The following is a 72,089-nucleotide window of genomic DNA, read 5'->3' as shown; positions in this document are numbered from 1 at the left end:
AGGATTGCTGCAGCTATTCGGGGTCTTTTTTTATTCCAGATGAATTTTTGGAACGTTCGTTCTAGATTTGTGAAATATGCCGTTGGTAATTTAATGGGGATTGCATTGAATCTATAAATTGCTTTGGGTAGTATGGACATTTTGATGATGTTGATTCTACCAATCCATGAACACGGTATATTCTTCCATCTGTTTATGTCTTCCTCTATCTCTTTTTTCAGTGTCCTGTAGTTTTCAGCATATAAGTCTTTTACCTCCTTAGTTAAGTTTATTCCTAGGTATTTTAATTTTTTTGGTGCAATGGTAAATGGGATTGCTTCTGTAGTTTCACTTTCTGTAAGTTCACTATTGGTGTAAAGAAATGCCATGGATTTCTTAGCATTAATTTTGTATCCTGCTACATTGCCGAATTCATTTATTAAGTCTAATAATTTTTTGATGGAGTCTTTAGGGTTCTGTATGTACAGTATCATGTCATCTGCAAATAAGGACAGTTTTACTTCTTCTTTTCCAATCTGGATGCCTTTTATTTCTTCTTCGTGTCTGATCGCAATGGCTAGTACTTCCAGTACTATGTTGAACAGGAGTGGAGAGAGGGGGCATCCCTGTCTTGTTCCTGTTTTTAGGGGGAATGGTTTTAGTTTTTGCCCATTGATTATGATGTTGGCTGTGGGTTTGTCATATATGGCTTTTATTATGTTGAGGTATGATCCCTCAATTCCTATCTTGCTGAGAGTTTTTATCAAGAAAGGGTGTTGGATTTTGTCAAATGCTTTTTCCGCATCAATTGATATGACTATGTGGTTTTTTTTTCTCTCAATTTGTTTATGTGATGTATCACGTTTATTGATTTGCGGATATTGTCCCTCATTTTGTTTTACTCAGTATCCATTAACATTGGGTATATTTCCATTCAGCCTTTTTTTCTTTTAAACATATGTGATTAAAAAAAGATATTAGTAAACACAGTAGGCAGAAAATTTGATACCTTTTTTCCCTCACCTCATGGCACATCTTTATTTTCTTGTTCTCCATGATAGTCTTACAAGAAAGCTTTGGAAATGAAGTGGATTGGCACTTTTCCCCATTTTTTCTGGATGAGTACAGCTAAAAACTCTGGACCTTCTACATAAAACAAACGTGAGGAATGAAAGATGGAGGAAAGAGGGCAGACCAGCTAGAGACCTCAGGACTCAGTGAAGGGCATTCAGTGGTCCTCTGGGTTTTCTGTTTGCCTCACATCCCAGACTGGATGCTAGAGAAGCTGGCATTCTGGACGCACCCATGGGTGCAAAAAGCCCCAAGGAGTGATGGCTCTCTCTACCCAGACGACCAGAAAAGGGCAGGAAGCAGTGGTTTTCGAAGTGCTGAAAGATAAGAACTGTTAATCTAGAATTTTATATCCAGAGGAAATATCCTTGTAGAAAGAAGATATTCTAAAGTGAAGGACAACAAGGAAACTGTCTAAATGAATTCCTCTACACAGAAAGTAAAGGACAAAGAAAAAAGGATTCTTAAAATGTAATGGAAGGAGTAAAAACATGTGTCAATGCAATAGAGTTTCCTTTTCCTCCTGAGATTTCTAAATTATGTTTAATAGTTGGCACAAAAATTATAACACTGTCTCATGTGGTTATCAAGGTATGTCTAAGCAGGAAGTATTTAAAACTATTATGGCATTGCCCTGGTCGGTGTGGCTCAGTTGGTTGGAGGGTTCAATCCCCAGTCAGGGCATGTGTGGGAGGCAACTAATAGGTGTTTCTATCTTTCTCTCTCACATGAATGTTTCTCTCTCTCTCTCTCTCTCTCTCTCTCTCTCTCTCTCTCTCTTTCTCTCTCTCTCAAAAAAGAGAAAATTATTATGTTATTGATGAGAGAGGACAAAAAGAAGTAATGGTGGGGTGACTATGAAGGGGAGATATTTGTGGTGATGGAATAGGTCTGTACCCTCAATGCAATGGTGCTTACAGGGTTCTGTGCATGTGATAAAATGGCATGGAACCACACACACACACATCACACTCTTCAATTTCCTAGTTTCTATAAAGTTTGCAATGGTTTGATATAGTTTTATAAGGTTTAGGGATTGGGGAAACTTGAATGAAGGATTCATGGAACCTCTCTGCACTATCTTTCAAATCTGCCATTTAGATAACTAGGAATGACAGATTGTAAATCTGTAATTATTTTAAAATAAAAAAATTTAAAGAATGAAATGCATAGCAAATAAACACATTTTTGTGTATCCATACAATGGAATACTACTCAGCGGCAACTTGGATGAGTCTCAAATGCCTCGTACTATAAGTGAAGGAGAGCTCAGACATTTATTTACACCATCGTTCCATTTGTACAATGATCTGGAGCAAGAATCCTATCCGTGGATTCCCGGGGGTTAGGTTGGCTACTCGGGGGAAATTTTGGGGTGATGGGAATGTTCTGTATCAGTATTTGTGGTGATAACACAACTGTGAACATTTTTAAAACTTATACAAAGATGTAAATTCCTCCTCCATCAACTCAGTTTAATAACGACGAAGAGGAAGCATAATAATGCAGCCATAACAATGGAATATTCACGTTGTTTTTCATTTGCCACCCTCCCAAACGGCGCTCATAAATACCTGACAGCAAACAGCTATGCTTCTGCAGGCACTGGGGCATTGTTCCTGCAGCCTGTGTTCCCAGAAGTGGAATTGCAGGAGTGGATGCAGAGGAGGAGAGGGGTACACGTGAGGGACATTTTTACAGCCTTCCAGAAATAATGGCAAACTGACTTCCCAGAAGCATGCTTCCTTTTAACCGGTTTATGCCCCTCGGAGGGCATGGCGGCACTTCTTTCTCCACTCCCTGCTGGGGCAGCAGCTGTCACTTGGTTCCATGTGTTTCCAGTATCTCTTGAGAAGGAAAGCGCTTTATTTACTTGAGGCTTTGCAGTGACGGCAATAGGATTGGGTGGACAGAGCTGAACCCCTGCTATTTACAGTTCACGAAAGGTCCCCTCCAACATTCACGCTCAAGTCCGACAGTAAATAACGAGAGTGTGTGATTCTGGTCATGACCCCCCATTTTCTTCACCAGAATATGGGTGACGTCTGTAGACAGGGAGGTGTCTCTAGCCTGGTTTTGGAGTGGGAACCCCCTTTTTATCCTTCTTCGTCCTCTGCCTGCTAGTCTCACGTCATCATCCGATTGCATATATCATCCTCGTGTACATTTGAACGATCCCTTGGTTTTTGGTTTGGGTTGGTATATCAGATTAATTTCCACTTTGTCTCAAATATGATTCAATCTGCCACGCACTGCTCCAAACACACATGTTAGGGTCTCATATCTTCACCTACTCTTTTCCTATAGGCATGGGGATAGCGTTTCCTGCTTGCTATTGTCGGTATTGGGAAACACCCTACCCCAAGGAGATGTGGCTTTCCCTAATACTTTCTTTCTAATTGAATTTATTGGGGTGACATTGGTTAATAAAATTACACAGGTTTCAGGTGTACATTCTATAATTCACTACCCCAAGTCAAGTCTTCTTCTCCTATCACCATTTATCCCCTCTTTACCCTTTAAGAACCCCCACCTCCCTTCCCCTTTGGCAATCACCATACTGTTGTCTGTGTCTATGGGGCTTTTTTCTTTATGCTTAATCCCTTCACCTTGTAGCTGCCCACCCCACCCCACCCCTCTGACAGCTGTCAGTCTGTTCTCTATGAGTCTGTTTCTATTTTGTTCCCCTGATGCTTTTATTGCAAGATGCACCTGCTGCAGTTGCCTTTGGAAGTGCTTTGCCTCTGCAGTGACGGGCCATGTTTCCCAGCCTCTCCTGGCTTTGGGCCGAATATGAACTATTCCTAGGTGAGCCTTACCCTAGAAAACAACCCCCTACTTGAGGAGAAGTCTTCTACTGCCTTTCCATTTCCTCCCCTACCCTAACATAGGGGTATGTTTGCACTTACATTATCTCATTTCATTTTTAGCTCACTCTCCCAGGGAGATGCTAACATCCTGTTTTGCAGGTGCCAACTCCAATGACCAAGGGCTCCCACACTGCTGGGAATTAGCCTCTACACAAGGTGTGACCCAGCTCTCTGGAGAGCTGGCCGGGTGGGCTTCACCTGCACTCAGGGGAGGTCTCTGCCGCTGTCCTGCTCTGGCCTTGCTTCACTCCCACATTGGATTTGAACCCAGGTCTCCTGATGTTCATGCCTTCCTTCTGCCACAGTAGCACCTATGGCAGGCCAGCTCCATTCTAGGCTTTTGGTTTGGGTTGCAACAGATTTCTTCCAGAATGACAGAGCAGACCATATAGCATAAACATTATAAATTAAGAAACTATATTGTATGTGAGAGGTGAGTGTTATAGAAAAAAAAATAAAAGTAGAGGAGAAGGGGCCAAGAAGGGTGCTGGGGCTTGTGGTGACTGCGGTGTTAAACGGGCTGGTAATGATAAACCTCATTGAGAAAGTGACATGACAGTAAACTCTTATGTCTGTGTGAAGAGTATTCTGGGCACAGGGAACCTAATGCAGAATGTGAGCTGTTTGTGGCTGAGTGACAAGGGCAGGGTTGGAGGAGCTGCAAAGAGGTTAGTAGGGAGGTCAGATCACGAGGACTCTCTAGGCCACCTTAGGATGGAAATCCCGTGCCATTCCTCTAAGACATAGCCAGCAAGTCCATGGTCATGAGCAGCTTTATGCACTATCCTTTACAAGAAAACCATCATTTAACCAGTCAGTGTGGAAGTCGCTGGCCAAATCCTGCTGCAGAAATATTCTAGAAACCTTCAACCTAATTTCTAGCAAGACTTGGCATCATTTTGACGCTGTTCAATCAACCCAGTTATGAATTAAACATTCATAGTTGTATTAAATATACGAAAGACAGGAGCCAAAACAGTCTATCAAGCAATTGTACATATTTGTGCATTTACGAAATGCATATTCATGAGCGCTATGTAAATATATATTTAGTCATTTCCTCTTCCATGTGAAGAGCCTCCGGTGAACTGCAGATGGTAACTTTCTTGTGTATAATTATGAGAATGACACAGTAAACCATTTTGAAATTGTTCTGAGGAAAAGATCATTATCTGCTTGGACATTTCATGAGTCTGGTGCTCTTAGAACTGGGGGGAAGAAAGTTCTAGAATATGCCTGTCCTTGGGGCAGGAATTTGAGAAGGAAATGACAGTTGTCCTGCAGATAAACACTCCCCTGCATCAGTCTTGTTCCCCCAGGGAAGTGACTTCCACACTATTTTCCATCAAGAGTCAAAAAAGGGAAAATGTTCTAGGGCTATGTGCAGCTCTGATGGTCCCACCTTAGCTAGACCATTCTCTCCTGCTCACACACTGGAATGCTAGGGAGCAAGAAATTTTTGGGGTTAATATTTAATTCATGTTAATTTATTCAAAAACGTGGCCAACTTCAGTATGGTATCTATTAATAGTCACATGACTGACACTCCATCATAACTGCTCATGACAACTCTTGTGGTCCTTCTGCCACATTTGAGGACTTTCTGGATAAAAGAGATTGTTGAGAGAATACTCATACTAATCTTGTCTTTGTGTGAAGATTTATGTGGAAATCTTTCTGGGAATCAGTATTTTCTAAAGGAATCTCTATTTCTATGGTCTTGGTATTCATACAAGCACTTTGCAAAGATTCCGTAAGACCCAATATGTATGTGCACTTTCTCTCAGAAACTCAGTCTCCTCCTGTATCTTCTACAAGTATTTTGAGGAAAGGGAGATAGAGAGATATAGATATAGATATGGATATAGATATAGATATAGATATATAGATAGATATAACTGGTTGCCATATCTACATATTCCTGAACTCTGACTAGCTGACTCTACTGTTGTGCATTCTTGACAGAAATAGGCAGAAATGGCACTGTCTATCACTGGTTATCATTAGATGGGACCTTAGCCATTAGGCGAATATTTGGTTAAGCCTTGAGAACTCAGGACGACGCTAGAAGCAGACTGAGCCTGGGCCATTATTGCTTGGAGTCTCTCTTTGGAAGATGAAGAGATTTTGATCCTGTAATCAGTTAGTGGTAAGAAACCACTCGTGGATTGGGTGAGCCATGTGGTTACTCAGCTTGAGGCAGCCTTTCTGGACCTTCCACTCTCATTCAAAGTACAAGCCAAAGTCCTCATGGTGATTTACAGGGCCCTTTGTGATTGGTCCCCTGAGACCAATGACTTCATCTCTCACTGGTCCTCAACACAATTGTCTCCACCCCACTGGCCTCCTTGCTGCTCCTGGAAGTACCTCAGGTCCTTTGCATCTGCTGTTGCCTCTGTCCAGCGTGCTCTGTGGGGCTACTTCCCTTACTTTCTTTCTGTCTTTATGAAAAAATGACCTTTTCCGTGGGGTCGTCTATGACCATCCTAGTCAAGATTTCATTTCCCAACTTGATCTTTGCTTCCCAGCACTTACTGCTCTTGAACACACTGTACTTACTCATCTTGTTTAGTGTCTGGCTTCCCACCGCAACGTACATTCCACGGGGGCAGGGACATTTGTCTATTTTGTTCACTGCTGCATCCCTAGCATCTTGGATAGTGCCAGCTGCATGGTAGGGTTCAATATTTACCGGAGAAATCAGTGACTGCATGCCTGAAAGCAAGGAGACTTCAGAGGGAAGTGGCAGAAGGAAGCATTGCTGATGAACCTAGGTTGTATTTCCTGTCCATGGTCCATCCCTGTAAAAGCCCTCCATTCTTAAGCAAGTGGGTTTGTCTTTTCTACAACCAAAAAAAAAAAAAAAAAAAAAATCTCTAAGCGAAAGAAACAGAGTCAAACCAGGAGGCTATCATTGTTTTCTCAGGAAGCCGTGGAGGATGGGGTTCCCATGCAGGGAACCGTTTTGTGGGCTCCCTTCTCTGCTTCCTTTCCCAGGTAACTAGGTCACAGACAACCGGTGCTTCCCCAGGTGGCGGAGGGGAGCATGCGCAGCAATCCCCGCCTCCTCCCTCTGCTTTCCGAGCCCTGGGGATCGACGTCTCATGATTTCATCTGCTTGGAGGTCTGCTGGCTTTTCCACTCTCAGAGGTGGTGGTGGTGCCGGGGGCTGAAGCCTGCTCCGACTCCTGACGTGAAACATGCTTTGATGAATTAGTGCAGCCTGGCCAGCCATTTATTTGAAATTTTACCCTTGGTTCTTCCCCTAGCAAACAATTAAGGAGCAGCAGTGGCTTCCTGCAGGGCAGGCCAGTGCCTTCTGTTCTCGGCGAGCAGCCTGGCCTTCCTCCAGGTGATGAATGGCACGGACCAGGGGCTCCGGTGCCCTCAGCTTCCAAGCAGCCAAACAAATAAACACAGAAATGCATAAAATAAAATGAATTGAAACCACAAACGAGGAAATCAGTTGAGGTTACCCCCAAGCCCTGTGACTGACACGGAGGCTGGGACATGCATTCTAAAACTCAGCAATGCCGTGAGCTGAAGAGCAGCGAGTGGCCACATGAATAATGGGGCTCAGCGACAAGGTAGCACGTCTTCCTCCTCTGGGGGAGCAGCCCAGTGCACCCTCAGAAACTCCTGAGTAAGAGGAAAGCGTCTCTTTAACAGGATTAAGGGACAATTTATTATGTGTCTCCTTCCAACGAAGCACCATGTCAGCGCAGGCCCATTGCATTTGCATTAGTTCCAGACAACAGTGGCAGCAGAAAGGGACACTAATTTATTTCAGAGCAAGCACAGGTGAATTGAATGTCTACTGGGACCGAGCCAGGGAGGACTTAACCCACGCTGGGCTCTCCAGGGCTCGAAATGGGACCGTGGGTTCTAGGAGAGGTCCTACTGGCTTCTTTGGTTAAATTCAGCTTCCCCGAACCCATGCTCCTCAATCACTGGATCACATAAGCTCTTGCAGGGTGGAAAGGGTGGAAAACATTTTGTTTAGAAATAGAAAATCTGGCCCAGCTAGCCGGTGTGGCTCAGTGGATTGAGCACCGTCCCATGCACCAAGAGGTCACTGGTTCGATTCCCGGGAAGGGTACATGACAGGTTGCTGGCTTGATCCCCAGTAAAGGCGGGGGGGGGGGGGGATGTGCAGGAGTCAGCCAATCAATATTTCTTTCTCATCAATGTTTCTATCTCTCTCTCTATTCCTTCCTCTCTATCTAAAAATCAATAAAAACATATATTTTTTTAAAAAACAAATAGAAAATCTGGTTTTATGTCCTGGCCCAACAAATCCCTTCCTCAGTGACCTGAGCAAATAATTTAGTCTTTATTTATTTATTTATTTATTTATTTATTTATTTATTTATTTATTATTGTTTTTAATTTAGTCCTTTTTAGAGTCATTTCTTTTTTTTAAACGAGCTGCCGGGCTTCTCGTGAGGATCTAGTAAGCAAATGCATTAGAGGGTGCTTTGTGCATTGTGTAAATGCCATTGTTTTGGGGCGACAGCAATTTGGGATTCCTAGCAGAGAATTTACCTTAGAAGAGTCATTCACACAGAGGTAGCCACCATTCCCCCTTGAGCCCTGGCGTTAGAGAATTGTAGAGATGTAGACAGTATCTGGGAGGCAGCTCTTCTAAGGTTCTTGTTTCGCACATGGAGGAACCAGGCTTAGGGCAGGACGTACTAGTAGACCAAGCATCATGGGGGAAGGGGTGAATCTGATCTGAATGATCCTTATTCTCTGGTCCTTGCTGGTGTGCTTCAGTAAGTGCTGTACACAGTAAGTGCTCAATCAGCGCTGGTGGAAGTGAGAGAAGTCACTCTCTGTCAAACATGACCAGTATTGCTGTTGACAAGAGTAGGTTGGAATTTTTTCTCTTTGATCCACATTCCAAGTATCTCTTATTTACATATCCAACATTGCAGGGAGCGTGGTTACTGGTCACCTAAGTTGTTTTGAAAAGGAACATGGCCCACGTAAGCTAGCAATGTCCTGGTAAAAAGCCTCTAGTTTCAACTTCTGATGGCAATTCCTTGAAGTCTTGATGAGCATTGCATTCTTTTTCAAAAATATTTTTTTATTTTTAAAACTTACCTTTATTATTGAAAGTATTACAGATGCCCCCCTTGGCCCCCTCTATCCCTCACCCACTGCTCCCAATCCTTCACTATACTATTGTCTGAGTCCATGGGCTGTGCATATAAGTTCCCTGGTTAATAACATTTCATTCTTATTACACCATCTTTCAATAACAATTTTCACATACGCAGCAGGACAAATCCACAAAATGTTGCCTAACACATGACTTTCTTTAATTCTCTGAGGGGTCTGCTGAAGCAGGTACTATTTTTTCCATTTCTCAGAATAAAATCCTGAGGCTCTGAAAGTGAACAACCTGCTTAGTATTAATGACAAACACTGCCAGGACTGGAACTTGAACCCAGAACTCTGGGTTTTAAGTGCATTCCATTAAAACTACCCCATAAAACACCAACTAGACACCCTTTGCCTCTGTTTCGCCTCCCTTCCCTTTCCTCTCTCCCTCCCTCCTTGTTTCTCAAAAACTCTTTTGAAGGAGGAGCTAATGCCTTCTGCGCAAGGAAACAGGTGAGAAATGAAGGGAGAAGAGTCGGTTTTTGAAAAGTTGGCAAGAAGAAGGTTTGCAGGTAGAAAGGTCATTCCAGGTGATCTGTGTGAACACTGACTGTGACTGTCTCCGGCCTGCAAGGCTCATTGACAAGCACCCAGCTGCCTGGAAGATGGGAGAGAGAGAGAGACATCTCTGTCCTGGGCACTGCTCCTGGGAAAAGCCTTCCCTCCTCTCACAGGATCGAGGCTCTCGAAGTCAATGCCTTCGCTTTCCCCTCTCTCCTTGGCGTGATGAATGAAAGATGAGTGTGACACATCCAAGTGGAATTTGCAAATTGCTGATCCTTTAAAATCTCCTTTTGTAAATACCAATAAAACAAGTCTGGACACTCATTCCTCAGCTCAGGGAACTCAGTCAACCAGCAGCCCCCGAGGAGGGAAGCTACTCCCTAAGAACTTTTGTCCTTTCTCAGAGCTCACCTGAAACTGAAACTCAGCTCCCCAGTCTTCCCCCCTTCCCTGCCTTGTTTAGATTCCAAGTCAGTCTGTAATCTCTTCTGATTTTCCTTCCTCTGGCTGCCTTCACTCTGTTCAAACAGCAGAATTGGTTATGCTTGCCAGAGGGATTATTCTACTCCAAAGTGTCAAAGTCTGGAAAGAATACCTTACAGGCACTCAGCAAGGATGTGTTCAGTGAATAAGTGAATGGATGAATGGAGAGTAGCCAGGCTCAATGAATAAATGAGTGAATGAATGAACGAACGAATGGACAACAGCCAGGCTCTGACACTGGCTCTATCATTTACCCATTGCCTGGCCTTTAAGAAAGGTATTTAACCTCTTCACCCCTAGGTTTCTTGTCTTTCCGAATTGTGTGTGGCAACTAAAAATGACTTTGGACGGAAAAGGGTGGGGACAAACAGCAAATCATTCAAAATTCCATGTGTAAAAATAAACACATCTCGTCTGTTCACTGACTTTGTGGAATCTCTTTCATCCAGTTAATGCCTTCCTGTGCCGGAGGAAGCAGAAGGAAGAAAAGCCAACACAAAGAATTTTGCAAAGTCGCTGCCCTTGACTTGAATTTCTTTCCCACCCAGGTTCTCGTTTTGTGTCCCATGCTCTGTTCTGTAGAGCGTGGACAGAAACTCCCCGGATCACTTTCTACCGAGGCCTCCCCGCTCTCATAGCACCTTTCACGCATCTCCCAGTGACTCTTCCTCCACTGCAGCCAGGGTGTGGCATGTACCTGCATAGATGGCTGTTTGCTGAATGAACGGAATGGTCAGGGGCGGGTGCTGTGTCTGCTGGCATCCCGCGGTGCCGGCCTTTGCAAAGGATGCTCATGCAGAGAAGGAGAAGAGAGAACTTTAGGCAAGGACACTCTCTCCTGTGCAGTCAGAGCAATGCCCACTCCGTGTGCTTAAAGGGAAGAGTTTGCTCAGACCAATCTGCACCTGGTGTCTTGTGGTGGCTCCTATATTCCAGTTGGTAGAAACAGCTGGGCTGACTGGCTAAGAGTCTCTAGAGATTCTGATTCACTAGTTTTGGGGTTGGACCCTGGAATAAAAAATATATTCTACATACCTATTATCTATCTATCTCTTATCTATCTATCTATCTCTTATCTATCTATCTATCTATCTATTATCTATCTATCTATCTATCTATCTATCTATCTATCTATCTCCTGTCATCTAATCTATCCATGTGTCCACCCATCTACCTATCTATCGATTCATCTATGCATGCATGCATCCATTCCACCCCCACCCCCCCATCTTTCCAGGTCTCCAAAAGTGTGGGCACCACAGTGGAGAGAAAGGAGCACTAGAACTGAAGCTTGGAGACTTGGGTTGGAGTGATGGAGGCTCGGCCACTCACTAGTAACTGGAACAGTAACTAATTTTCCTTGAACTCAGGGAAACTGCCTGTAAAATGACCACAATAATCTACCCCCCAAGGCCTCCCAGGGGCACACTTAAACAATATCTGTAAACAAGAGAGACACATGGTAGGTTCTCAAGAAATGTCAGTTGCATCTGGATATGCCTGGGAGGGAAAGTGCAGGGAGCCCAAGGGTTCTGGGCTCCTTCATAACCACGAAGGACGAGTAACCGACGTGGATCCAAGTAGAGTGTGATGACTCATAGGCTGTGCTTTAAATTGCCTGGGGTATGGCAACACAGAACGGTTCCTAGCCAGCGAGTCTGTTTCCCAGGGGCATGAGGAAATCCTCCTTTGACACTTGTCAGTCCAAGCCAGAGGTAATAGGATCGGCCCCCAGAGAAGTCACAAGCAGAGAGACCTGTAAGTCCCAGTGAGAAACCCCCTTGCCTGGGGAGTGGGAGGGAGACCCCTCCTGGAGGTGCTGCCAAAGGGTACCTCCAGGTTGTGGGGGGTTGGGGCGGGGGGTAGGAGAAGGCTGTATGGCAGACCAGGGTGGCTGCAGAGAAACAATTAGATGCCTGGGATCCTGAGAGCAGACCTCCCTGTCTGTGTCCTCACGCGGAGCCGCAAGGCTCGCTGTAACCATATGATTTGCAAGAAACAAGTGTTCTATGGCAAAACTGATGTGACTCCATCAGCCAGAAACATTCATTGTGCGCTTGCAATATGCACATGTGCAAGGAACTCAAAGCTTCTTAGCCTGGCCTGGGTGTTCCCATTTTTCTCCCTTTGGTCCCCTCTGGTGATTCTGGGCACGGCTTTCACCTCATTGGCTAGAAATCAGTTGAGTTCGTCTTTTTCGCTCACCTATTTTTTTGTTGTTTCTGTTTCTCCAGTACTTAGCACATAATAGCTACTGAAGATGGTCAACTGAAGTAGCCTCGGTGGAGCTGACCTGTGACTATGAGCCAGGCACTTTTAAACTTGGCTTACGCATCCCTGTGGCATCTTAGTGCGCTGGGAATTATTTCATGTTCTACAGTCAACATGGACAGCATCCCAAGAGCGCAACTGTTTTTGAAAAAATTGGTGAACAAAAGGCAAGGAACGTAACCCTGAATTATAAGGAAATATGTCACAATCTTGAAATGAACCTTGCTGGGTTGTAGAGGAGAATGTCAAATTTGCATGAATTTTGAGATAAAAAACATGAAGTCCAAGTCCCCCTTCTTCTCCTGTGACTGCCCAGAATTGCCGGATATGCGGTGTTTCCTGGATTATGTTGGCAATCGTGTGTGGGCAGCGACGTAACGGCAAGGCCCGTGTTTTGCTCCCTGATGAAACCCAAGCATCAGGCACAGTGCCCGGAACATAGCAGGTGTTCAAGAAAAAGTTGCTAATTATTCTTCACGCAATTATTCTTCTGTGCAAGAAGGTAAGCTCCTGCAGGATATCCCGGTTACCTTTAGGTCTCTGGTGCCTGGTCCTTAGTAAGCTCTTGCTACCTGTCATCCTACGCTTCACTGTATATCCACCGGGCCTGGCACAGCGCTCTGGAAATACCAGGCACTTGATGCATTTCATAAATGATGCCAGCTTTCAGGTCATAGAGAACTGTGATCAAATCCCACATCTGGTGCTTACCACTCTGCACACCTTTATACTTCATCTTGCCTAGCCTCAGTTTCCCTGTCTGCAGAATGAGAACAACAATTCTTATTTCACAGGGTGGATGCCAAGCAACAATGATAGTTTTTTTTTAAAAAAAATATATATTTTATTGATTTTTTACAGAGAGGAAGGGAGAGTGATAGAGAGTTAGAAACATCAATGAGAGAGAAACATCGATCAGCTGCCTCTTGCACACTCCCCACTGGGGATGTGCCCGCAACCAAGGTACATGCCCTTGACCGGAATTGAACCTGGGACCCTTGAGTCCGCAGGCTGATGCTCTATCCACTGAGCCAAACCAGTTAGGGCAACAACGATAGTTTTAATGTAAGACATTGACCCATCACAAGTCTTCAGCAGCCGCCAGGCTTCTCTTCCCTGTCGCGTCTGTCTTTAGACAGTTGTTTAGGTGCCTTAGAGTGGACTTGAAAGGGCTACATTTTGGTGCTCGTTCTAAGCTTTGGCACTGGTTCTGCAGAATGAGGTGCTTACTGTGCCTGGTGCTGAGAAAATCCCTAACTGCCTTTGAGGCTTAATTTTTCTGTCAGTAAAATGGGTATGATACTTGCAACTCTTCTCTGCTGGTGCTCTGGGAGGAAGAATGAGATAATGTCTTGGGAGGAGCCTGGAGCTTCAGAGATGAAAGGTGCTACATAAATTCAAAGCCCAGAACCTCCATGCTATTAGTCTCCAGTGGTTTGTTGGATTCTTTTGGAGCAGGAGGCTGCCTGACCTGCAGACAGCCGTCAGCTCTGTCTCCTTCCTGAAGGCCCTTTGAAATGATGTGAAGGCACCTACGAGCGGGATTGCTTTGTTTTCTTGCTCTTCCTGCCCCTCCTCTACTTCATTTGCTTCCGCTGAGGTTAGAGGTAATTGCTTTTGGGGTGGGAGGGAAAAATGAAGCAATCACTTATTAATTGATTGTGAGGTCAGTAGAAGTAGGTTCGGGTCCTGACTCTGATTCCCACTTACATTGGGCACATCAAGGACTGTCTCTGGGATTGATCTGAAAACAAGGAGGTTAGACTAGCTAATCCCCAAGTTCCTCACCAGCCTTAAGAATGTGACCCAGATGCCTGTCCGAAGAGCATGTGAGGTGTGAAAGTGTAAGATAAAGTACGTTGGCAGCACATAAACAGGAGAGGTTGTTGTTGAGGTTGGAGGAATGGCGGGAGAGAGGGGCTGTGAGCAATCAGATTGGGCAGACCTTTGAAATCCAGGCAGGGAAGTTCAGACCTGATGCCAAACACAGATTTTTCTCCTTCTAGGAGTCATATGGTGACTCAGAAAGAGTGATACCATGGCTTTGGAGCCATGCTGACCTCGGTTTAAGTTATGGCTTTACCACTAATTAGTTATGTCTTCGGACAAATTATTTCACCTTCAGAATCTCGTTTTTTTATTTTGTGTAAAATGGCAATAAAAATACCCACCTTTGGAGCTTGTTATGAGAATTAGGTGATGTTGTACATATGAGCACAGTGGATCATTACTTATGGATTCCATTTCTGTGAACTTGCCTACTTGCTAAAATGTATTTGTAACTCCCAAATCAATACTGGCTGTGTTTTCTCTGTCATCTGTGGACGTGCACAGAGTGGTGAACAGTTTGAGTGATCCAGCTGAGGTTGAGCAAGAAGACCCTCTGCCTTCTTGTTTTAACTCCCACATTGTAAACAAGCATCCTATTTGCAGTTTATTTAGTGCCACAGTTTTTGCATTTTTATGCTTGTTGTTCCATACCTAAAGCAATGCTGAGAACAAAGAACAAAAAAGGAATCCTACTCCCTGACTTCAAATTATACTACAAAGTGACAATAATCAAAACAGCATGGTACTGGAAAAAGACAGACCAAGGGAGCAGAATTGAGAGCCCAGAAATAAACTCACATGTATCTGGGCAAATAATATTTAATAAAAGGCTAAAGACATACAGTGGAGAAAAGAAAATCTCTTCAATAAATGGTGCTGGGAAAATTGGAAAGCCACAGAAAAGTAGACTGCTATTTGTCACCATATACAAAAATTAACTCAAAATGAATTTAAGACCTAAATATAAGACCTGAGATAATAAATTACATAGAAGAAAACATAGGTACCAAACTTACGGACCTTGGTCTTAGAGAGGATTTTATGTTTCTGACTCCAAAGACCAGGGAAGTAAAAGCAGAAATAAATGAACGGGACTATATCAAACTAAAAAGCTTTTGCACAGCAAAAGAAACCATCAGCAAAACAGAAGACAACTGAATGGGAGAAGATATTTGCAAATAATGCCTCTGACAAGGGGTTAATATCCAAAATATATAAAGAATTTAGACAACTCAATAACAACAAAACAAAGACAAAAAAACCCCACGCAAACAGTCCTTTTAGGATTTGGGCAAAGAAACTGAATGTCACACCTCTCCCAAGAAGACATACAAATGGCCACCAGATATATGAAAAGATGCTCAACTTCACCGCTATCCGATAAACGCAAATCAAACTACAGCTTGTCTGGTGTGTGCTGTTCGATAGGTGGAGAAAGTGAGGCCCAGGAAAGGGTAGTGCGTGTACAAAACACACATGCATTTGGTCGTCTGGTGCCAGGGCCAGGACACGAAATTGGATCGCAGTGGATAACCCTTCCTGACCTCCCCTATATTCCAACACTGTCATTGCTGCTGGGTGATGGAGAGATGGTGATCGTCTAGATCAGGGGTCCTCAAACTTTTTAAACAGTTCACTGTCCCTCAGACCGTTGGAGGGCCGGACTATAGTTTTAAAAAAAACTATGAACAAATTCCTATGCACACTGCACCTATCTTATTTTGACGTAAAAAACCAAAACGGGAGCAAATACAATATTTGTATTTGCATGTGGCCCGCGGGCCATAGTTTGAGGACCCCTGGTCTAGATTCTTTGACTGCAAAGGGAGGTGTTTTCATTCACCTTTACAGTGGGTGAGGAGATGAAGGTGGAGGAAAGCAGAGATGAATCATGGCATGGCAAAAAGATAACTGACTGTGAGCTCAGGCAGACTCCACTCAGGAACTGCTCTGGGTCCGGGGGCAAATCACGCATTCTCCTAGAGCCCCCGCGCCCTCACCTACTAGGATAAAATAGTGCTACCACACCCTTGGAGTTACCACTGGTGATTAGAGATAAGGAAAGCACCCCTACACACATGAGGCATGAGATAAGAGGCTGCCATTGCTTTGAGTATGATTGCCATTTTAGACCCTACTGTTTGGGAAATAGGCTTATGGCTGTGAGACTAATTATACAACTGGACAACCTTTGCAATCTTCCCAGTTCTGCATGGACAGCGAGCAGAATTCTGCTCCCATTCCCTCGCCTAGCAGAGGAGGAGCTGGTGAGCAGAGACTGATATGCCTAGATGAAAGTGGTGCACCGGCCCGGGTTAGCGCCCCTCCTTTCCTGCGGCAGGCAGAGCCCATCCTCGGCAAGCTGGGTGTCATAAGCCTCTTTGAACTAACCTTCAAGGCAGCTCAAAGGCAGTTTGGCTTTAAAATCTTTATGGAGGTTTTCTTTTTTCCGCTCGCTCTTTCATTATCTTCCCCTTCCTTCTTTTTAATTTGATATGGAAGGTTGCATAAATGGCTCACTATTCCTGTTTCTTGTGCTTACAACACACACACACACACACACACACACACACACACACACACACACACACACGCACGCGCGCATTGTATTTACAGCCAACGAAAATTCCTGGCTGGCTGGCTGGAGACGTTGACTACCTTATAGGGCTGAAGACAAAGTTTCTTCTTTTGCTGTTGATGAAGTTATTAAATCTCTGCAGGGTTTTTTGTTGTTGTTTTGTTTTTTGTTTCCAGGCCATTCACAATAGGATGAGTTAGCAGTCAAGGTGATATACAATGACTGGTGTGAGCCACTGAATGAGATCTAAGAGAATGCAAACATAGCCCTTACAGATCCCAGGTTGACCAGGGACATTTTCCTATTATCAAACAGTGGGAACAGACAACAGAACCATTTCAGTACAGTGAGGTGAAAGGGAATGTACGAAAGTGTATTATATCATTGCTGGGTCTCAGAGAGGCTAACGAGCCACCCTTGAAGGCTGTATGGACAAGGACCACTTCCAGACTGCAGTATGAGAAAGAGCTAGGAGAGCCCATCCCTGCCATTGAGCCTGGAGACCACAGCTCACATCCGGACTTCGGATGCCAGAAATCTCACTTCTGCTGCTCCTGAGAGCCAGCCATTTCTAGCCAAAAATTGGTTTCCACCCAGCCTCTGCCTTCTCATGTTGCTTACCTCTCCACGGGCATGTGAGTGGTGGGGCCGAGGTGGAGCGTTCCAGGGGAGGGTGGGAAGGATAGGGGAAGTTTCTCAAACCTTGGAAACTCCTAATGTCTATGATAGCTTTTAATGCTGGGTGACATTTGAAAACACACACCAAACCCGGGAAAGTGTAACTTCTGCTTGGGTCTGGCTGTTAGATATAGACCATAGACCAGGGCATCTCAACCTCAGCACCCTTGAGATCTGGGACCAGATAATTCTCTGTTGTGAGGAAGTGTCCCGCACACTGTAGGATGTTTGGCAACACCCTGGCCTTTACCCACTGGATGCCAGCAGCATTGTCCCCAGTGTTGTGAAACCCAAAGTGTCTCCAGACACTACCAAATGTCCCCGGGGTGCAAAATTGCCCGTGGTTGAGAACCACTGCTGTGAGGCATGAGATATATGAGTATGGTATCTGTGTGCACACCTTTATGCTAACAGTATTTGGGGGAAAGTTGATTAATTCAGATATGATAGGCGATGTGAAATGGGACTGGGACAGGGAGAGTTGTCATAATTCTTCTACCTGAATATCAGTATCACAAGTATAAAATTTTGTACACAGCTCAGATCTCAGTGCCTAGAACATAGGAATGCTCATTAAATGTCTGTTGAATAAATGAAAAACTAAAAGAAACCCGAGATTTCTTTTTTTTTAAAGCACAATTTCAATTTAGATATAATATTTTGCTTCCAAAAGTACAGTTTCTCTATCCTTAGGGTTTGGACTGGCTGAGGGTAGTGGCAGTCAGATGGGAGAAGCCCAGGTGTCCAAACATCCTGGTTGCCACACACTCAGCACTCACAGTTTAACAATGGACACACGCGTAGTCTTCCTGTTTCCCTGCAAACTATGCATAATATGCATCCTGATGCATCCTTTAGCTGAACTTGGGCAACTTTAGTCAAGGAGGAAGTGTGGCAGCCCGAGTACAGTCAAGAGCCCCGAGATGCCTTTTACAGTTTATGTTCAAGCTGAATTGAAATTTCCTGAGGACCTCTGGGTCTCTGCATATTCATCTAGTCAATTGCTGAAAAGCCAGCTCTGAGCAAGACAGATCCAGTGCCAATCCCCGTGGAACCTACATTCTGGCAGCAGATAGAGATGATACATAAGTAAATACATAACTAGGATAACTTCAGACTGCTAGGAGAAAGAGCACTAGGATGAATTTACAAGAGATCTGTGCCAGGTAAGGCCTAACTACTTCAATGTACTATCCCAGTTGAGCCCCACAATGACCCTATGAGTTGAGGCCATCACCATCTCCCTAAGTCTCAGTGGGAGAAAGTATCCACCTGACTTATCCTCTTCGGTTGACATAATCTACCAGACTATGTTTTGTGTTGAAGACCAGGTCCACCGAAAGGCTTAGCTGGCTCTTGCCTTATTTTAGGAGATTCTGATGGTTGGTCGCCTCAGTGAAAATGGTATCTTCTACCATTATATTTGCTTTAGCCCTTATCCCTGTGGTTGGTGCCTTGTGAGTGCCCAGGGCATTCATGGCCCTGATTGACAGGCCATGCCTGTGTGCAATGCCACATACATTACCCCATACGTGTTACCTAGAACCAAGTGCAGCAGTGGGAGAGTATGAGGACAATGCTGTCCTGCTTGACAGGAAGTGATTTTCTTGGTGTAGATTGCACATTATGTTTACAACTACATGTGATGATTACAAATTGGAGAGAGACCATCTCACAGTGGCTAAGAGTTGGAGCAGGGAGCAGCAAATGCTTCCATAAAGAGCCACATAATACATATTTCAGGTTTTGAGAGCCAAGAGACAATGCTGAGAACTTTATGTAAAGACTTCCATAGCTACTTAACATATATTTATTTAAAAAGATAAGAAATATTTTTAACTTGTGAGCCATCCAAATTCTGGAAGGCTGGGTTTGGCTCACAGGCCAATCTGTAGTTGGCTAATTCAGATCTACAGCTAGGTTATCTGAGCTCAAGTCTACTCTGGTGTTAGCTGGATGGCTAAACTTCATTGGGTTATTGAACGCTCTCTGCTTCACTTTCCTCATGTGCAAAATAAGGGTAATCATGGCAATTTCTGGGAGAATTCAAAGAGTTAATCTATGTAAAAAGCTTAGATGAGTTCCTGGCACCTCACAAAGATGGTATCAGTTGGCTTCCTCTTTGATTGTTTAATAAAGGGTATGTATATGTAAGATAAACCAGTGCTTTGGGCTCCTTGCTGAAACATGGAGTGTGAGAACCAACGTAATATGAAATTGGATGACTTTTTTACAAAAATTTCTAAATTCAAAAAAATGATACACTAACACAGTGTAGTCACAAGATTCTTCCCTGATATTTTATCAATTCATGTACAAAAGGAAAAATCAATCCAGGGCTAAGTAAGGAGCTTGGTGGGTAAGTTCTTCCATGAGAAAATGAACATTTCAGTTAGTTCCTCTCCCCAGCCTCCCTCCCACCCAGTACTTTGAGAGCTTTGAGGCACAGAGAGGAGAGGTGTAGGGGAGAGACACTGTATATGTCAGGGAGACAGAGGGGACACACCTTATCTAACACCTGTGACTTCTCAGAGTTCTGCTAGGTGCTTTAAATGTGCAACCTTGCCCTAGCTGGTTTGGCTCGGTGGATAGAGTGTCAGCCTGCGGACTGAAGGGTCCCAGGTTCGATTCCGGTCAAGGGCATGTACCTTGGTTGTGGGCACATCCCCAGTAGGGGGTGTGCAGGAGGCAGCTGATTGATGTTTCTCTCTCATCGATGTTTCTAACTCTCTATCTTTCTCCCTTCCTCTCTGTAAAAAGTCAATAAAATATATTTTTTAAAAAATAAATGTGCAACCTCATTTCTCCCTTACTATGCAAGCAGCTGGATGAAGTAGGCTTAATTAACTCTATCTTACTAACCGGGGAGCAGAAAAACAACAAAAGATTAAGTAACTTGACTAAGGTCGGATAGCCAGTAAGTGGCAGAACTGAGATGCAGATCCAGGCTTGCCTAATTCCAAAGCACCCAAGTCTATGCCTTTTCCAAGGCACGATGCTGCCTTCCCTGGGCAGCAGCCGCAGGACTATGCTTTGGGAAGGTACTTATCTCTGGTGTCTGACCTCCCAACTTCCAACCTCTGCCCTTTAATCAAACTAGAGCAGAGTCCAATCCTTCCGCTGCCCGCACTGCTCAGAGGCCCCTGGGACCTCACAGGGGAGGCTGTGCAGCATGAGAGGAACAAGCATGAGAGAATCGCAGCAGCCCGAAACTCCTGGAGTCTTCGGGAAGGCGTTTGGCTGGGGCCAGGGGAGCTGAGCAATGGCCACAATTGGTGAAGTCCTACTGAGAGGCTGGGGTGGCCAGTGGGTTTCTCTGCCTTCCCCAGTCCAGGGTCTCCTTGTCGTGGGGTCTGGACACTATGAAAACACAGACCATGTAGTAAACACTGCTCTTAAGTTACTGCCTCTTTGTAAATCCAGCATTTATACAAAATCCTGTTCACAGGCCTCTTGGTGATATGAAACTAGGCTGCCATCACTCTTTCTATTGGAGATTGCTGTTCTATGGATGCAACTTCTTTGAAGTGCCTGCTACAAAAGTGCCCATGGCAAGACATACCCGTGTGAACAAAACCCAGGGGCTGGTAGAAAAAGTTCAGTGTCTGTCCCTTCTCTCTTCTCTACCCCATATACTCAGAGGGCCCTCTCTCTGTGCCTTCTTTGCCTGTCTCACAATCAGACATCCTTCCAGCCACAGCTGCAGGGATATAGACAACTATATGCTTGTGAAAAGTATTTTTTCACATATATATTCATAGTCTGATTATATAAATAATGATATCCATTATAGGACGCTTGGGGAAGAAATCAGAAAAACTATAATAAACAAAATATAAATGATCTCCAGTCCCATTACAGAGAAGTAACCGCTGGTAGGGTTCTCACGCCCAGCCTTTATGATGATCTCCATTACTTCCATTATGCACCTGATAGAATCCAAACCTCCATGTGGTCCAGTCTTAACTCATATGCAAAGCATCACCAGTCCATTAGCCACAGATCATTATGGAGGGAAAAACAGGATTTACCTCTGGTTTTCAAATAATGTTAAAATTGGATTCAATTCATAACCCACAGTGAAACTTCCTGAAACTTCAAGTATTCTGCTACGTTTCCATATGCAAAGTCTGTTTAAGAGCCTTCAGATCGGATCAACCTCCCCACCGTTTCCCAAATCATCCACAGGCTCCTTATCACCCTCACATTCTTATCTCACTCTCTTTGCAGACTGTTTTGATTCAGTCCACTGCAGTTTCTCTGCTCTCCTTTTTATTTATTTATTTGGTAAATTTTTTATCTTCTTTGCTTATTACCTGGAATCTCCATCATAGAGGAGAACATGTAACCATACCCAGCAAGAAAGAAATTTATCTAAAGTTTCCTCCCTTCCACCCCAATCTTTGTCTATCCATTCTCCTGATCCTGCCTCCCATAAATGCCAGAAATCATGGCTGGCAAGAATGAGGCCAATGGAGAGGTAGGGAGGGTAGAAGAAACACAGAAAGGGGAGGGCGAGAAGAGAGAAAATGTAGACACAGTTTGCTTTAGAAGGTGTAAGCACATAGAAATGACACTCTGTACGCTATACTTTGAATAACACCAGTTTGCCAAGGTATTGGGAGCATTTCCTTTAAATCTTTGAGAATATGGTTTTTCTTGACTATGTAGTATTCTATTATATAAATACACCACAATGTACTTAATCCATCCTTACTTGTTGGCTAAAATATAATTTATTGATTTTTTACAGAGAGGAAGGGAGAGGGATAGAGAGAGAAACATTGATGAGGAAGAAACACCGATCAGCTGCCTCCTGCACACCTCGTACTGGGGATGTGCCACAACCAAGGTACATGCCCTTGACCAGAATCGAATCTGGGACCCTTCAGTCCGCAGGCCAATGCTCTGTCCACCAAGCCAAACCGGTTAGGGCTATTGTTGGCCATTTTGATGAGATCCAATTTTATGTTAATATGAACACTGCATGACAAATATCTTTGACTGTATTCTCCGTGTCTTTTTAAAAGGCATGTGTATGAGAAATGGCATAAGGAAGATTGTGTGCTATTGACCCATTTGATAATCTATGCCTTCTCCTAGATGTGTTACAGGTCTTTTGCTATTTTACCAATGTACATTCTTACTTATAATTTGCCTTCAAGTAATTTTTATTTATGCTTTTGAAAACAGAATGATCTTCTATTCTCTGTTTCCTATGAGGATCTGGGCATTTAGTTCACTCCATTGCTTCATGCTATAAGCTAATGGGAGTAGGAAAGAAGAAAACAAGAGCTTTACAAAGGTGCATAATAAGCTTTTACAACTTGACAATCTACTCTGAGCCTAGAACTTTCTCCCTAATTTGCAAAACCACATGAATTTCGGGAGAGACTAATCTGGTTTTGAGTCATTGGCACTAAAGGAATATAAGTGGGTGTTGTAAGAGTTCAATAAGCTTTACAATCTTTTAAATACTCTCTGCTTGAAGGAGAGATGTGTTGAAACTGGTTGGTGGGTTATGGAGGAGGAAGAGGATGTGGGTTGTTGCCACCTTGAATTCGGCTGAAATCTGCAGGAAACTCCGGCAGGGACATTAAAGTTATGGGTTGATTTGTAAAAGAAACAAACAACTCTGGGATCCTGCAACATTTAAATGTCGCAAGAGGATAGATGGGATGAATGTTGAGAACAAATGCTGGCCTCTTGGCCAAGAGCTTTGAAAGTCCTGTTGAGAAGCTTTTTCCTTGCTTCCATCTCTCTTTTACAACTTCCTTTCATTCATCATTCACTCACTCATTCATTCATTGAACACGCTCTGTTTCAGGAGCTGAGATTCAGCTGTGGACATATCAGAGAAGGTCCCTGTTCTCCTGGGGTTTTCATTACGATGGGGGAGACAGACACTTCAGGAAGTAAATTAACTCTATGCAGCTAGTTAGAAAGTGGATACATATAATGAGTGGAGTCATGGGTTAAGTATGCGGTTGGTCAGGAAAGGGAATCTGAGAAGGACCTTGTCGTCTGAGCCCAGAGGCTGAACAAAGGGGCCAGGAGTGAAGGTGGGGTTGATCAGAGAATTTCCAGCTGAGGGAACAGCAGGAGCAAATGCTCTGAGGTGGTGTGTTAGTTCTATTGCTACGTAACACATGGTCCCATAACTTCATTGCTTAAAGCTAGAAGCATCTATTACCTCACAGTTCCTATGGGCCAGGAATCGGGGCCTGGCTTATCTGGGAGCGGACAGCGGTCAGCACGTGCAAAGATGCACTGGTGGTGAGCTCAGTGCACGCGGGATGGGGTAGAGGGGCTTTGGGTAGCCAGTGGCCTTTGAAAACCACCATGGCACCATTTTATTCACTGGCTGAAAACATCCTGGGTATGTGCTTTCTGAGAGTGCTTAGATGTGGGGTGAAGGTGAGCAGAATGTTTAACCAGATGGGGGTATATTCAAGACTATTGATAATATCTATCGGCTATGGAGTATACATCCTGTGCCTGGAGAAATGTACACTCATTTCTCAAACCATCTTCATCTTCTAGACCTCTTCCTCCCACTGTCTTTCTCCTCAGCGAACAGCAACCTTTTCCTGCCAATGACAGGCCAGAAAACTTGCAGTGCTATCCTTGACATCTTTCATTGCCCCCCCGCCCAAACAATCCATCAGCAAACCGTGTTGGCTCGATTTCAAAATAAAGCCCAATTCCCACCATTTTGTCCCCATCTTTGTCACTATCACCTGGTCAACTGCAGTCAGATTATGGCATTTGTTTATTGATGGCCCCCGATGGCTCACAATTATTCTTAGAGAAAAGTATCTAAGGCTTAGTAATGACCCCTTAAAGCATTCTCCACTCTCTGTGCCTCCAGTTACATGTCTAACCTTCTCTCCTGTGTACTTCTCCCTTTCTCACTCCAGTGCAGCCACACGGTCTCCCTGATCCGGGATCCTCCTATCCTCTTGCCTCAGGGCCCTTGTTCCTTCAGCCTGGAAAGCTCTTCTTCCAGATATCTACAAGGCTGGCTCCCTCACCCCTTCGAGATCTTCACTAAATGTCACTTTCTTAGTGACATCTTCCCTGACTGTCTTGTCTTAAAGTGGACCCCCTCCCCCCAGTACTCCCTACTCTCTCTCCCTGTTTTATTCTTCTTAGCATTTATTACCTTAAAACATAATATATTTTACTTTGTCTCTCCTGCCCCACTAGAACATGCCCCATGAGGACAGGGATCTCTGCTTTGTTCATTACTACATCCCCAGAGCTTAGAACATACAGATGCTAAATAAATACGAATAGAATGAATGAATGAGCTTTAATATGAGGTAGGTACAGTAAGTCCTCAACGTAGGCGATAAGTTCTGCAACTTTAAGTGAAATCATATATAAAGAAATCAACTTTACCACAGGCTAATGGTTATAAACAAGAGTTAAGTTCCGATAGCATCTCATTGATGTCACAATGAAACGATGCTATTCGAAAACCTGCAGTACTCTCTTCCTCCAGTTATCACATGTGAAAACTGAGATGTTCTCACATGTGATAATTGGAGAAAGCATACATCGTGCCTGTGGATCACAAGACTGGAAAGTGACAGGATTAGGACTTGAATCCAGGTTTGTTTGACCCCAGAGCAGCCCTCGAGCTATGTGCCCTGGGCCACCTGACACTGTGCCTGGAATGTAAGCCTCAATTTTTTATGCACAAAGAGGTGATGGGATATTCACCCCACGGCTTTGCTGTGAGCATCAAAGGGGAAGGAAAGTGTGAAAGTGTTTGTAAGGTATCAGATGGCTTCCTCCCACGAGCAATGTGTTTGTTCCTATGGTGGAGATTTTGACTACATGGGCACCTTGAACGCTTCTGATAAGAATGTAGCTGTGCATCAGAGAGAAAGAATCAGGGAGGTTTGGGTGAAAAAAAAAAAATATGGCTCTTGCCAGTGTTAGTTTGGTGGCTTGGGCTGCGTATTCAGCCTATTTTCTTAGCTCTCAGAGGATGCTGCTACCTGACGCCGGAGGGCAACTGTGAGGCGTGCGTGGGGTCATGCGTGGGAGGTGGGCAGGAGGCCTTTTGCCACCGTCAGTACAGTCTACACTGCCCTGGCCGAGGCACAGTGGGAGTAATTTCCTGTTTCTCCTGGGCCTCATGGGGATCTCACAGGGAGCCCAGGCTGCTGGTTAAGGAACTAGGCTGGTGGCCCCGGGAGATCCGCTCTGCACCCCTGTCTAATCCTAGGGCCCAGCGTGATGGCATTTCTCGTGTCTTCCTTCAGAGTGAGTTTTCTCATTTGTAATCACTTCTCCATTCAGAGTTTCTGGGGTACACTCTTATTCTTCTCTAGATGATAAGCCCACCTTGGGATAGATTCTCCCTGCCCCCAAATAATCTTTGACATTGTAATTGTCCTGCAATTATTCTACCTACCCGCTCGGTGAGAAAAGTGCCCCGATTCCACCTGCATCAGTAAAGGGTTTGTCAAAGCCTAAATAAAACACAACACGATAGAGAATTTGCCGCAATGATAGAAATCAATGCCTGGCAAATGCTCCAGCGCCGGGCAGAGTTATTTCTCCCGAAAATGGAAATGATCTTTTCCCGAGCAGCAGATGAGGAACTCATGGTAATGAGTGAAGCAGAAAGCCAGTAATGGGATTCGGGTCATTGACATTCAGGCGGGGCCTGGAGCATAAGGACACTGGTGTGAAACAGGCTGCCCGGGGCCACCTGCCTCGCTGCTCCTTAATGTGCATGAGGTCCCGTCGAAGGCCGAGGGGACGCTGGAGATTGCTTCTGAGGGTGCCTGGAGGTGAGGTGGGCAGAGCCGACTAGGAGGCACATCCTCTCCACGGGGTCCAGAGCGCTAGGCCATGCTCAGAGCGGCCGGGAAAAGAGAAGCAGCTGCTTCCTGGCCCCGCCTAGCTGGGCAGCGCCCTGACCCCCTGACCGGCACTTCCAGAGATGCTGCTATGAATGGGGATCGGAGTGAGGCAGCTGGGAGATGCTGCTCTGCGCCCAGGACTGACCTGTGGGTTCACACGCTCCCATTTCTTTATTTTGCCAAATTCTAGAGCAGGGGTGGGCAAACTTTTTGACTCAAGGGCCACCATGGGTTCTTAAACTAGACCGGAGGGCCGGAACAAAAGCATGGATGGAGTGTTTGTGTGAACTAATATAAATTCAAAGTGAACATCATTACATAAAAGGGTACGATCTTTTTTTTTTTTTTTAGTTTTATTCATTTCAAACGGGCTGGATCCGCCCGAAGGCCGTAGTTTGCCCACGGCTGTTCTAGAGCCTCGTACAGTATTATTTATTGCAGTGAGGAGTTATCTAGGCCTCATAAATAGGCTGTTGCTGCAGCTTCTGCTGTTGCCTCCTCCTCCTCCTCCTCCATTTCCTCTTTCTTCTCTTCCTCCTCTCTTCTTCTTCCTCCTCCTCTTCCTCCTCCTCCTTTTTTATCCTCCTCCTCCACCTCCTCCTCTTTCTCCTTTTCCTCATCTCTCTTCTTCCTCTTTCCCTCTGCCTCTTCCTTCTCCTCATCTTCCTCCTTCTCTTCTTCTCCCTTACTCCTCATTTCCCCCCTCCTCTTCCTCTCCTTCCTCTCCTCCTCTCCTCTCCTTCTCTCCTCCTTATCTTTTTATTCCACAAAACCTTAGGCGACAATTATAAACTGTTACATTGGAACGGGCCCCAAAGAATATCTTGTGCAATCTCTCCGTGTGCACGGGAGAAACCAACTTGGAGCTCTTCATTTTCATCTGATCCTGGCTCAGCCAGAAGGACATTTTATTCTCATGGAAAGGGCTGGGGACCCGTAGGGGGTGAGTCAATGTTCTTCCTTAGACAGGATGTTTATGTCAAGGTGCAGGGGCATCTGAGGATGATGGGGAAAGCCCTGATGTGGACAGAGCTTGAATGAGTCAAAGAGAGTGACGACAAAGGAAAACAAAAGCCTCATATTTCTCACCCCAAATCGAATTAAGTCCCAAATCTCATCTGCTTCCACTCTGGACTTTGTCACCATTATTATGTGTTGTTCCTGGGCCACTGCAGTAGCCTGCCCAACTAAACCCTTTAATTCCCCTTGAAATTCTGAAGCTTAATTTCCCTACAGCAACTAAGTTGGTCCATTTCAATACAAATCACATCGCGTCAATCACAGGTTCACAAAAGATGGTGGGGTGACAACCAAGGGCTCACTGCAGTCCCTCAGCTAAGTGGGTCTTGTCCTGTCCTCATTGTTCTCGGCCTCAGTTTCCCCATGTACAGAGGCCAGAGTAGCTTTTGTTGATGCCTTGATGTGAGGTTTCTTAGTAGGGCCAGGCTAGAGAGAGGCGATGGAGGCTCCCAGGATGACATTTAAGGAAGTGCTCATTCCCCAGTTCATATACATGTAAGATCATCACCTAAAACTAAGAGCCTCCTTAAGGTTTGTGCCCTAGCACTGCATTTATTTCACCCCAGTTACTGCCCTGTTTCTTAGGAAATCTATTTGTCAGACAAGGTGGATTCTATCCTTCTCTTTGAATTCAAAGACAAGTTTTCCCTTATCTAAAACACCAATGAATTTCAGGTTCAAAAATGCACAAAGCTTGTTTAAAAAAAAAAAAAAAAAGACTGCTGTTTGCACCAGGCCCATTCATCTCCCCAATGGTCGTTCTGATGACTTGGATGATATTACGACACAATAGAAAAACATATTACCCATTACAAATGACATTGCATTATAAACTATAAATAATTGATAGGCAATGATATGGAATAATAACCTTCCTGCAGAGCTATTTGTCTGAGGCCTTAACAATTTCACTCTGTTCAGTCACAGACTAACCCCGAAGTGGCAGGTAGAATAGTAGCATTGTGACCAAGCGGAAGGGGAGAAAGGGGGATGGTGGGGACTCGGGGGCCAGGTGAGGGGGGAAGGAAGTTGAGCAGGACTCCCAGATTTAGCAAATGAAAACACGGGACAAGTAAATACTGTGTGGAACATACTGATACTCATGAAATAATTTATTGTCTTTCTGAAATTCACATGTAACTGGGTGTCCTGTATTGTAAGTGGCAACCCCAGTGTAGTATTAATTTCTTATTGCTGCCATAAAACATTCCCATACATGTAGCAGCTTAAAACACACATTTACTATATCTTTATAGTCCTAGGGGTCTGATGTCTGAAGTCAGTTTCTCTGGGCTAAAATCAAGGTCACAGAACGCATTCCTCCTGGAGGATCTAGAAGAGAATCTGCTTCCCAGTCTCAGTCCACTTCCAGAGGCCACTTCATTCCTTGGGTCCTGGCCAATATCCCTATGGCCTTTGCTTCTACCATTACATCCTCTTCTCTGACCCTGACCCTCCTGCCTCCTTCTTATAAGGAGCCTTGAGATTCTATTGAGTCCATCAGGATAATTCAGGTTTCATCTCCCCAAGGTTGTTTTATTTTAAAAAATATATTTTTATTGCTTTCAGAGAGGGAGAGGGACAGATAGAAATATCAATGATGAGAGAGTCACTGATCAGCTGCCTCCCTCATGCCCCATCCTGGGGATGGAGCCCACAACCCGGACACATGCCCTAATCGGGAAGTGAACCGTGACCTCTTGGTTCATAGGTCGACGCTCAACCACTGAGCCACACCGGCCAGGTGAAGATTCTTAAGTTGATCATGCCTGAAAAATCTCTTTTGCCATCTAAGGCAGCCGTGGGCAAACTACGGCCCGCGGGCCGGATCCAGCCCATTTGAAATGAATAAAACTAAAAAAAAAAAAAAGACCGTACCCTTTTATGTAATAATGTTTACTTTGAATTTATATTAGTTCACACAAACACTCCATCCATGCTTTTGTTCCTCCCCCCCCCCCCGCCCGCCCCCCCCCCCCCCCCCCCGGTCCAGTTTAAGAACCCATTGTGGCCCTTGAGTCAAAAAGTTTGCCCACCCCTGATCTAAGGTAACATATTCTCAGGTTTGGGAATTAGGACAGTGGCATCTTTGGAGGGGGCATTGTTCTGCCTAACACCTCTCGCTCAGCCCAGGCAGAGATCTCTAGTTCCTGAAATGTGGCCTCAGGATGAACGCTCTGCACAAACAACACGGAATGGCCCTCGTGGGGAGAGCTTGGTTTCTGGAGTTAGGGCCCATCTGGGTGGAAATTCTGACTCTTCTTTCTCTCTGCATAACCTTGGTAGGTTCTTTCTCTCTGGTTACTTGGAGACCCTTGAAAGGACAAACAGATCAGCAGGCCCCGGGGAGAGCTTGTCAAGGTGCAAATGTGTTGGGATTTTCTTGGCGTTCAGTTTCTTCCCCTGGCAAAGCACCTGGATGTTCCACAATCTGGAGAGGCAGACTTTTCAAAGGCGTGGAACTATTTACTGTATGACAATTACATAGCCCGCAGGGCCGACTGGCTTCCTAATTGTTCCAAAGAAGTCAGTGATCATGAAACTGCCCTTATTTCTCCATTTGTCCTTGACTTCCATGTTCATTGATGCAGATGGATTAAAAAGAATTGATCCTTTTCTTGGGGAGGGGCTTTCTGAAACCCTTGATCTCCAAAGACATCTGGACAGTCATGCCAAAAGGGTGGCTACTGTCTAGCTGCTAATTCATTCATTTACTCATTAATGTTCTGTTAGTACTCATTCTGGGCCAGGCACTAAGTAGATAGCAGGAAATAAAACAGATAAAAATCTCCCCTTTAAAGAATTCATATTCTGTCAGATTTATGAAACCATTGTAATTCAATTCAAATAAAATAAAATTAGTTTTATCCTGTCAAATCCAGTTCAATTTGATAGACGTTTACAGACTACCCACTATGTGCAAGACCATGTGCTAGTCATGCCATCTCTTCACTAGGATTTCTACTTTCATCCCTCATAGTCATGGTTTGGTAATTAGGCATCGCACATTAAACCTCTTTATAATTAGGTAGATGACTATGGTAGGGAATAATACCTCATGGCTCATGCCTTTACAGAATAAATCTTATTTCTCAGGCCATTGTAGTCTTGGAAGAGTCAAGGGTATCTAGGACAAACACATTTCTGTTTTTGACTCCAATCTCATATCATCCTTTCCTTTATCCATGTAGCATGCCTTGTGCAAGTCCTGCCTGGAAACTGAGAGGACAAAGACAAACAAGACACGGCCCATGCCCTCGGGTAACTGCCATCTAACAGAAAGAGAGTGAAATCTGCCAACAGATCATTATTATCATATTAACAATGTTAACAATCCCTGTCTTTCATTGACTATTTCCCATGTTCCAGATGATGCAAATGTCACATATTATCTTACGTTTCCTTTATGAATAACCGTAAGAGGCAGGTATATTTTCCTCTTTTGTAGATAAGGAAACAAAAGCCCAAAGAGATCAAGATCACACCTCTAAGAAGTCGTGGAGTAGGGATTTGAACACAGGCTTGTTTGATTCCAAAGTCCATGAGTTGTTGTTATTTTCCCTGCAGCTGATTTTATACATGAAATTAAGGCCAGGAACAAGGAATGCTTTTCTTAAGGTCAACCACCATTCTTTCCTTTGGTTCTAAAGCAATAGTGTACCCATTACTATTGTATATACCTTACATGTACATTAATGTATGTGTGAGCGTTAGAGCTTCAGATAAGCATTTAGTAAGCAGTATTAGCATCGTGACTGGGCAGAAGTTGTTAGAAAATAAATTTAACAAATTGTTATATAGTTATTTATGGACATATAAATATAGTTAGCTTATATCAGATATTGCTCTAGACACTGGGGATGGTATATGAGGCATAACCTCTTGTGTCAGGAGTTCATAGCCTACCAGAGGCTTTAGGTAAATAAACTAACAATCTTTATAATGTGCTAAGTGTTAGGCTGGAGTGCTTTGGAGACTATAGGAACTTGCTTGTTGGCATCAGATAAAACTGGGGCATAGGGTGGCCAGTACAGTATTCTCTTGGGAAGGAACCATGAAGTGAAGATCTAAAGGATGATCAAAGTTAGCCAAGTAAATGGGAACGAGTGGAGTGAGCGTGTATTAGTCAGCCTAGGCTAGGCTAAGCTATGCTGTGTAACAAACAGCTCCCAGATCTTGTAAGATTTAACTTGAATATTAAAGGTAGGTTAAGGTTTCTTTCTTCGTCATGCTATTTCTATCATTGATCAGTTGAGGGTTTCACTTTATGTCTCTTTACTCCAGAACCCAGGCTGATGGAGCCTTTACCAATTGGAAAGTGGCAAGAACAAGAGAGAGAGTAAGACAAAAATAAGCGCTGGTTCTCCCTGCTTCTGCCTGAAGGGTCAAACAATGCTTTCAACTTACATTTCATTGACCAAATCAAACTCTATGGTCACAACTCCATGGTCAAGTGGATGGAGAGGTGCAATGTTATCATATGTTGGGAAGGGAGGGAATCTGAAACCCGATGAAGAGCACTGTGACCATTCCCAGGATAACAAGAGAGGGTGGGTATTCCAGAGCAGAGATCTCACCCTTGGAACTGCAATGTCTCAGAAAGATTGAAGCCCAATACACTTGACCTTTTAATTATCCATAGCATCCCATATACAGCCCATCACCTCCATCTCACTAACACCTAGCACTGTGTCTGCCACAAAATCCTTGAAACAGAATCGAGCATCTAAGTCAGAGTTGATTATGTCTGAGCCCCAGAATGGAGGGCCTGGCTTGCCTTTTGCAGTGAGGCCCACATTCATCACACAGGCCTCTTTCCTCTCCCCCACACTTACTAAGTCAGGGCAAAAGACATTTACCTTTTTGGCCAGACAGGATGGTAAAATATAATTATTATTTATTTAAAACTCATTACTTTCAAGCCCTTTGCATGGAACCAATTAAGAAAGCTCTTAAAGAAAAATAAAATATTATCCTTGGTGTAACACAGTTTTTCTGGGCCCTTCTAATGTGTGAGAAACCCCCACAGGTCTTGACAACTTTTTCATCTCTCCCTTTAGAAAGTGTGGCTGCTGCCAAGGAATTTGGCTGCTGGTGATAAATGCTGGTTGTGGTTTTTCCCTGGAATAAAGTTATGGACACATTGAAGGTGGGGGTGAGGCAGGGAGTGGGACTTGGGAGGGAGTGTGGGCACTTATGTCAGTTCAGGTGTCAAATTTTACATGTCTGGGTTTTGTTTCCTCCAGGCCCAACTCTCTGCAGTCACTGTTCTGTTATACCCGCTTACTGGAAGGGCTGGCTCTGTTTCCAAGAAATCTCTGAATCGGGGACATCAGATTCTGAACGTAGCTGGTGGGAGGGCCAGGTTTAGATGGAGCCAGCAAAGGTGCTATGATTTGAAAGAGCTGGGAGAGGAAACCATTCTCCCTCGGACTCAGCAGCCTGGAGATGGAGGCACAGGGAAAAGGGTGAGCATTTGGTCAACCCTGGGGTCTATCTGGGATGGATCTCTCTAAACTTTGATTTTTGTGTCACTGACTGGACTCCATGACCTTTAGGGATGAAAGTTCCTTTCTGCATATATCATGCGTTGAGTGTAAGGACATCCTTGCAGGCATACCAGAGTGTCCCCATTCCTACACTGGACAAGTCATCTGTGCAGGCTAAGATCTTGTTTTCAGAGAGAGTAGCATTAATTACTCGCCTGTAGCAGCTGTGTGTACACCCCAGCACAATATTCCTTAGCAGCGCTCTGTGGGAACATAGTTCAGGTATTTCATGCCTGTTATCTCACTGTGCTTTATACAGAGGCAGGCCCATGGAATACCCACGGCTACCTGATCCTGGGACCGATCTGGACGGGATGCAAAAATCCAGACCCCTAGGGCCCACGTCACACCCATGCAATCTGAACCTCTGAGGTGAGGCTTGGAATTTTCTGTCTGACAAGCTTCTCAGGTGATTTTCATGTGTAGTCAGTTTGGAAACCACAGCCCAAGCATAGCTGAACCTGGACCACTGCGTGGCATTCCCCACCAAGAGATGCAGGATGGGGACGTGGGAGAAGCTGGGCCATAGAGGCCCTCCCTCTGGTGCCAATTGCTGACTCTGTCCCTTGGAATTGTTGACAAGAAGCAACTCACTGAACTCCACCGAGCTTTGGTTTCTTCATCTCTAACATGAAACTCACAGCCCAGAGGGTCATCTCAACAGTCATAGATGTTGACGCGTGTAAAAGTCTAAGCACAAAGCCTGGCCCCTGAATGAAAGTTTCCTTTTCCTGCCAAATATTTGTGAAAAGACTTTCTCAATTGTGAGGGACAAGGCAGAAAAGAGAGTGATAGGCTCTGAATAGTTCTAGACACACAATACATTCCTTTGGGGTTGGATCTTTTCTTTCTTACGTCATGTCTGAAACCATCATGGTTTCTAAATGCCTCTAATGATTCTAGAGGTATTTCCACTAGTAAGGTATGTCCACTAACCTCTGAAATCAGCCATCTGAAATGAAGTTGTCTGTAAATAAAAATCTTTTCTAGAACACTTAAGTCCTCGATTTCTCCTGCTTGAGTCCGAAATCAATAGAGTGGTCGATTTTCTTCTAAATATCCTAAAAGAAGGGAGACCTAAATGAGCCCCTTTGGGCTCTATGCCCACTGCAGGGAGAGTCCGTGTAGGTTCACCATCCTTTAATGGGCATCTTTTTTTCAGACTAAAGAGGCTAATCTGATAAGCTCTAGCGGGAGGTGTAACAACTCCAGCTAGGCAGAGATCTGGTCTTTGTAAAATTTGTGGAAAATGTCATAAGGTTGCCCAGGTTGAAGAAATAACTCCATTAGTTGTAAATGGCAATTTGTGCTGCCATGAAGCCTCTCACAGAAACTACACTATGCTGGAAGGAGCTCAATTATTTTCTGGTTCCTGCAAAAATGACTTCTCATAGCAATAATATAAAATAAAATGTTTTCCAATCATGACTTGCTTCCCCTGTGACTTGGCTCCAGGAAAGGAATCACACCAGCTCAGACCACACCAGCTGAACATTCAGTCTATTTCTTTTTCCTACGAGAAATGCATGAACTGACTTTCTGGTATGTCTCTTGGCCTCATGGGCACCTGGGTGAGCCCGAGTCAGCCTGACCTCTGCCTACTGACAAGATGACTTTCTTTCCAAATACCCTCCCCGACATGATGCCAAGTTCTTTAGTTCACAGTCTCCCAAATGATCTCAGTTCTGGGCAGCTTGCATTGTGATATGTCTTGCGGGGGATATAAAAGCAGAACAAGGCATGGTCCCTGCCTTCAAGGAGCTTGTAGTCTCGTGGGAAAATAAGTATTAGCACAGAAGATACATTTCAGAATTGCACAAGACAAGATGCTGAATGGGATATATCCAAATGAGGTCGGAGAGGTAAACTGGAGCCAAGGAAGGGGGTTCTTGTAGAAGTGCGTGGTCAAGGGAGAGGTCGTTATTGTCTGGAGATGTTTCCCTGGGATTGGCCTGTTGATATACAGAGGCAGGGAGGAGAGAAGGTGGCTTGTCATGCTGGCAAATGACTCAAGCGGAGGGTGCAAGAATGGACCTGAACATGCACTGCCTGAGCTCAGACAGGAGGTCCTCTCCTCTCTCAGGGATAAGTGGGTAAGTAACATCCCTGTAAAATAATGGGTGATCTCAAATCTGAATATGACATAGTGTCTTCCATGATGACCAGGCCCTCAAAACTCTCTCTCCTCTACTGCAGTCCAGTATAACCTTCCCCCGGAAGCTGGGGAGCAGTTCTCTGAGATTATAAGCAGGGATATGCCCTGTACTTTTCCACTCATAATTAAATAAATATTTGAGTAATTACTTGTTTAATGGCTGTCTCCCCTACCAGACAGCAAGGTTTATTAAATGAAAAAATAATTAGCATGGTGCCCGACTCCTGACAAGGACTCAATAAATGTTGCCTATTTTTGCGACTTGAGTTCCATTTCATGAGTGCAAAGCCTGTTCTGTCTAGTCATCACTGCCTTCGCATGGTGCCAGACACAGGAGAGAGCTTCAAATAACACATTTATTAAATGAATGAATTATTGGTTTCTCCCCTCAAATTACTTCTCCTGTAGTCTTCCCAACCTCAGTAAATGATAATTCCATTCTAGGAGTTTCTCAGGTCAAAAACCTGTCAACCTTGACTTTGTTCTGACTTCAGCATTTATCATTAATCAATGCCCTCTCAAGACTTCCTTTCCAACCACAGAAGCGACCACGACTTCCCAGCTGCATTATCACTGTAGCCTCCTAACGTATCCCCTTGCTTCTGAACTGGGCCCTCTTGTCTCTTTTCCACAGTGTAGCTAGAGTCATTTCTTCTTCTTTTTAAACCCTCACCCGAGGATATTTTCCCATTGATTTTAGAGAGAGTGGAAGAAAGAGGGAAAGACAGAAATATTGATGTGAGAGAAACACATAGATTGCCTCTTGCACATGCCCTGACCAGGACCAGGGTGAGGGCCAGGGAGGAGTCTGCAACCAAGGTATGTGCCCTTGACCATAATCGAACCCAGGACCCTTTGGTCCACAGGCCGACACCCTATCCACTGAGCCAAACTGGCTAGGGCTAGAGTCATTTCTTAAAAACTTAATTCAGAGCATGACATGTCTCTGTCTACCATATCCCCAGTGGCTTCCTGTCTTCCTAAAAAGAAAACTCAAATTTCTTAATCTGGCCTCCAAAGTAGCTACCCTCAGCTACTTCTCCGCTTTCTCTGCTCTGGCTTCTTGGCCTCCTTACTGTCCTCAAGAGGCCAAGTACCTCCTGTCCCCTTGGCCTTTAGATTTGCAATTTCCTCTGTTCAGAAGGCTCCTCCCCAGACATCTATATGGTCCCTTTCTTCCAGGTCTCCATCCAAATTCTGCCTTCTCAGAAAAACATCCCCTGACCTCCCTCTCTAAGGTAGCATGCCAGCCCCTCCAATGCTTCATATCCTATTGCCTGGATTTCTTTTTCTTCTCAGCTCATATTGGCACCTGTCATTGCATATATTTGTTTATTGTCTGTCTTCACTCTAGAACACAGATGGAGCTGTATCAGTTTTGCTCCTTGTTTACACATCTAGCACCTACATTAAATCCAGGCATTTTGTAGACAAGATACTTGTTGAAAAAATATATTCAAACAAATGAATAACAAGTGTGCGTGCGCACGTGCACGCGCGCGCGCACACACACACACACACACACACACACACATGCCCTACACATGTAGATGGAAGTATCTTTAAAAAATAACCACTGTGTCCCAGGAAGCATTATAGGAGTGGACCCTGTGCTTACATGATGCTTTATTTTTCTTTAAATATACTTCATTGATTTTTTTACAGAGAGGAAGGGAGAGGGATAGAGAGCCAGAAACATCGATGAGAGAGAAACATCGATCAGCTGCCTCCTGCACACCCCCTACTGGGGATGTGCCCGCAGCCAAGGTACATGCCCTTGACCGGAATTAAACCTGGGACCCTTCAGTCCACAGGCCGACGCTCTATCCACTGAGCCAAACCAGCTAGGGTTACATGATGCATTTTAAGCCTCACAACAATCCAATAACTTAGACATTGCTAACCACATTTACAGAGGAGAACCAGAAGCACACTGGAGAGTCTAATTGGATTTGGGTGACCCCAGAGCCACAACTCTCACTGCTCCAGAAGATTTTGTCCTGATAGGAACACTGAAGGCATGTACTGCTGCCTTGAGGTCTCTGGAGGGGAGGTTTCAGAGGGATGTTGAAAGAACACACTTGCATGTCAGTCATGGAGAGTTAGGCTGGAGCAGTATTTACTGTTGACAAGTCAAAACGGCTCACCCTTGGTGACTAAACAGAAAACCTACCTTCAGATTTTCCCTTTAGGAGGAAAAGGGAAGCAGAGAGGGAGAATGAAGGGAAAGCAGTGAAAGGTTTCTCTGGCAGGGAGCCAGACTTTCCTGTCCAGACATTTCTGACTCGCCCCTTGGAGGAGTTATTACTCACACGGGGAAGGATGAGTCGTATGGCACAAAGTCTTGGAATAATCCCAAGTGAGGAGCCAGGGGAAGAGGGGACAGAATCAGCAATGGCTGGGCTTCAGGTTGGTTTGGAGAACTTAGTTTTGTAATTACAGCTTTCTTGGGAGGCAGAATTATAAGTCATCTACATTGATGTACTGAATTGGCCATTCCTAATATGGGATTTGAGATGCTCTTCCTATCCTCAAGTTCTCAGGAATAAAAGGGGGTTGGACTATGGTTCTGGGGATGACAAGATTCTGAGGGCTGAGTGACAGCTGAATCGGAGATCTGCTTGGGGGTAGAAGTCCAGTATTAATGGGCGGTAGACTTCTGACCCTAGGAACTGGAAGAGTTGCATGCCTCAGTGAGCCTAAGAGTTCCACTATGACAGGCCACTGAGGACCCAGGCACGGAGGCTGAAATCTGATGGTGTGATTTGTGGAAGCATGGCAAGTGTCCCTGAAATCTGGCCTGTTGCTTTCCCCTTCTAACTTGGTTCAGGAAGTGTGTTTGAGTCAGAGGACCAGAGATTTGCAAACTTTTGGATGTTAACTCTGCTAGTAGAGCTGCTTAGGATTCTCAGGGCGGGGGATAATGTGTCCTTTGAACAAATGTACGCAGTTTGGGCAAGACAGCCATTTTTGACTAGCTACCAATAACCATCCCAATGTTGGTACTCTCCGTACATGTGTACTCTAATCACATAAGTTCGAAGAGCCTGAGCCAGATTTACGCTGTCTCAGCCTCTTTCGCAGCAGGGCAGTCATGTGACCCAGTCTGTCCAATGAAATGTAAAGGGACGTCTTCTGGGGACCGGGAACAGGATGTTTTTCTCATCTATAAAAGGAGAGATACATGGGGGCTGCTCTCCTCCCGCACCCCAGTGAATGTCTTGGTAATCTCCTGCTTCTTGCTTTAAGTGTGGTTATGTACAATTGTGTTACCTACAGATGGAGCAGACAATCTGATACCACGGGGAAAGACTGAGAGAAAGTAAGCAATGTCAATCTAATGGTTTGAAGTCACAAAGCTACTGAGCCAGCCTGGAACTCCTACCTCCAGACATCTTGCTAAATACATAATACCTTTTCTTTAGGTTTAAATCATTGGTCTGATTTCTCTTCCTCTGAACATTTTTCTCCTTAGAAGCATCCTCATCTTTCATGTGAGGATTATTCAAAACAGCTTTCACTTTGCAAGTTTCTGCTGGGAACTGGCACGGGTTAAGGGTTAGAAGTTCTCCAGATTGTGGACAGAGAGGCTGAAAATTAATTCTCCAAAAGCCCAAGTTGGGGAAGCACCATGCATTTATATTCCCTCTCAAATCCAGGCGCCCACAGGTTAGGGCGTATTGCAATTGGTCACTTGCTGATCCAATAAAATCTGCTAGATTGAAAAATATTTATGGTCAGGGACTGTGGTTTAATTGTCTATGTGTCCACAGGCCCTGGGGCATTAATGTGCATTTAGTAAATACTTGCTAAGGGTCACTGGTTTGGGGTTTGGGAAGTTTTAAGTTCTAGACCTAGTTTTATCAACTTACTCTCTGACCTTGAGCAAGGCACAAGACTCTTCTGGGTCTTACTTAGCTTCTTTAGGGCAAAGAGAACTTTGTGTGAGATCATCTCAGTAATCCTATGACTATAACCAATGAGAGATGCAGGTGCAGTTAAAAACCTCAGCTCTAGAGGCTGATGGTTATCCACTCTAGACAGGTCAACATGCTTTATTTTCCAACCAAGTAGAATAGGCACAGTAGAAGTCAAAGTAATCATAAGATGAACCAATACATTAGAAGGTATAGCCCTGACTGGTTTGGCTCAGTGGATGGAGCATCGGCCTGCAGACTGAAGGATCCCAGGTTCGATTCTGGCCAGGGACATGTACCTTGGTTGCGAGCATATCCCCAGTGGAGGGTGTGCAGGGGGAAGCTGGTCGATGTTTCTCTCTCATTGATGTTTCTGGCTCTCTATCTCTCTCCCTTCCTCTCTGTAAAAAAGTCAATCAATATATATATATATATATATATATATATATATATATATATATATATATATATATATATATAGTATAAAATGAGAACTTCGTAAGATTTATGAGTCATTGAAGAAAGCTATGGACTTGTCTCCCTAGAAATGAAACACACACACACACACACACACACATCCACACATCCACAATTTATATGCAATTTCTTCTTTTAGGAAGGGGTCCCCAAGCAAAGGCATAGGTAGGAATATATACTTTGTGGCCAACTATAAATGAGGACTTTCTTGAACTGGAGCTAAGGATCCAGTTTGGCTGGTATCCTCAGAATGTTAATAAGGTACTGAACGGAGAAGGTTCTTGATAAATTTTTGGTGATAAAGTGGGTGGTGATTACTTAGGCCTGATGGAATCAGATTCCAGACTCAAGGACCAGAAACAGTGAAGTGGTTACTTGTGAGAGCACTAGGGTTGAATGGCCTGCAGCTGAATCTTGGCTCTTCTACTTGCTAATTGTGAGACCCTGGTCAAATGCATTAGTCATGCCTCAGTATTCTCCATTGTCAAATGGAATATCTTTTAGGGTTATTAATATATGAATTATGCTTAGTTAAGTGCCTGGCATATAGATAAACACTCAGCCTTAAAGATTAGTATTTTGGAGAGCCTTAAAGATTGTGCTTGATGTCCAGCCTTTCACCATAGGACAGCCATTGGAATTTCTCACTTAGTCATTGCCACTGGCTGTAAGATAAAGATTCTGCTGATTTTAAATGACTGCAGGGATGCAGAAGTAGTGCTGGGTTTGGGGACTGGATCTTTATCCCTGATATTCCAAGATACTTGAATATCTTGCTTAAATCCTAACCAGGGAATATATAAGGAACACTATAATCTTGTCTGGGGGAATGCAGGAATTCAATAAAGAATAAGACTTTACACTTTCTAGACCATGAAATGACAGACATGCAATAGGGGAAATAACTCAAGGAAACCAAAGTCAAGGACAAGATGAGTAGTAGAAGCAATGAATGACAAAGACATTTTCTTATTTTCTACCATCTGGACCACCCAGAAATTGAGTTTGTCATGCTGCAATACTGACCCGGGCACTTCTTTCTTAAACCCTTCAATGTTTCTCCCGCTTTAGGCTTATGGGAGAGATGCTAAGCTCCGTGGTACAGTAGGAAAGCCGTCCATGGTTGGGACCTGCTGACATCTCCAACCCCTTCGCTGTTCACCCTCCACTTCTGTCTTTACAGTTTGCCCTGGTGGAATGCCCGTGCTTTGTTGTCACACTGTTCCAGCCCCTTGTCTTCCCTCATCGCATTTGCTCTGCCTGATTGCCTTTCCCAACTTCTTCGGCTTTTATTTACTTTTGAGTCTTAGCCAGGTGTCATCTCCTCGAACTGCCCTTCTGAGCTCACAACTGGGCTCATTGTCTCTCCCTTTGTCCCTAAATTACCTTGTGGGCTATCTCTCTCAGCATAATGATCTGTGTGTGCACCTGTTTGTCCCTCCAGCCGGGGACTCTTTGAGGGTAGGGTCCATGTTTTCCATTAATAGGCACTCCTCAAATGTTCCCTTGAAAGTGGACGGGACTGGTGGTTTTGCTTCCATTTTGGCTATGGCTGACTCTTTTGCTAGTTGCCAAAGCTGCAAACCTAGGAATCATCCCAGACTCCTCACTCTTCTTCACAGCCCATGACATATCCAGCCCACGGCATATCCAGCCCATGGCATATCTATCAGCAGATCCTGACAGCCCCAGTGAAACATATCCTCAATCTGACCACTTCCACCTTCAGATATACCTCTGCAGTCTGGTTGTCATTTCTTACCTCCTACTCAGTACTCAGTCTCTCTGCTTCTACTCTTGTCAATCCCTTCCTCTCCCCTTCTCCCCCATCCCTCTGCTGCTAAAAAAAGGTTATTCTGCACACAATCGATAATGATCCTTGTAACAAAGGAAAACAAAGAAAAAAACAACAACCAAACAGACCACAAATTTCCTTTGTACACTCCTGGCAGTTTTCTGTTACTCTTAGAACACCATTCAAACTTTCTAGGTCTTGACCTACAGGCTCCATAAGCCATGGAAACACCCCAGGCCACTTCCTTATCTTATGTCCAACGTTCCCATTCCAGCCCCACAGCCTTGTGCTATTTTATGAGTTGCCCCAAACCATCCAATCTCAAGGCCATTTGTACTGGTTGAACTTCAGGCCTATAATATTATTGCCCCAATACTTACCTGGCCCACTCCTTTTCATCACTCCGGGTCTTTTCTGACCACCTGTCTAAAGTAACATGTCCCTCTCCCATATCAGAACAATTTCCAACATACCACCTGAATTTGATTTCCTTTACACCACTTATTGCCATCAGTGATCATCTTGCTTCTTTGCTAATGCATGCCTTATCTCTCTACCACAGCACCAGCCTAGATGGCCACAATATCTCACATGCAGGGAATGGCGAGATCGATAGGATCATAACTATGATAATCCAACAGTGCTTGAAATTTCTTTCCCTAACACATCTTTTTCCCATCTGAACAAAACAGTATTAACAAGAATGCCATGGACATGACCGGCAAGCTGAGAGCTTGTGGTTTGTTACTTACTGAGGTAGGATTCACACACACTGTTTTTAAACCTTGAAAGAACATCCATGTCAGCATATTTTTTACACAAATCCCCCAGGTTACTCATTTAGGGAAAAATTACCTTCATGAGGCATGTTCGTTCTCTAAATTCCTGGATCACTGGAAATGCCTACAGAGTGGAAAAAAGGCAAAGTCAACAGGTCAATACTTATTGAGTGGTGAATCTGCAGCTTTACATAGTGATGCAAAAAGTTCCACTGTCTGAATTCTCAGAGGGTGTGTGCTAACTCTATAAAACTCACACACAGTGGAGAGAAACCCACGGAGGTGTGAGTGGGGAGAGGGACCTGCAGTCTGGGTAGATTGTTGATTCAGGACATGTGGGGGTAGGTTCTAAATTCACTGGAAGAGGTACACAGGGTATATAATAAAAATTGCCCTTGATATTTCTAAAAGGGACTGTAAATCACAGAATGCATATTTTTGTTCTTATAATCTTACTACTGTAATATTTATGATTAAATACATATATAATATGTATGCATATATACAATAAAAAGGGGCTGATAGAAAAATGTGTGTCTTTAAGTGGTAGAATCACAGAATCATGTGCAGTGAGCATGTAGGCTCTGAAGGGCAGGTGCTCATTGAGATAGGCTGAGGGAGCAGCAATGGCATTGACCATCTCATGTTCTTCCAGAGTAGATGCTCTCTTGGGGGAATCATGGGCTGAATCTACCACATGACTTAAACTGTTTTCTCTCTATTTCAGTGATGGCGAACCTTTTGAGCTCGGCGTGTCAGCATTTTGAAAAACCCTAACTTATCTCTGGTGCCGTGTCACATATAGAAATTTTTTGATATTGGCAACCATAGTAAAACAAAGACTTATGTTTTTGATATTTATTTTATATATTTAAATGCCATTTAACAAAAAAAAATCAACCAAAAAAATGAGTTTGCATGTCACCTCTGACACGCGTGTCGTAGGTTCGCCTTCACTGCTCTATTTGTTCTGGCCTCTGAAGTTTAATCGTTGAATCTTATTACCTGATGCACATATGAGTACACGGTGTATATATCATGAACTAGAGAGTTGGGTTTTGAATGGGAAAGCTCTGGATTCCAGCCTGTGCTTTCACACCCACTTCTTCTTTTTTTTTTTTTAATATATATTTTATTGATTTTTTTACAGAGAGGAAGGGAGAGAGATAGAGAGTTAGAAACATCGATGGGAGAGAAACATCGATCAGCCACCTCCTGCACATCTCCCACTGGGGATGTGCCCACAACCCAGGTACATGCCCTTGACCGGAATCGAACCTGGGACCCCTCAGTCCACAGGCCGACGATCTATCCACTGAGCCAAACTGGTTTCGGCCACACCCACTTCTTGAAGGAGACACTGACCAGCTCTGTCCCAAACCTTTTCCTTTATCCTCTAGGACAGCCGTGGGCAAACTACGGCCCACGGGCCGGATCCGGCCCGTTTGAAATGAATAAAACTAAAAAAAAAAGACCGTACCCTTTTATGTAATGATGTTTACTTTGAATTTATATTAGTTCACACAAACACTCCATCCATGCTTTTGTTCCGGCCCTCCGGTCCAGTTTAAGAACCCATTGTGGCCCTTGAGTCAAAAAGTCTAGGACATGCCTTCTCTGGGCCTCTTATAATTGGACAGCCATGTGATAAGCTTTGGCCAATGGGATATGAGTGGTAGAGATGTCTGCCACTTCCAAGCCTGGCACACAACCTTTCATGTTTGATCCTTCATACCTTTTCTCTTCTGGGTTGATGCTGATAACCGGATTGACCTTGGAAATCACATGTCGAATATGGCAGAGGTGGGAGTTGGAAGGAGTCAGGTTCCCTGAATCACCACTTGGAGGAGAGCCACCTGCCACTCAGGTGTTGGACTGTGTGAGTGAGAAATTAATGTATTTTGATTGAAGTCACTGAGATTTAGGGGTTCATATGTTATAGCAATTAGCATTGCTTTAGCTAACACCCTATTGTGTGACTTAGTGCTAGCAATTTAACCCTTCTGTGTCTTGGATTCGGCATTAGCCAATATACTTAAAAGAGGCAATTGAGGCAGTTCCATGACAGGACTATTTACAAAGATGCAGACAGAGCTAGGGGGCACTCACAAGGGACAGGGAAGCATCCCAGAGCTGGTGGCAGCAGACAGCCGCTATCACTCTGAGCCTGGCATTGAGGATGAGGAGAGGAAGCATGTCCCAGAGTCTGGAGAGAGGTTACAGCTGTAGGTAGGAGCTGCCTGGCGGGAGCTGTAACTTCCAATGGAAGATTGCAGCCGAGCTACGTCCTGGCAGGAAAGGGTTTGAAGCAATAAAAAGCCAGATGTCCTTCTCCTACCTTCCAACCTCCCTGCTGATGGCTCCTATTGACTAAACCCAACTGGAAGCCAGAAGGCGAGGAGCTCACTGAGGTAGTCCATGAGCGCCGGTTTCCCAGGGTGTCAGCCAGGTGTAAAAGACTGAAGGGGCAAAGGAAGAATTTCCAGCACAGTTTCCATATCTAATTCCATTCCAATTGGGAATCCTAATGGCCTACCTTACAGAGGCTGCCCTGGAGCCAGAGGGGTCTATATAAGGTGCTCCGAATAAAATACTGCTCTTATTTCCGTTGACCATCTGCTGCTGAACCACTGTCCACAGTTTCTTTAAAAATTGATATTTTCCTCCCTCACTGGTTATTTTTGTCAATGTTATTGTTTGGTTTGTTTTAATCTTTCAGAAATGTTGACCCGCTGCCTGATGCCAGGCGATGTCCGGCATGAACTTAACTCTGGCATTTCCTGCATGTTGGCATCCTCACTTCTTCGCAATTTATTTTTGGTTATAGGTGGGGCTTGGGAAAATATCCAGTTTCAGGGTCCTTGGAAGATTCTTCCTTCTCAGTTTCAGCCACTCATTGTTATTTTCAGGGTCACGTTGCCAAGAATGTTCTTGCTCCGCACCCCAGGCAGCAGCCATGTGTAAAGCCCTGTGCCTGGGTCTCATCACGTTTCATGTCAGGTTTGGTTTACTGGATAGAATGAGTGAGGAGTGGACATTTCCAAACAGGTGACGGGAGATTAGCATCTCTGTGAGGCCGGCTTGGTATAAGGAAGGGAATCCAGCAGCCTGGGGTTCTGGTCCCTCCTCTGCTTCTTACTTGCAGTATGACCTTGAGGAATTCCATTCCTTTCTCTGACCTTTATTTTCCTCATTTGGAAGATGGGACTCATTGCACCTGTCTTACTAGTTAGATGTGGGGGGATAGTGAAATGTGCTTGCACAGAAGCCCAGACACTTTGCTTCACACATAGCGGGCACTCAGCAATTCTTATAGAAAAACATTCAAATCTTTACATTCCAGTGGGATTCTCAAGTTCTGATTATACTGGAGCTAAAAAAAAAATGGAGCTGAAAACATTCTCTGGGCCCACAAATATTCAGTCCTGCCTGGCTAAAAGTATACTCTTTATTCTAGTTGACATCCTTTTGTTGTTTTTTTTTAAAAAAGGAAGCCTTACTCCATTTTTTCTCCTAGGGCAAAATGGAGTCCAGAGATATCAAGCCTATGTTCTGAGATCCCACAGTGGTAAGATGGGCAGTGAAAAAAAATCATATTAAAATCACATTTAAAAATCTTACCCAAATCATACGAAAATAATATTAAGATACACTTTTGACTGAATGTTGTTTTCTATGTTCTATTCTTCCATGTGTGATATATGACGTCAGCTTTTTCTTGAGTATTTCTGGAATAGCTTGTCCTTTGGTGAGTCCAGGATCCAGAATCACTTTGGCTATTGTGAAACCCAATGGGGAGCAGTGAAGAGGAGTCCAAACTGCCGCCACGCCTCTTACTTTGGGAAAGTTACTCAACAAACCTTTTGTGCCTCTGAAATAAACATCAGGACGCCATTGTCTCAGAGATTGTTTGAAGATTAGAAAAATAATGTAAACAGAGTCCAAAGCACTGCCTAAGAAGGGGTGCTCAACAGTGGTAGCAGCTATTATCAAAAAGGGACAATTATCATGTCACTTTAAGATGTAGGAAAAAGGCTTTGGAACCCATTGCTTTTACTTGATGTCTGAGGAAACAGGGGCGCAGGAAGGGAAAACATGACCACCCCACTGGTTCATAGAACCCAGGTTTCCCGATGTTCACTTGATTTCCTGGCCATGGCACCACCATTTCATATACAAGTGTCACCAGCGGACAAACAGCAGAAAGCTAAGCCATCGGGAGATGTAAGCCGTCTTCTGACGTAGATGCCACCTGCAAATCCTGCCAATTTGAGCCTACCTCCCGATTGACACTGATATGCCTACTCACTGCTCCCCATTGGCTTTCACGGGAGCCTGAGGATCTTATTGCCATTTGAATCATCAATTGTCTATGTTTTTGGTGATGTCCTCTCAGAGCAAATTTGGAAAGACTTATTTTTCATCCTCTCTTCCAGGTTCTCCCAGGAGGCGGGTCCACAGTGACTATGTATACATCCTTACTGGGTGGACTTAAGTTCCTAATATTCATTATAAATAATGACTCTAATGTCAAATCTTAGGAATGAATTAAAAAATCAATATTATGCCCTTTTAAAAATAAAGTATCTGGATTATGGATAATGGTTATTGTTCAAGTGTTTGTAGAATATGCCAAGAAGTGGGAGGAGACTGTGACTATGCTTTTAGTGGTCAAAGAGGTTCTGTCCCAAGACAAATGGCATGTCTTGAAGAAAAACTACCACCACCACCACCACTACTACCATCAAGTAGGACTCTAGGAGTAGATAAAAGGGAGGAAAACACAAATATTTATTGAGAACCCAGTACATTCCACCCATTTTGCCATACTTAAAAATATATTACTTGATTGTGTTTATTTTCCTCTAAAAGATCTGTGAGGGTAAGGCTCTGTCTGTGTGATTCTCACCAGTAATCAACACACGGCCTGAAACATTGTTAAGTGCTTGTTGAATAAATAAATGTACTAGAACTCTCAATCTATAATAATAAAAGCATAATATGCTAATTAGACCGAACATCCTTCTGGACGGCCTTCCAGATGAAGCCAGGGCTGTGAGGGAAGCCTGGGCCCCAGGTGCCAGAGGGAAGCCAGTGCTGGCAGCCAGGGGAAGGAAGGCCTACTCTTGCACAAATTTCATGCATCGGGCCTCTAGTAAATAATATTTTTACATCTTCATAATCATCTTATAAATTGGAAATTATTATCCCCACTTTGATAATGAGAACAGCAAAGATTTAGAGAAGTTAAATAATGTGCCCTTTGTATCAGCCACAGATCTGAATTCCATTCAAGGGGCCAAGATTACTGAGCCCATTCTGTTTTCTCCATAACACGCTCCTAGGTTCTTTATGAAACACATCCCTACTTGGGTTTTATGCTATTGGCTGGTGGGTGTTTCCAATTTATCATTTCCTGTAGATTGAAGGGAAATGGCTCTACCATTGACAGCCATAAGGCAGAGGTATCTGAGACAAAAGGAACTCCTTGACCTGATTCTTTATTGTTGGTAGCCAGTGTGGTAGAGTGAGGGAAAAAACATGGCAAGAGGACTTAGGGGTGCTGGTTCCACCTCTTCCCCGATCACTTTCTTGACTGCTGGATGGGTGAATTAGTTATTGATCATGTGTAATAGATCACCCCAAAACTTAGTGGCTTAAAAAAACAAGCATCTCTCAGGTTTTGTGAATTGGGAATTATTGAGTAGCTTAACTGTCAAGATTTCTCATGTGGTTGCTGTGGAGATGTCCACTAGGATGTGGTCATCTAAGAGCTTGATAGGGGCAGAGGATACATTTTCAGAAATGGCTCACTTACCTGGCTGTTGGAAATAGCCTCAGTTCCTTGCTGGCTATTGGTAGGAGGCTATTTCTCTAGAAGGCTGTTGAGTGCCCTCACAGTATGTCAGCTGGCTTCCCCCAGAGTGACCTAAGAAAGAGAGAGCAGAGTAGAAGCCACAGTGTTTGTTATTATCGAATCTCAGAAGTCACACACTCACTCTTGCCATAATCTGTATATTAGAGGTGAGTCACTAATCCAGCCTGGACTCACGTGGAGGGGATTAGCCTTCACCATTCAAGGGGAGGAGGACCATAGAATGGGTGGATGTATTTAAAAACGATCACAACGGGTTAGATAGGCCATGTTTTGTGCCTGCCACTCAAATGCTGTATTTCCATTCCTCACAGATATTGTCAAAAGATAAGGGGCTTGGGAATCAGATAGACCAGTGTTTGAAACCCAGGTTAATGTTCAATATCTTTAAGCCTTGCTTCTCAACCATAAAATGAACATTATATCAAACCAATATCACAGGTTTACTGGGTGAATTACAGGTAATAGAGATAAAGCTCTTAGTACATTGCCTAGCACCAAGTCAGTGTTCAAGTAATGGGCTCATTTCTGTTCCATCATAAGGCAACACTCCCTCATAAATGTCTGAGTCAGGATACTGAACACACACACACACACACACACACACACACACACACACACACACACACATACACACAGGTGCCTGAGTGCATTCTGTTTCCACCATGCCATCTCGCCAGCTTCTGCATGGGCTCATCTTTACTTCTGCACTGTGGAATATAGTTCCTTGTCACAAAATCTTAGATTCCAGAATTGAGATATGAGTTGGAAATGGAGCTTAAATGTTCTCCAAATCTTGCCCAAATTCTCATGCTTATTTGCTGTTCTCAAGTATCTCCAGTAAGATAGACATGGGATTAAATCTAGACAATTTCATGTGCCATCCTAACGGTCCCTTTTCTCTCTTAAAACTATTACTTGATTGTGTTTATTTTCCTCTAAAAGGTCTGCGGGGGTAAGGCTCTGCCTGTGTTATTCTCACCCGTATTTAACACGGTGCCTAAAACATTGTGAAGTGTTTGTTGAATGAATAAGTGTGCTAGAGCTCCCAATAAATAATCTTTTCTTAAGGTTATGAGCTCCTTCTCAAATATGTTGGGAGGTTGAAGTCAGATAAAGTGTGTTACTCTCTCAACAAACAGTCGCCATTTCTCTCACTGTGTTTATGGGTAGCTTTAGTTCCTTTAGGGTCTAAGATATCTAAAGTACCATCTGGAAAAAGTGTGTGTATTTTGGAGGGCGGGTAGAGGCATGTGAGTGATACCTTTTCTTAAGAACCATAAAATGTGCTTGACCCTTTATAGAGATTGTTTTATTCATTCCTCACAAAAATAGAGTGAGGGCTACAGTATTATCCCCAGTGAGAAGATAAGGAAATAGAAGGTTAATAGGTTGGCCTGAGCCTCCCAGCTGGCAAGAACAGGTACCTAGACCTTAACTTTCAGAAGTTATTTGAGACGATGCTCTCCTTTATGGAATATGTTTGGACAAGGGCTCACAGGGTGGCAGAGTTTTGTGACTTGCATAACTGCTGAGTTGACTGTACAATACAACTAAGCATTAACAACCCACTGGATCATGTTTAATTTAGTTTGGTGAAATAATAACTTCTGGGGATCCTGGGGCACAGAGAGGTAAGGGGGTTAGAGGGGGATACTGAGGCAGAGGAGAGGCATAAAGCCCATGATCATGTTTCTTTTTGTCTGCACATGATGACAGACAGACAGACAGCCCCAGTGAACTAGCTGATGGATGGAAAGGTAGCTGATGTCATCTAGGCACCCATTGGTAGTAAACACCAAAGACTGGCAGGCCAGGCTCTTCGACGTGGATGGATTCCTGACGAAAATGTTGGGGGATGATAGAGTTGATCCGCTTGAAATCAAGAAATCATGGCGGAACAATTTCCCTGGTTCTGCCGTGCCATTCATCATCACTGTTTGTCTCCGTTGTTGGTATTAACATCAATTATTTATCATAATGCACATTTTCCTTCCGAGCCGCTCTCCTGTCTGACATGTGGAATCTCTTGCTGTTAAATTGCGGGGCAGGAGGAAACTGCTTCTTTGAACTAAGAGCATTTTCAGGGGGGCAGGCAAACTGGAAAAAGCCATTCTGAGCTGAATAAAGACCGTTTTCCTTGCTCGGTGCACATGTTCCCAGTTGTCATTTAAGTTGCTATTCCTCTGGGGTTTGGCCTCAGCTAGAACAATGACAGTTGCAATGCAGAAGCAGGCAGGTGTGTGAAGTCGAAAGCAGCTAGAACAGTGCTTGGAATGGGAGAAACAACTCGCTGCTTCCCAAGATCTGTTCTCCCTTTCGGCCTGAGTAACATAACCTCGTGTTCCCTGGGGTAGCAGGCCACCCAGCTATAAGATTATATACACTAGTCTGCCACGGCACTACGTGATGGCCAATGAAAATGAACAGGAGTGCAATGTGAAATTTGGGGGGAAGGTTGATTAAAGGAAATTGAATGAGCTGGAAGTGCCCCTCCATCCTACCGCTTTGCCCTTTGCCTTCTTCTAGCCAGTGGTCGGCAAACTGCAGCTCGCGAGCCACATGTGGCTCTTTGGCCCCTTGAGTGTGGCTCTTCCTAAGCCTTAGGAGTACCCTAATTAAGTTAATAACAATGTACCTACCTATATAGTTTAAGTTTAAAAAATTTGGCTCTCAAAAGAAATTTCAATCGTTGTACTGTTGATATTTGGCTCTGTTGACTAATGAGTTTGCCAACCACTGTAGACTCTAGCCTTCCACACGGTTGTGATGGGGGAACTCCAGTGGACATCCTGGACATTGGGATGGAGCTGCAATAAGTTATATGGGGAGCAAATAAGACAGCTGGAATCCCTGAGACCATTATACCACCCTGACGAACATAGATTTCCCACCTCAAGAAGATAGTTTAATAGTTGAGCTACTTAAGTCATCGCGTTTATTCGTTTGCTTATGTTTTCTGTAATATGCAGCTGATCTTAATCCTACCCCAAAAATACGGGATTGAGGAGATGGGAGGGAGGGTTGGAGATGGTGAGGGAGAGGGAAGAATCAAAGATGACCTCCAGGTTCTTGGCTTGGGTGACCACGTGGGTGGTGGTCCCATTCACTGAGAAAGGACACACAAGAGGAAAAACAACACTGTAGAAAGAGGAGAAATGTTTGGTCTTGGACATGGTAAGCCAGAAGGTGTAGTAGTCTCACATGCAGATAGATAGTATGCGTTAGTGCTATGAAGGGATAGTAAAGAAAAAGATACAGACTTGGCCATAACCAGCATGTGAGTGATATTTAGAGGCACTGGAGGGGGTTAGATTGCCCAGGGAGACCCAGATGGTGTGGACAATTAACACAGAGAAGGGGAGTGAGCTTCTTGGGGGACAACTGAGGGCGGTATTCAGTTATGCAAACATACCATTATGATTCCAGCAGGATGTGGAAAATGCACCACCAAGGATCCATGTTATGACTCTCTCTCCCACCCCCCCTCCAGGTCATCATACTTTGATAAAGCGCCAACTAAACAGAACTTTTAAAGTAATTAGTTTCTCGTTCTCATGAATCTGAGTCAGATATGCTGCCAAGCACAGGTTCTAATGGGTGTGAGAGACCTGGTGTTGCCAAAGCACGTTGGTAGAATTTCAGCCACGTCAAAGTCTTGTGATGTCTGGATGCATGCATCCTAATCACACACAGATACGTGATTTTTCCAGTAGGGCTGTCAAATATTGAAACAGACCAATGGCTTTCCTGTGACACCTTCAAGGAATCCTCAAACAGTGGGAGGAAATCAGTCCAGGCTGGGTGAGTATGTCAGCTCTACTTTCTATCTAGACTACCTCACGCCTCAGCTCCGTTTCCTCGGAGGAATGCCTGAGAAGTAGGAGATGACATATTCAAAGCATCGAAACAGTCCCTGGCATACAGGAGACTCGTAATTTTTCACCTCATTTGGTTATCAGGAAACTGAAGCCCCTGCAATCTGGGGTTCATTTTATAGATGCCTCCAGTCTGAAGGCTCCATTCCTAGAGGGTTTACTTGACTAAAAGCAAGAGAACTTGAAAAGAAAATGTAATAAATGTGACAGAGCTTGTCCATTTCATCACCCCACAGGATGCCACTGAAACTGATTTTATGCAGAGTGCCTAGCGGAGTTGAGCAGTGCACCTCGTTGGGAGCCACCTCGTAAACTGCCCGATGTCATTGTTCCGGGTGTGGTCTTGGTTCCAGGAGTTTTCAAAGCTCTCCAGGCGAGCCCACCGCGCAGCCAGGATTGAGAGTCGCTGCTGTAGAAACGAGGCAGGAAGGCTCAGAGAAGGCAAGTGATGAGCACAGATCTGCTCACTTATTTTCCCAACTTCAAGTCTCACTTAAGTTAGAGGCTCACTTATCTTCCCAACCCCAAGTCTCAGTGCTTCCTCTGCTATAGCATCTTCTAGCTTCATTCTCCTCTGACAGAATTCTAGAGGAGCCTTCTGGACGGACCAAGTTTCCTTTGTTGTTGTTTTCTTGTTTTGGCCCCACTCTGGAAGCAATCACCTTGATACCCCCGAGTGAAGGTAACACAGGGACTGCATTATAATTGCTTGTTAATATCAAGTTGAGGGCCGATGGATTTGCCATCTGCTAAGGGCTTGCCTTTAAGGGTCAATGCCTGGCGCACGGGGCTTGCAACTCTCCTGCTGGAGATCAATATTCTATTATAGAAGCAGCTGGCTGGCGGACGCCACAGGGGCTCACCTCTTGCCTTAAGGCGCACTGGCTCTGCGAAGAACTCAGGTCAGATTCGTGAGGGCTGTGGCTGAGGGAGCCACTAATGAGCCCACCAGAGCCCACACCTCCACCGCGGCAGGTGAGCATGCAGGGGCACAGCGGTGCAGCCATTGTCCTGCACATTAAGGAGCCCTGCAGGCCAGGCTGTCTGTCTTCCCATCACACCCACTCAGCCACATCTTACACTGAAGTCAGCCTCAAACTTGCCTACAAGAGACTGCTGAGAAGCAAAAAAGAGAGAGTTCACAGACACTACCCATTCCTCTGCCTACCTTCCTCCCTTTCCTTCTTCCTCTCTGAATTTATTTCACTCCAGTGGAGTGAGTAGAGGGCAGTGAGCAGCAATAGTGATGATGATAAGAAGTTTTAATGTTTACTGAGCACTTTCAATATGCCAGAAAGACTGCTAAGTTCTCTTATTCATTTTCTCATTTAATTCTCACAACAACACTGGACGCTGGGCCTGGAGGAAATTCGGGATCAGAGAGGCTATATGACTTGTTTGAAGTCACACATCAGGGTGAGGTGGAGCTGGGACGAACCTGGATCTGTCCCTCAGCAATGCTCTTTACAACCATGCAGTTTGGTCTCCTAAAATGGGTGTGAGGGTTCTCAGAGTCTCCATGGAAGAGGCAAAGTGCTGGAGACCCACATTGTAAGACTATGCGCATCTCACTATAATATTCCCTTAGATTTTAGGAAGTTGTGGTACAGTTTATAAGCATGCCTTGTATCAGTCTTAAAGATACCATTTGATGAACTTTTTTTGCAGCTGCTTACACCTGTGTGACCACACCTCAGTTCAAGATATAGAACACTTGCATCGTTCCAGAAATTTCTTCAATGCTCCTTCCTAGTCAGTCTCCTCACCAAGAGATAACTAATAGCATGATGTCTATCAGCATACTTTCGTTTGCCTGGTCTTGAACTTCATGTAAATTGAATCATGCTGTATGGACTCTTTATGTCTGGTTTCTTTGCTTAATTTATTTTGGAGATTCACGCATGTGGTAGCGTACTAATTTGTTCCCTTGTGGCTGAATAGTATTCCATTGTATGGTTTCATCTCAATTTGTTTTCCATTATCCTATTGAGCATTTGGGTTGGTTACCCATCAAACTGTAAATTCCCATAGGGCAGGGCAAGATTTTATCTGCTAGTGTGTTCACTCCAACTCAAACCAATACTCTTCGCCATCTCACTCCACCCAGTTGCTAGCACAGTATCTCACACAGGGAGGGCTTAAAACATGTTTGTTGACTGGTGGACTTGCTGAGTGAGAGTCTAGTATCTGAAACCAATGCCCATGAGCTTCCTATAAGTAGCTCCTTAAAAAGACTGTCAGTCCATAATGGTGGCTATAATATAACACCACAGACCAGGTGGCTTATAAACAGCAGAAATGTATTTCTCACAGCTCTGGAGGCTGGAAAGTCCAATATCAAGGTGTGGGCAGATTGGGGGTCTGGTGAGGGTCCACTTTATGGTTCAAAGCTGGTGTCTTCTCTGTGTCCTCACATGGAGGATGGGGTGAGGGGGCATTGTAAGGGCTCTGCCTCTGTGACCTAATCATCTCCCTAAGGCTCCACCTCCTAGTACCATCACATGGAGGATTTGATTTCAACATATGAATTTGGGGGTGGGAGAGGCACAAATATCCAGTCTATAGCTGAGATCGTCCTTTTACAAATCTATTCCTCTCAAGGTGAGCTAGGACATGGACCTGGGACCAGTGGCATTCATGGCACGGTAGTCCAGGGACTTCTAATGGAGTCCAGGGACACATTTTCCTTGAGCTTTGTGAACTAGGATGAGTTTTCTCTGTTTCCTCATCTGGAAAATGAGGGTAATTTGAACAGCTCTGCTCCAAACCACAGATGTTGGTAGAGTAGTGGATGTTAAAGCAAATTGCCTCCTAAATCACAGTCGACCTTTGCCGTTCATTAGTCTGGTAAACTGAATCCTCAAATCTTCCAGCGAAGAAGCATTTCTCAAAGCACTTTCCTTGACATGCTCAGTGGATGTGCTGCAATCACATGAATTTGGGAGTTAGTTGCTGCCCAATGGAGGCAGCGCCAGGAGCATCCCAATGAACACCAGTTAGCATGTTAATGAAGGTGAAGCAATTTTCCCTTGGGAAGCAACTGAGCTGTGCATCTTCCATTCAACTCTCTGGATACCATCTCCACCTAGAGATATTTCCCAGGAGACTGACTGACCTGTAGGGAATCGGTGAACAGGTTCCCCTGCCCCTGGTGTCGAGGGGCTCAGACAGGTGTGAGCACTAACAGAAGACTGGAGGGAGGAGGGAGAGTTGAGTTGGTATAATTGTTCCTCTGGCTCCCTGACTGCAGGTTCATCTTGTCCCCTTTGACCCTAGGTTTCAATAAATATTCTATGCCTTTGAACCTTCTGACTTTGGGATGTTAAGTCTATAATTAATCTGGGTACTGCAATATTTTCTAGAGTTTCTTGATACTCTATTCACATCTTTATAAACAGTGTCTTTTAAAAGCTCTCTTCAAAGCACTCTAATTTGAGTGTGCCCTCTGTTGCCTGTTGGGACCCTGATTGAGAAAACACCTTGTACAACTTGCAAAGCCCCATGTTTTCCAAACATGTTCGATGAGGACTTCCCTCCCTTCATTTTTCTTTATTAATTAAGAGAAGCTGATGAATCAGTGGGGAACTCTGGGGATTACATTCTCTTTTTCCTATCCACCAACTCTGGTGCTTGCTAACCCAGTTTTCACAGAATTCTTGAACTCCGCAAAGACTGGACAACAGTCTGTTATACTGAAAAGTAGAATAGAAGATGATCATGGACATGCTGGAAGGCTGCACTTGAAGATGGCTCTCCTGGTTCAGGGATGGAGTCCCACAAAGTATCTGCCCCGGCCGGGCTAGAGTTTAGAACCTTGGCCTCAGGATTATTACCGTGGAGAGCCAGGACTCAACCAGGTCTTCCTACAGCAAGGTGCCACCATTTCAACCATTTAAGGAGGTCAAAGCTCACACGTGATGAACCACATAAATGATTTAAATGATAAAACTAGATATCTTCAGAAGAAAATGTTCCCAATCAAGTATTATTTTGACAAAGCTCTTATCACAGAAGGATGAGAGTATTCTGGCTTTTTAGAGAAAAAGGACTTAAAGATACTTAATTGTACTAATAGAAGCCATCTTTTCCTTCTTTCTCCTTCTCTTCTATCCCCATTTGTAAAATTGGTCCCCAACCCAAGCATCTTTTACCTTCAAAATGTATTTAGTCTCTTTTCTTTTATTGCCAATGGCCTAGGTCAGGGCCCTATCATCTCTTTTAATTAATCTCCCAGTCTCCCTCCTCTAATTCATCCTCCCTAATGTCACCTAGCATCTCCTGAATCATAGAACCAAGCATGATACATACTTTTTCAAATACTGGTGATCTAGAGCTTACAACAGTTTCCGATATTCCTTAGCACTACCTTTGAGGCCTCTTTCCCTGGAATGCTGCTGTCCTGGAAACAATTCCAGCCCTCTTCAGTCATCAAAGAGGTGGGTGCATCTTTATTCTGTGACATCCTTAATTTAGGATAGTAGACAGGATGTAACCGGCACAGTGGGGTAAGACACATAAACACAGATACACCCAGCGAGCAATTGCCCCGTTCATAGGGTCATGCAGGAGGGAAGGCTTAATGTTACTTATAAAAATGTAATAATATTCTTATAATAATGTACTTATAATAATGTTCTCAAAGTTATTCTGCGATTTAAAGCAGAGGTATCTCAAAGGTGGGTCTGCACAGGGGAAATCAGATCCAAATAGGTATTTGATAGTGTGAGACTATTCCCACAATAGTCTCACACTATCATCTTTTGTGGAAAGTATTATTCTCCCATTGAATTGGTGAGAAAACTGATGTGAAGAGTGGATAGATAACCTGTGACTTTGTAAGTGCCTTTGTAAGCAAATTCTAAGTACCTCAAATAAACGGAGATTTTCATAAGATGAAGACAAAGGGATCAGGGAGGAGAGAACAGTATCTTTGTTTCAATCCCCTGCTTCCCTTAGACCTGTGGTTTGATTTCCATGCCATGTGGCCAATGGCTATTTGCATGTCAGTTTTATGTGTGGGTTCCCGGCCAACCTGAAGAACTATTTAGCCATATGCATGCTGGGTTTCCAAACACAGGAAGACCAAACTACTCAGATGTGTACCTTTTAACTTGGTGTACAAGCACAGGTGTTTGCGGAATGTGGAAGGCCAATTCTTGGTTGAGCTATCCAGGCCGGCTCGAACTATCCAGTTCAGAACTAACATGCAAAGTCACCTGAAGTTCAGAAAAGTCAGATAAGGCTGGTTTACGGAGGTGATGAAATCAAAGATAACATACTCTCCTCCTGGGCAAAGAAAGGCAAACACTTTCTTCTTTGCAACTTCCTGCTATTGCTTGGCCCCTTCACTCACTATATATTGAATGACTAATGCATACCAGCCTGATAGCTGGGCACCGAGATGAAAAAGGCCATTCATGTTTCCAAGGAACTTACTAGTTGCCCAGTGAGAAGGGCACAGACAAATTACTGCGACGCAGTGTGACTGGCACTACAAATGGTGGGCATATACGGTTCTCTGGGGTGTGGAGGAAGCATGAAGGAGAAAATGGGTAGTATTTCTGGAATGTATTGAGTCACAAATACTGTGCTCCTTGAATTCTTGTTTAATAATCACAGGACTGCAGGAAAGGCGATGTCATTCCCCCTCTGATTCTCAGAGAGGGAAAGCAATTTCCCCTGAGTTACACAGCTAGGATTAAGAATTATCCTTAAAGTTGCATTTGTCTGGTTCAGAAGCTTTGGTTCTTTTTTTTAAAATATGTTTTTATTGAGGAGAGAGAGAGAGAGAGAAAGAGAGAGAGAGAGAGAGAGAGAGAAAGAGAGAGAGAGAGAGAGAGAGAGAGACCAATGAGAGAGAAACGTCAATCAGCTGCCTCCTGTATGTCCCCCACCAGGGATGAAGCCCACAACCTGGACACGTGCCCTGATGAGGAATTGAACCGGCAACCCCTTGGTGTATGGGATGATGCCCAACCATCTGAGCCACACTGGCCAGGCTCTTTTGCCCAGCCTTGCCAGGGGCCTGGAACAGCACCCATTCACATGGAGACTGAGTGCTGAAGTCTGAGCTGGGATTGGCCAGCCCGCGAGGGGTGACAGGCATTCCAGGCAGAGCAGGTCCAGGCTGTGTGAAGTCAAAGCAGCCAGGAAACATGGAACCTTTGGGAAATGACCGATGGTTCTCTGTGTCCAAAGATCAGATCCATTGGAGGGAGATATGGGTGTAGGAGAGAGTGGAAAAGAAGATGTGAGACAAAGAACTGACAGTGTAGCCAGGGTCTGCCGTGGCATCCTTCCTGTGCTAGGAAGGCTTAAGTCTTGGGATTTTTGTCTGTTTGTTTTGTGTTAGCAGTTGACTTATTATATGTACCTCCCAACATTTAACAAATAAGGATATCATGAATGCCCAGAGGCCAACGAGGCAAGAAATGCAGTACAGCCGTGGCTGGTGTGGCGCCGTTCACCGGGCACTGTCTCGTGCACCGAAGGGTTGCTGGTTTGATTCCTGGTCAGGGCACATGGCTGGGTTGCAGGCTCAGTCCCTGGTGGAGGGCATGCAAGAGGCTGCCGATTGATGTTCCACTCTCACATTGATGTTTCTCTCTCTAAAAATCAATTAAAAATCTTAAAAAGAAGAGAAATTCAGCGTAATGAAGCAGCCCAGATTTGGATTCATAGGCTGTGGTCTTGTGTGTTGAGCCACCATTTGGATTGCTGTGAATTTTGGATTGTAATTAAAGCCCTTTGAGCTTCAGTTTCTTTATTTGTGAAGTAGGGGCAAACCTTCAGTCCTGCTAATGGAGCCAGGGTTTCAAATAGTTTCATCGACATGAATTTGCCTTGCAAACTATAAAGTGTTCAGCAAATGTTCATTTCCTAGCTTTTGGCATAATGGTAGCTCCTGGAGTCAAAGCCAATCATCTTCTCTTTGACTGGATTTCTACCAGAAAAAGGATGGAAATGGTTTTCCTATTTTACCTCTTTTTTCAACTGTTTTGCAAAAGTTCTCTTTTGCATTTCAGGCCGGTTGTGGGCTGCCCTGTGCATCCTTTGTGAGAGAGAAGGCCAGCCCTGGACTCCTCTGGCCCTGGCATGGCTGCTCCCCGAGATGGAAGAAGGTGAACTTGCATGGGCCTCACCCGTCCCGTGAGAGCGGTGTGGGAAAGCTCACCCCACACCCTGGTTCCCAGAGAAGCAGACCGAGGCTTAGAGATGAAGCCATGTGTCAAGGTCAGGCGGTGAGTAAACCCCAGAGTCAGATGTGCCAGGTTTTAATGCCTGTTCTTTTCACGACTTTATGTTGCCTGCAGTAAAAGCTTCTCAGAGCAAACAGGTAGGGCTGTTGGTTAAGTTCAAGCCAGGGTTGAGGTGGAAATATATACAAGAGTGATGAGTGCCCTGTTGGAGACTTTGCTGTGGCTTTACCAGCCAGCCCTCAGAATCAAACCCACCCAGAGCCAGTTGAAAGCAGCCTGGATCGTACTGAGCCAACAACCATGGGAACGCCTCTCTTGCTGGCTTCCTTGACAGCAGAACAAGTTGGGAATGAAGAACCAGGAAGCCACCGGGAGAAGATTTTGCTACCGGGACTGTTTCCTGGAATGCTACAGTCATATAAGGTAAGCCCTCATAACTTTTTCAGGTGTGAGTGTGTGTGTGTGTGTGTATGTGTGTGCGTGCGTGGTGTGTGTGTGCGTGCGTGGTGTGTGTGTGCATGTGCGTGGTGTGTGTTTGTGTACGTGTGCACATGCACACAGCTTTAAAGGAAGTCTAACCAAGCACATCAGATTCAAGACTTAGGCGAGACATGCCTTCAGTGCGGTGAGACCATCCCTGTGGACAGCGGCTGCCTTCTCAGTTGGAGGCGGCTGCAGGTAGCACACCTGTCCAGCAGGGATGCTCTGTCAAGATGCATTCGTGTCATCTGGACGGATGTTGCCCACAGCTCCCTTCCCAGATGACAAAGAGGGAAGCCAAACACCTCCAGGATATCTTGGGAATGACATTTTCAAAAGCCACAGCTGTCCCGACTGAGCCTGGAGCCGGGCAAGCCCTTGGAGCACGCCTTATTTATGTCAGCAATCTCTGTCAGCACCACATCTGGGGATAAAGGATCCAACCCCGACACATGTAATTAAGGCTCATCACGTAGGTGAAATTGAGACGCTACACTAGGCAATTTGTAATAGTTAGAAAATGCCCTTCTAAGTCCCATCGAAGGCACTGGCTTCTTGGCATCTCCCAGAGAATGCTCTCACCAGATACACCCCAGAGAGAGATGATACCTTTTTGAGGTTTGGGGACCACATAAAGATTGGTGATGGATGTTTTCCTCCGGGTGATTATGGCTCTTTAGTTTAATAGTTCTCCTATTCATACCATATTAAGGGCTTAATAAGAACTGAAAAGGTGCTGGTAGCTTTAAAAGCTAATGCAAACTCAAGGGCTGTGTAGCAAACATAATATCCCTGGGAAAATAGATGACATAAAACCATAAACAAAACCCCGCTCACCAATGCATTGATAAAAGCCAAACTGGTATTACCGCCTGCTGGGAAAGAAGGCTCATTCCTGGTAGTGACACTTGTATGTTTTGGGGGTAGGTCGGAAACCAGGAGCGAGAGAAGGCCTTCTTGTTGGGACTTGCTGGAGGAACCTATGTAGGACATGCCAAACCCTTCCCTCATTAACTATTTGATTCTTCCTACAGGCTCAAACACATTACCGGGGCAGTGGTAAAACGAGAACGGTTGTGGGACAAAGAATACATTGTTAAGCTGCAGCGTGGCACAGTTATGGCCCGGAGCACCAGGTTAAAGGAAACTGACCTGGAGGATTGGCTGGCACTGTTGGTATACAGCGCCAGCCAATCACAGGCTACGACCCCGATCCTGAGAAACTTGCTGGGTTCCTGCCCTTTGATTCAGAGAAAGCAGCTTTCCTGCTAGGGCAGACTCCCTCCCCCACAGAAAATAAAATAAAGTCAATAGCACATAAAAATTCTTTGTACTTTTTTCAGTGCCTTTCATCTGCTGAGCTCAAAGGACGATGAGGGTATTAACTCTGGCTACACCCCTGAGCTGTAGGTGGAGAGTTTACTCGTTCCTCTTTTTATGGATGGGGACCCAAGATATGGAGAGGTTAAGCAATTTGACCAGGGTCACATAATTGGTCAGGGTGGAGCTAGGAAGAGAAGCCAGGTTTTCTCATTCCTAGTCTAGTGCCCCCTGCAGGCTATATTGAGAGATGCAGTTTGGTAAAAAAAAAAAAAAATGGAGGAGGATCTTGGAGAACCATGGAAATGGCATCACCTATTATGACCAGGAAAATCAATTTGAAATCATTTTGCCCAAGTCCTCATTACCCAGATGAGGAGCTGTGGCTTGGGAAATTGATGTGATTCTCCAACGTCAAAGCTGTAGTTAATCACTGAGCAGAGCTTAGAATCTTTGCTCTTCCAGTCCAAGGTGGCTTCCATATCATTGTGCTATAGTCTCTCTGTCTACACTAGCTTTGCAAACTTGAGTACTTACTAATTTAATTAGTGTTCAAAAACGTTTGATGATGACTTAATGGTCTTGTAGTAGCTTTACCCTTCTCTATGACTTTGTATTTATTTTAAACTTTAAAAAATATATGTTTTTTTATTTATTTCAGAAAGGAAGGAGAGAAACATCAATGATGTGAGAGAATCATTGATCAGCTGCCTCCTGCATGCCCTTCCTTGAAATCGAGCCTGCAACCCGAGCATGTGCCCTGACAGGGAATCAAACTGTAACCTCCTGGTTCATAGGTCAGCATTCAACCACTGAGTCACTATGGCCAAGTTGTATTTATGTTTTTGACATTCAATTTAAGAACCAGAGCACCCAGGAAATTCTATCTGATCGCCTCTAAACAGCTCTAGCCTCTACCATTTGAATCCTACACTTGCCCAGGGATCAGTTATTATTTCTTACTCTAAGTTACACCTGTGCCTTTCCTTGACTCTCCAACCTCCACAGGCTCGACCTCCCAAATCCTTACATCGAGTTCTACTACAGCAGGTGAAACCCTTGCTCGTAATCCATGATATGCTTGTCTCTTTTCCTCACCAGGCCTTTTATATGCATTGAATCATATAACTTTATAGTGATTTTGAGTTACAAGCTTAAATCCCCTTTTTAACTAATGAGGGAGATGAAATAACTTTGCCAGGTCTCACTGCTGATGCATCCCTTGGAGGCTGTGATTTACATTATAATTCTGTTCCCTCCTACTTGGCTGTGCTGTCTCTTTTGAGGGCACCGACCATGTTTTTTCACATCTGTCATCCACAGGGACTGGTATGAAAATAATCACTGATGACATACATTTTTTGCCATGCTTATGGCACTCCGGTTGTGTGAATATTCACTGAACTGTTCTATGTTGCGTTGTAGCATGTCAGGACAGTATCCTACAATAACAGGGTACACGAAGGCTGGCACAGATACGAGAGAAAAATAAACCTGAGCAAAAGGGAGAGAAGAACAAAGTCATTTATTTGTGAGATAATGAGCAGGTTGGACATTTTTCTTTTTGGAAGCTGCTGGTTTCCCAGGGCTAATATCCCGCAGGTAGCAGAGCTGCAGGTACTGTTTGAAATGAAATATGATCCTATCACAACTATAGCTTTATATAGTATATATGTATGGCATATCCCACCAAGAAAGATATTAATGAGGTATTACACCATTTTTCCCTCCATTGTGTATATGGCATTACTGAGTCCCAATGAGATTCCTTAAGGGTTTGAAATTTAGGCTGGAGAAGAATTACCCACACATGCTATTATTTTCTGATACAAGCTCCCTGGTGGGAATGACAAAGTCTATTTAAAGAGTGCACTTGGTCAGGCTGCCTTTTCTACACTTAGGTTTTGTTTTAATCAGTGAAATATTAACAACTCATTTCACTCTTCTGGGCCTCCATCTGCCCATGTGGGAGCTGGGACCGTGCGTGCAGGTGAGACTGTAGAAGTCTGTACACCAAAAGTGGATCAAGAGACCCTTTCCCATGGTTGAGTGTGGGCTACAGAGATGGGAGGGTGTTGGCCAGGTAGGCTGAGGCCTAGGCATGCCGTAGGCTTCTGCAACCTTGACTTTTAGCTGCCTCTCTGCTTGGTGGTGCACTAGGCAGTTCCTGCACGGGAGCTTCTTTCTAGATGAGCCCTGAAATCAGAGCCCCCCAATTTCATTTCCATGTAATTTGTCTAAACTCACTGTCAACACAGAGTAATAATCTGTGAAAGCAGGGGTTTCACAGGCTGGAAACTGACTTCCAACACATGTTAAAACAGAAAAGTATTTGAATTTCAAATATCCATCCGCACAGTGGAAAATGGTCTCCCGTGCATATTGGCCACTCCTTGGCAGACACTTTGCGATGGTCCAGGCAAGAGAGGCAGTGGAAATTAAGAGGAGGGCAAAGGTTAGAGAGATACTTGTAGGAAAGAATTCAAAGGAGAGGAGTGAATAGAGATGATAAGGGAGAGATGGAAGTCCCGAGCAGTCCTTAGGCAGGGGTTTGTAAAATATGACCCAGAACATTTGACAATCAACCCAGTGTGTTGCGTATGTACCCCTAAGAAACAACAATTTAGACCGGCTCATACTTCATACTCTGTATGTGTCATCATTTATCTATCAAATGGAAAGCCGTATTAGGAAACCAAGTTTTAGGAAAGGGTCAAGATCAGTATTTAAAAAATACAGAGAGAGAGAGAGAGAGAGAGAGAGAGAGAGAGAGAGAGAGAGAGAGAGAGAGAGAATATGAATGTGTTTAAGGGTAAAAACTTAGGAAATGCATTTTGGCAGAAGTGGAAGAATAAGGAGTCTGGGGAAATAAAACTCCTTTTACCAGAACTTACTCAGTGCTGAGTTCATTCATAGGAAAGGGAAGCTCCTATGGAGAGAAACCGGGGCCTCTTTCTCCCAAGTCTTACTCCATCCAACTTTCTGGGTTTTGGCAGTGGATGGAGAAGGGCTAATATTGGGGTGGGGGGATGTGTGGGATCAGAGGTATCTCCACCTATCAACTCTGGTCCATTGACCTTGTATTTTTTACTATCTCCATTATTTCTTCTTCTCAAATTGGCAGCTACAGGCAGCAGAAGGAAATTGGAGCCCGTGTGATTTCTGCCTCACTGGTTTCAGCTTTGACTTTATTTATGCCTTTAATTTTCTATTTAACAAGTAATTGTTGCCTTACACCCTGTTTCATGAAGCGTCCTGGAATTGAAATTAGATTCGGCTCTTGGATATGCCTCTCTGATTCCTGTTGACAGTCCCCATGATATCATACTTTGAGCTGAACCCTTTCCAGAGCAGGTCAAGCTTCCAGCATCGAGTCTTTCACCCTTTCCCCTCCTTGCTGCCGCAATGCTCCTTTGGAAATCACCCGGGCCCTTCCACCATTGCTCCTTTAACACCTCGGCTAGAATCTCAAGCGGTCAACCACTAGGAAGGCTGTGTTGCAGAGGGAAGAATCCAGGCTTTGGGTTAGCAACCTTGTTCAGTCGCTTGGGAGCAAGAGGGTGTTGAGAAATCATTTCATTGTGACGGCCCCTCTAAAATGGGAACGAACAGAAATCAACTACCTCAAAAGATGATTGTGATGATTCAATACATGATGCCTAAGTAATAAAAATAAGTGAAGGGTTTAACACTGTGTCTGGTACATAGCGAACACTCAGAAACACTGGCCATTGTCAATTTTACAATGACAAGGACTTCAGAAAAAGGAGAGTGCACTGGGGGTGGGGGGTGAGGGTGGAGTGGGGATGGTTATCTTCATGAATGACTTCTTGGAGGGAGAAGAATTTAACTTAAGTCTTGAAGGATGAGAAGACTTGGCGGAGACTCAATGGGCCATCAAAACCTCCTCTTGGACCGAAGGCTCAGAGCACTGGGCTCTCAGAAGCACCAGGTACAGGTCTGCCCTCCTCTGGGAAATCATTTCCCTCGTCACTGCCATGAAGAGCAGGGTGCTGGGCTCTCATATGCGAGCCTTGAGAGGGTGGGAGCTGAATTGCTGTCTCCACCTCCACCACCTCTTCTCAGGTCCTCCCCATCTTCTCTCTGCGGTCCAAGCACTAAACTCTCCATCTTTAAAACGTGGGTGTGAGATGTATAGTTTTTGCCTTTGCCATTCCTTAGGGTTGCTGGATTAGAGTTGCCTGAACTACTCTCTCCTTCCTCCCTACCTTTTTCCTTTCCTCTCTCTCTCACTTCCTATTTGTCCTCCTTCCTCCCTCTCTTTCATCCTTCCTGGTACAATGAACTTTTGACTATAAGGAGCCACACTGATTTTGAATTCCACTCTGCCACACAGAGGCAATGAACAAATTTTCATGTCCCCAAACATCAGTTTCCCCCTCTACAAAATGAGAAAAATAATTATACCTACATCCTAGAAATCTCAGGGAGATTAAATGTGCTAATATGTGTCATCCATCAGCATTTATGGCCTTGAATAAAAGCTCAACAAAGGTCTCTTTTAGTTTTTATTCCACAGAAATTTTTTTAGGCATGTGTATATGTGTGTATGTGTATACACACATCTATAATAATAAAAGCATAATATGCTAATTAGACTGGACAGCCAAACAACCTTCCGGACGCCCTTCTGGACAACCTTTTGGACGAAGCCAGGGCTGTGAGGGCTGAGCCCCTTGCGCGAATTTTGTGCATTGGGCCTCTAGTACATAAATATATGTATATGGATAACCCATAAACATATAAATGTAATTAGAAAGACATAGATAGAAAAGTTGGGGTACCAAGACCTTGAGGTCCTCAAGCAATAAACTCCAGAGAACAGAACCTCCATGTGATTTCTCACTGAGTGCCCACCCCCTGGAATGCCATATTTACTGATCCTGCTTTCTAAAACCCTACTGATGCTACATGGCCACAATCAGCCCTGAAGCATTGCCCGAATCTTCCCTCCTCCTGCCCAACACAGTGTCCTTGCAGTGCCTGCAACAACAGAAACCCAACACATTTTTCCCAACTCCATGCATGGACACAAAAATAATTTGGTGTCAAATTCTACAAGGCTTTGTTCGGCCAGTTCAGTTACAAGGCCAAGATCAGACTACTGTCTTCAAATTTTCCAGCATTTGCCAGTAGAACTCAATCAAAGCTACCCCAACCTACAGAATGACTCTGGTAGTCCAGTTAGGAGACTACCAAAAGACCTTTTAGTCATGGGAATGGTGAGATCAAACTAAAATCGGCAACTAAGATTGACCAGTGTTTTGTGTGAAAGCATTTATAAGAAGAAATAAGCTACATTCCATGTGTAGGAAATGACCTTGTCTGTCTTGTTTACTGCTGTATCCTTTGTGGACGGCACAGTCCTTGACACTCAATGGGCCATCAATAAACACTACTGAATCAATGAATGCAATCAATGGACAGCTGTAGAAAAAGGAGCCGTCTTAACAAGAACTGCTAACATTTACTGAGTGTTTGTGTGCCAGAAATGTTTACATATATTAGCTTATTTGATCCAAACAAGACAGCCTGGTATTATTATTATTTCCATTTCTGAGGTGAGGAGACGAAAGTTTAGAGATGTTAAATCTCCAGGTCAAGGCCATACACTCAGGTCTGGTGCTTCTCAGCATCATAATGCAGCCTTAAACGCCCTTTCTGCACTCACCACAGAAAAAGAAAATTCAACATTAACATTTTAAGTTAGCCTAGGGCTAATTAACTACTTCATCGGTTCCACAACCAGTAGAACATGGTTTCATACTCCATAGGGCTCTGCCTCAGTTTCTCCATTTGTAAGGTGAAAATGATGAAGCCTGACCCTTCTCGGGGAGGTTATGAGATTGAATTAGGGCAACGGTTATTAAAGTGCTTTGAAGTTAGAGAGTGCTTATTAACATCAGGGCTCATGATTATGTTTCCAAATAGGATATCCTTGTCTTTAAAGCCAATTGCCTGGGATGAGCCCCAAGGCGCCCCAGAGGGAATGGCAGGGAGCATTCACGTTGGATGCCTAATTCAGCCCATATGGTTTTGCAGTGATTCCATAGAGAGGAGGAGAGCAAATAACCCTCGCTTTAACTTTCAAGTGTGGGAACATTAGGGTTTGCTACTTAATGATTATAACATTCAGGAATGTTGGCACCTTTTCTTCCTGACTTCACGTTATGAAACCCGGGGAGTGTTGAGTAACAGGATGTACGTTCATGCCATTTTCAGTTTCTTTGGGGGTTCATTTTGGGAAACCTTCCTTCAAGCAAGAGCTTCAGTGGTTAGACATGGAACAGCCCTTTAACCTCAGGGCTGCTGCCTCCAACGTGGGGTAAAGGTCCTGGTGTGTGGAGTAAGAGTTGGATCCTGCTCCCCATCAGTTAGGAGCCATTGTTTGCAAATGTGCTCCCCGATGGAAAAGGATTAGACACCGGACAGTAGGGAACATTATGTTCATATTGCAAAATCTTGGTACGATCTAGTCTTGGGCTGGTGGGGATTTGATAAAGCATTCTTTTTGGCTAAAATGAAAATGTCATTGTGGGGCTCAGCATACTACCATAGCCCACCCCTTCCCCATGTACACTGCTATTAATCTACCATAAGCAGATTGATCGATCAATAGATAGATAGATAGATAGATAGATAGATATGGGGACATATGGAAATGGGAGGCATGGTGAGCAAGATGTGAATTCAAATTCTGTTTGGCCCTGGGAAAGTTACTTAACTTGTAAAAGCCTCAGTTTCTTTTTCTGAGTGATACTAAAATGAAATGAGATGATCAATGTTGTTAACACAAAACCTGGCACATTGGAAGTGCTCTGGTCATCATCCTCATTGTTTGGGGAACCATAAGAAAATGATAAAAGGTTCTAGACATGCAGAAAGTACTTTCTTTTCAATTTGCTCTTTATTTTGGCCCACAGCAATTCGGAGGCTTACACATTGTTTCTTGGGAAAATGAATTATTCACTAGGTTATTGGCCTCAGCACATTTCATCCTCAGCAGGAGCAGGAGAAGTGCAAAAGCTGCTGGCTGCAGCTGTGGCCCACTTACAGGGGTGCACTTGAGGAAATTCAGCACAGCGAGAGCCTGGCTGCAACTGTTTCTGGTGAGGTTAATGTCCTTAGCAGAATGGGATCAATGTTGAAAAGATGCCTGGAAAGAGAGTCTCTGCAAATTGAAAGCTATCTTCGTAAGTTTCCCTAGAAATGTACAAATATGCTCACCTAGGAACTGGGACCTAAAATCTCACTGGGAAACCAAGTTGATATTTCCAGTTGCTTTGTCAATTTTAAAAAAAGTAATCGTGTGCTAATAAGATACTAAACCATCATTGCAAAAGAGCTAGGTTTTCCTTTCAATGTGGTGGTAAGAGGAGTAATTCAGGGTGACAGAATATCAGTCACCTGTGGATTCTTAAATATGTGGGTGTCCAGCCTCACCCCCTATGCTTCTGACTCACGGGTCTGGTGTAGCTCAAGATTTTTTCTTTTGGTTTGCTTTAGCTCCACCTGTGATTTTTATGTGCAGCTGGTGAGAGTCAGTCAAAGGAAAGATAATAGTATTCTAACTGAAGGGAACCCAATCACTAATAATTCAATTCTTAATCCTCTGCATTGATTTATACCTGCATTTCGTTGCTCAGATCTGTTTTTAGCTCTTAGTTTAGAACTGACTTTTCTCTTCCTGTATAAGTCTAGCCAAGCTAATGAGACGTGGTGGGAAAGAGAACAGGTGACAGGAACACAGAAATGGCAAAAACAGACAACCTTACTTGGAATTCACAGAAGAGATTAAGAAAAGTAGAACAAAGAAGGGGCAAGGGATTCTGAAGAGTTTTCAGATAATGAATAATATGCAGGCCCTGGGTATGCAGGCTTGACTTATGAAATATCTTTACTTGACTCATTTATGGTTGGTAAGATCTAATCTACTTAAAATAAAACATAGCTTCCAGATAGAGTAGGGGAGGATCAGGATCCAATGCATGTGATTTTCCTGCAGAACTCAGTGGCTGCCTGTTCACAGGTGTGGTAGGGCGTATGCCAAGATGGCGGTCATCAATGCTGTGCTTCATTTCAAGAGGTGAAGCCTTAAATCAAGGTTGGCATTGGTGATTGCTTAGCTAATAGTCCAGGTCAGAAAAAGCCTTAGACTTTCTGCCTGAATCTCTTAGAACACTCCCTCCTGGGAGGCCACAGAACCCAGCTGCTATGCTGGGAGAAACCCAGGCGCCATGGAGATGACAAGTGTAGGTGCTGTGGTTGACAGCTACAGCTGAACTCCCAGTCAACAGCCAGTATTCACTGCCAGTCAGACACGTGAGTGTCCAACCTACACTCAGATGCCTGCAGTCACCCAACATCCTAGCCATGACCAGGTGGATCAGAAGATTAACACACACACCCCACCCCACGCCCCCATCCCCCGCATCAACTTCCTGAATTATGAGAGATTATCAACTTTTGTTTTAAGCCACTAAGTTTTGGGCTTTTTTTTTTTTTTAAGTACATCAATAGATAACTGAGAAAAAAATAGGAACAGAAAAAGAACATGGTTGCTACTCTATATTTTCCAGAATGGAAAAATATTAAATTGGTTGATTTCATATATGTATCTATCAGTTGATCCATCCATTATCATCCATCCAATCTTTCACTCGCTATTTCATCCATCCAACTATCTATCTGACACTTATGGAACATCTACTGTGGAAAGAACAGCGAGAGACACAAGTGTCATTTTTTTTCCAACCAACAAGAACTTATTTAGAATTTACTGTTGCCAGATATTAATCAAGGAGTCATAGACAGGTAGGGAAATGCATTGAAATCAAGGGAATAAGACAGATATGATACCTGCTCACACCCGAGGATGGGGGAAGATGGGAAATAAAGAGATACCTAAATAAACAAGTGGTGTCATTTAGGAGAGTACTATAAAGGGGATAAAACACCATTATGGGATAAAAGTTTGTCTGAGATGCCAGGTACATATGACTGTTGTATGGAGGGTTGTTAGAGAAAGGTTCCCTAAGACGGTGACATTTAAATGGAGACTTGAATGGCAAGGAGACAGGTGTCTGAAGAACTGGGTTGAGGGGAGAATTTTCTCAAAGAGAAAAAGAATAAAGGCTCTGAAAGGGAAACACTATTGGTAAGAAGGGGAAACAGCAAAAAGACCAATGTGATTGGAACATTTGAACAAGAGGGAAAATAGAAGAGAGGATGGAGAAGTAGAAGGAAGCAAGACATTTTGGGCCATACTGGGAATTCTAAATTTAATTTAAAATATACTGGGAAGTTTGTGCAAGGGGAGAAGATTGATCTGAATGTATTTTCCATAGATCACTGTTGCTGCTGTATGGAGAATGAACTCTTGAGGAGGAAGAGTGGACGCAGCGAGAGCATTAGGAGGCTCTTACGGTGGCCCAGGTAAAACTTGATAGTGACATGAACTAGGTTGGTAGCAGTGGGGGTGGTGAGAGAAGGTCCTATTTAGGATGTGTCTTGGAGACAGAATCAACAGAACTTGCTGATGGCTTAAATGTGGAATGTTAAGAAAGGAGAAGAATACAGGGTAATTCATATAATTATAGACCGAGTAGTGGCATCATTAAATGAGATGGGGTAGATTGGAGAGAAGCAAGTGTGAAGTGGGGGTGGGCAAGTTCTGTTTTGGCCCGAGGAAGTTTAGAATTATTAGTCATGCTAGAGAAGGCACTGACTAGGCAGTTGAAAACACAAGCCTGGAAATCGAGGGAGGGTTCTGAGCTAGAATAGTGAGCAGACAGACCTTATTTTAGGACACAGTTGTGTGTCCCCAGAGAGAGTGTAGAGTGAGAGGAGAGCCAAGCACGCTGCTCTATTTGAAAGTTGTGAGCCAAAGGGGAAGCCAGTGAAGGAGATTTAAGAAGGAGCAGGCGGGTAGGTTAGCGTAAAACCAGCAGAATGCGTAATCTCAGAGCCAAGGGGAGAAAATGTTTAAGAAGGGGCGTGTGCACAATTAAATAGTAAACATCGCTTGAAGTTAGTGATGTGAAGACAGGGAATTACCCATCGGAGTGTGTTGGTGAGCTTGACAGGAATCGTTTCAGTGCTGGAGACAAACTCCTGATAATAGGAGGTTAAAGAGAGAAGGGGGTGGGTGAAGAAGAATTGGAGATCAAGTCAAGTTTACCCTTTTAATAAGTTGGCCTATAAAGAGAAAAAAATGGAGAGATTTTTTTTTGGAGGGGGACGTGGGGTTAAGGGAGAGATTTTATTTTTAAGATGGAAGGAAAGACAGTGTATTTGTGTTAATTGGAATGATCCAAGAAGAGGGAAAGATGCTTTATGTGAGAGGCAGGTGAGATTATTTCAAATGCAAAATCCTTGAGTAGGTAAGAGGATATAGGGTTTGGAGCATAAGTTCTGAGGCTGGCTTAGACAGGAGCAGGAACTGTTCATATATGTGAACAGGCAGGAAGATGAAGTACATAAGAACAGAAATAAGCAAGTTAAAATCTTGTCGATGAGAAAACTTAGTTGTTCATATCTAATCTGATCCCTAGGTATTCAAATAAGTTGCCAAGGAGATAAAGCATATAAAGGGGTTACAAATGAAATAATATGGAAATCAGAAGGAGGAACAGAGGTTTCTTCCAAAATAAAGGTTAGAAAATAGATTTTTAATTTCTCAAGTTTCAAAAATTTCTCTTAGATTCAAAGGCCTTTTAATGGAGCCGATCTGTAGTAGTACGTACTGATTTTTCCCCTCTGCATTCCCAACACACATATGCATACATGTGCAGGTGCAAACACGCGCCCATATACACAAAAATTGCCTTTCTGACCCCTGAGCTGGGCACCTGATCCACCCTGGGCCTTTGTGATCGGACCAGGAATGAGCACATGACCTAAGCCAGGCCAATCATCGGCATCTTTTCTGTGGTATTTCCAAGAGGTCCATGCTGAGAGGTTAAGAGTGAGACTGGGAGGAGTCCACACTGGTCAGGGAGGGTCCAAGCAGGGGTTGTCTTGTTATTATAACTTCCTAGCTGTGTCCTTGAGCTTTCAGTAAAATCTAATGAACAAGTGCATCTCCGATGCACTGGGTGGCGTTGAAGAAGAGGGGCAGGTGCAAGCTTGGGATGAAGCAGGTGAGGGTGAAGCGGCTCTCTCCCCGGCCAGGGTGTGGGTGGTGGCGGTGCCATCAGTGGAAAGCCTGGGAGCCTGTGCCCAGTGGAGCAGCTGTTTTTCATGGTTCGCCAGTCGCAACTACCGTAAGAGGCAAGAGTAGATACGTTAGAGCATCTGCTCTTGCATGTCTG

The 72,089-nt window shown here is 44.2% G+C and overlaps 2 long non-coding RNA genes across 2 annotated transcripts; one reads left to right on the top strand and one right to left on the bottom strand.

Annotated features, from left to right (window-relative positions):
- Nucleotides 1-42,078: 42,078 nt before the first annotated feature.
- On the bottom strand, nt 42,079-52,156 carry LOC132220003 (uncharacterized). The gene is made up of 3 exons (XR_009449662.1): nt 52,048-52,156; nt 47,823-47,933; nt 42,079-42,128 (listed from the first exon to the last, which is right to left on the bottom strand). It is a non-coding gene; the product is annotated as an uncharacterized LOC132220003 (long non-coding RNA).
- Nucleotides 52,157-57,176: 5,020 nt separating this feature from the next.
- LOC132220036 (uncharacterized) lies at nt 57,177-60,748 on the top strand. Its single transcript, XR_009449668.1, has 3 exons — nt 57,177-57,257; nt 58,783-59,379; nt 60,471-60,748. It is a non-coding gene; the product is annotated as an uncharacterized LOC132220036 (long non-coding RNA).
- The last annotated feature ends 11,341 nt before the right edge of the window (nt 60,749-72,089 follow it).

This window comes from Myotis daubentonii, chromosome 17, assembly GCF_963259705.1.
Source record: "Myotis daubentonii chromosome 17, mMyoDau2.1, whole genome shotgun sequence".
Classification (NCBI taxonomy): Eukaryota; Metazoa; Chordata; class Mammalia; order Chiroptera; family Vespertilionidae; genus Myotis; species Myotis daubentonii.
The sequence above is the reverse complement of the archived record's forward strand: the minus strand, read 5'-3'. Positions and strand labels throughout refer to the sequence as shown.